This window comes from Amblyomma maculatum, chromosome 8 (genome assembly GCF_055883805.1).
Source record: "Amblyomma maculatum isolate TAMU_Amacu chromosome 8, ASM5588380v1, whole genome shotgun sequence".
In the NCBI taxonomy this organism is placed as follows: domain Eukaryota; kingdom Metazoa; phylum Arthropoda; class Arachnida; order Ixodida; family Ixodidae; genus Amblyomma; species Amblyomma maculatum.
In genome coordinates, this window is record NC_139351.1 from 120,127,526 (window position 1) to 120,198,686 (window position 71,161).

At 47.7% G+C, this 71,161-nt stretch overlaps 3 protein-coding genes, 1 long non-coding RNA gene and 1 pseudogene across 5 annotated transcripts in view; 3 read left to right on the top strand and 2 right to left on the bottom strand.

Annotated features, from left to right (window-relative positions):
* Positions 1 to 9,086: 9,086 nt before the first annotated feature.
* On the bottom strand, positions 9,087 to 13,421 carry LOC146182338 (uncharacterized). Its single transcript, XR_014700346.1, has 2 exons — positions 10,535 to 13,421; positions 9,087 to 10,375 (listed from the first exon to the last, which is right to left on the bottom strand). It is a non-coding gene; the product is annotated as an uncharacterized LOC146182338 (long non-coding RNA).
* A 95-nt stretch (positions 13,422 to 13,516) lies between these two features.
* LOC146182339 (uncharacterized) lies at positions 13,517 to 16,411 on the top strand. 2 transcript variants are annotated; one of them, XM_084577428.1, is made up of 3 exons: positions 13,517 to 15,215; positions 15,282 to 16,201; positions 16,267 to 16,411. In XM_084577428.1, exons 1-2 carry the CDS (start codon positions 14,976 to 14,978, stop codon positions 15,990 to 15,992), a joined length of 951 nt encoding a protein of 316 aa, XP_084433554.1. In that variant the 5' UTR covers positions 13,517 to 14,975; the 3' UTR covers positions 15,993 to 16,201; positions 16,267 to 16,411. The 2 variants fall into 2 exon arrangements, with proteins under 2 accessions (XP_084433554.1, XP_084433555.1); XM_084577429.1 differs by having other exon boundaries at positions 16,274 to 16,373.
* A 9,435-nt stretch (positions 16,412 to 25,846) lies between these two features.
* LOC146182340 (uncharacterized) lies at positions 25,847 to 48,009 on the bottom strand. Its single transcript, XM_084577430.1, has 7 exons — positions 47,997 to 48,009; positions 40,767 to 40,841; positions 40,657 to 40,698; positions 39,070 to 39,174; positions 36,169 to 36,419; positions 34,685 to 34,844; positions 25,847 to 26,221 (listed from the first exon to the last, which is right to left on the bottom strand). Exons 5-7 carry the CDS (start codon positions 36,394 to 36,396, stop codon positions 25,938 to 25,940), a joined length of 672 nt encoding a protein of 223 aa, XP_084433556.1. The 5' UTR covers positions 36,397 to 36,419; positions 39,070 to 39,174; positions 40,657 to 40,698; positions 40,767 to 40,841; positions 47,997 to 48,009; the 3' UTR covers positions 25,847 to 25,937.
* Positions 48,010 to 55,971: 7,962 nt separating this feature from the next.
* LOC146182341 (uncharacterized) lies at positions 55,972 to 58,261 on the top strand (annotated as a pseudogene).
* An 11,678-nt stretch (positions 58,262 to 69,939) lies between these two features.
* LOC146182342 (excitatory amino acid transporter-like) overlaps positions 69,940 to 71,161 on the top strand; it is a 19,019-nt gene continuing 17,797 nt past the window's right edge. Inside the window, exon 1 of the mRNA XM_084575938.1 lies at positions 69,940 to 70,002. Coding sequence (XP_084432064.1) covers positions 69,940 to 70,002 — 63 coding nt within the window. The remainder of the gene's footprint in view (positions 70,003 to 71,161) is intronic.

A 71,161-nucleotide genomic window follows, 5' to 3' on the forward strand; every position in this document is an offset into this window, starting at 1 on the left:
ATTGCTTTAGTCTCCTGTGTATCAATTCTTTAGGCCAGCCATTCTGCTCTAGGTCATTAATCATCCTTTTCAAGGAAGTGCCATCTGCTGCTGAGATATTCTGTATTAAACTTTACGTAAAATGTGAACGTTTACGTAAAAACAATTTCAAGGCAAAATGTCCCAAAAAAAAACCTCCCCAGATGAAAAAGCTCCTGAGAAACTGTCCCCTAGGTTAAAAGTCTCCAAATCAAACATTTGCCACAAGAATTACTTGTTTTAGGACTCACTTCGCAAACAAATGAAAAAAAAAAAAAAAAAGAAAGTCTGGTCCCCAGTTCCCCATCTCTTTAAGCATCCAATAACATCCCATCAGCTGGCCAATATTACTTAACAAGAGTACAATAGGCTGGTCAAACTGATAGTTTTCGAGAATCGTCCGCAGCAGAAGGGATCACTGGAAGAACCTCTAAGGTGCTCTTGCTATGAGCGTCAACCCTTTCGGGTGGAGACAGTGTAAAAGTCTTGCCCCACTTCCGGTGGTGATTGCGATGTATTCTATGGGCGGTAAGCTCAGCCCTAACCGGTCGTTCACCATGGACACTTGTGAAACCCTGTTCGAAGCGTCCAAGCCACCGAAGGTGATCATAAACATTTACGTAAAGAGCGGACACTCCCGTAGGGCCCTGCGGCCGAGCTGGATGGATGGATGGGATGGAATATAGGAGCGTCCCCTTTGAAACGGGGTGGTAGCAGTAGCTATCATGCTCATTTTTCTCCATATATCTGATTTATTTAGAATGGTTAACTAAACCATCATTCTATTTATTAAATTTTGCTCCTACATTACTAACATTATGTCACTTCTCTGCTTTTAAGCCACCAATCTTCCAGCCGTTTTTTGCTAGTTTCCACCGCCGGTTTATTCACCCGGCCACTGTTATCTCTAAACCCCAGAGCTTCAGGAACAGTGATCGCGCCTGCATCAACTTCCGGATGGATACCATTGCATTCGAGTATAATATGGTCAATTGTTTCACTGGAGTTTCCACATACAGCACATGCGTCATCTCCATTGTTAAACTTCTTTTTGTAGCTGCGTGTTCTAAGGCACCCTGATCTAGCTTCAAAAAGTAGGGCACTGCCTCTTGAGTTATCAAAGAAATCTTCCTTCCTGATCTGCATTTTCCACTTTCGGTATAATTCCGCACTCTGTTTTTTTTTCATCGAATTTATCCAATTTTTACCTTCTGTGTTTTTCACCTGTTGCTTAATGCTCTTTATTTCTCCGTCCTTGTTACTAGCATACTTACTAGTTAGTTTCCTAGTTCTTTTCCTCCATTGTGAGTCAACGCTTTTTAGGTACAGGTATTTAAATACCTTAGCTGCCCATCTGTTACTGTCCAATTTCCTCAGGCGTTCCTCATAACATATTTTACTCTGAGCTTCCCGTACTTCGAAAGATGCCCAGCCCATATCTCCCTGTACCGCCTCATTTGTAGTTTTGCCGTGGGCACCTAGTGCTAATCGTCCAACGGATCTCTGATTTGTTTCTAATGTCGACTGTACCTCTGATTTTAGGCACAAAACCGCATTTCCGAAAGTAAGTCCGGGAACCATAATTCCTTTCCAAATACCCCTCAATACCTCATACCTATTGTATCCCCACAATGCCTTATGCTTCATTATCCCGGCATTCCTTCGCCCTTTGGCCTTAAGTGATTGCTCATGCTTTCCAATGTATGCCAATCCTTCGTTTACCCATACCCCCAAATATTTATATTCTGCTACTCTAGGTATTTCAAGGCCTTGAATTTTAAGACCCTGATCAGTTGAGCCGTTGAAAATCATCAGACTCGACTTAACTGCGCTGAAACTGAAGCCTAGAGCGTCCCCTTCGTCTCCGCAATACTTAACTAGAGTTTGCAATTCTTCCAGACTCTCAGCTAGCAGCACAATATCGTCTGCATACATCAAACCGGGGAGGCGCTGCTCTACCGCCTTTCCACCTAATCTGTATGACAGGTTAAAATCTAGGTTACTGTCTTGTATCCTCCGTTCCAGGTTTATCATATAAAGCATGAACAGCACCGGTGATAGAGGACAGCCTTGTCTTAATCCTTTGCATATATTTGACATCCTCCGTACTTCTTATCCCTTCCCACGTAATTTCTACTTTGTTATCCCGGTATATTTCCTGTAGGAACTCTATTATCTCATAACCGCTACCTTCTTCTTTTAATATGTTCCACAGGAGTTCCCTGCTTACGTTGTCGTACGCCCCGTTTATGTCCAGGAAGGCCAAATACAAAGGTCTATTTTCCACTCTTGATATTTCGATGCATTGGGTAAGCACGAACAGGCAATCATCTAAGCGCCTACCATTTCTAAAGCCGTTCTGGAGTTTCCGAGTATCTTGTTACTTTCAACCCATGCTTGCACCTTTAATTTCACCGCCTGCATGGCTAACCTGTACATTACAGATGTTATGGTAATCGGCCTGTAGGATTTTATGTGCATCCTTTCTCCTTTCCCTTTATAAATCAAATTCATTTTACTCTGCCGCCAGCTGTCCGGAATTTGCTTATTCGCTATGACTGTTTCCAGCGCTTTTAACAACGTTTCCTTACTTTTTGGACCGAGTTCATTAATCAGCTTGATCGGAATTCCATCTATTCCTGTAGATGTGTTTTTAGGAATATTTTTTTCTGCCTTTTTCCAGTTTAGATTGTTCAGTTCTAAGGTGTTTTGTATTCTGCTACCTTGTGTTGCTTCCTGATTTGCGAAGATTACCCTATCGTCGTTCTTAAATGACTCGGCTATAACTGATGTAATGTAGTTCACTGCGTTGTCTCCCTTTAAGCAATTTCCCTCGTTATCTTGAATCCGATGTTGCATTCTTTGATTCTTTTTCCCTAGCCAGCTTATATGGTTCCAGAATTTTCTTGCTCCGCCTCTAGAGGCATCGTGTATATCAGCCATCCAGCGATCGGTGGACTGTCTTATTTTACTTTGGACGAGGGCCTGCACTTGAAGTTTCTTTTGTCGATATGATTCCCATTTTTGGTCGATTTCCTCCTGAGAAGCATGTGCTTTCTTTGCCATTCGGTGTTCCCTTAAAGCAGCCCGTCGTTGTTCAATAGCTTCCCTGATTTCCTTATTCCACCAGCTCCGTGGCTTCCTCTTTCCATTCCAGCGGTTTGCTACTTTAACCTCCTGAATTTTACTCCTTATGAGTAGTTCTACCTGTTCATAATCCCAGTCTTCCATGGGGCTTTTCTCTATTGCTTCCTCTATGTCTGCTGCTATCTGCGCTATTTGATCGTCGTTTAATTTTGCGTTTACGTTTTGTCTAAGTTCCATTTCTCTTTTCATCAAGGGCCCCATCTGCAGACTAATACGTTTATGATCACTTCCCAGACACTCCCCTTCTTCGTCTATTTCCATTTTTGTGACCTTGCTATAAATTTCCTGCGACATTAGACAATAGTCAATGGTCGTCTGCCTGTTGCAGAATTCCCACGTGATTTGGCCTTCACATTTTGTTTCTCTATTTACTATAACTGGATCGTGTCGCTCGCAGAAATCTAGCATTAGCTTCCCGTTACAATCCGTGTATCCATCCAGATCGTCGATGTGGCCGTTCATGTCCCCCAGCAGAATAATATTGGCCCCGTTTCCAAACTGGCTTATATCGTCACTGAGACATTCAAAAAGATCCCTGTTTTCTTGCCTGCATTGATGTCCTGTTCCTAAATAAACTACCCCTAGCCATGTCCTTATGCCGGCAATGGTTCCTGAAACCCAGATATGTTCTTTACAAGATGATTTAATTCTTTGCCAATTTGTTCCCTGGTGTATCAACATACCTACCCCTCCACCCTTTCTTTCCGTTCTCGTTCTGTTGCACCCTTCCAAGACGTAGCCTTCTATAAACGGCGGATCTTCTAGATCCCTGAGATGAGTCTCGCAAAGAGCGTACACACCTATTTTGTCATCCTTCAACTGCTGTTCTATCTCTAGCCATTTCGCTCTTTTTCTACCTCCTTGCATGTTTATGTAGCTGATCCTAGTGTTAAATTTCTTTTTTTGTACTTTTCTTTCTCGACCTACTCTTTGCCATTTTTGGGGGCTCAGCCTCCATTATTACACTTTCTTCTGCTTCACTTCTAACTACTTCTGTGCACGGAGTCCTCGCGGACCCCCTAAAAAAGCTACAGCCCTGCCTGCCAAGCGCCAGCCGATTTCTGCTCCGACCCTTCTGTTAAAATGAATGCCATCTCGCTGAAAAGCCCTACCAAAACCCGCTTTATGTACCTCCCTGTTTACCTCAACCACTTCGAAACGCTTCTCCAGGCTTAACTTTCTTATGTCCTGATTAACTGTCACCACGTCCTTTTCCATCTTTCCGTTCAATCCTAGCACCTCTGGTACTGTGCATACAACTATCTGCGTCTGCTGTGCTATCTCCCTGATCTCGTCAACTCCCTTAGCTAAACTTTCCACCACTCCTGCAGCGTCACCATTTAGGACATCGTTTAGACCCGCGGCTACTATTACCATACTGCGCTCTGCGGAATCCTTCAACAGCCTATTTTTACTCTCTTTTAGTACAACCCTCATTGTTCTCCCTGGGAAGGCTCCAACCAACACTCTCTTATCGCCCCTTACACGTTCCAAGATATCTCGCTTGCACCTGTTCATGTTAGAATCTCCGGCGATAAGCACCTGGGCCTTCTCTCTCCCTCTCCCAACTGCTGGCTCCTGCTTTCGGTTATCTGTGTCCTTATCTCTGGGATTTTCATTCTTCCTTACTTCTTTCTTTTTTTCCGGCGTCTTAGCTGCTTCTAAATAACTCTGACGGTTCGGATCCGCCTGACCTACTTTGCTTATGCCTTCCATGCCAGTGCTGGCCCCAGCTACGTGGCCCGCATTGGAATGTTCGTCCTTGTTGGTTCCAAGGACAAAGTCGGCCCCTTTCTTTTCAATCTGAGTAAGCTGTCCAAGCAGTTTCTGATTTTCCGTCCTTAGCAAACGTACTTCATTTTCTAAATCCTCCACACGAGACACTAAACTGCGCCTTTCTTGATCAAATCTATCTAGACGTGCATTCAGTACGCAACATCGACACAAAAAGTCGCTGCCTTCCGCTTCACCTACATAATCAAAACGCGTTTCTTTGAGATTAACCTGCGCCTCACACTGAGTACACTTTACCTTCTTTTGATTGCACATCTTAAGCGCTCATCGACTGAACTGTAACTGTTACGAATTCTTAGAATATACGAATTGCCAAAAGAAGACACAAGAAACGACTAGCAAACACGCGTTAAAAACCAAATCTGCGAATGTCAATAGCCTAGAAAGAAAAATATTTATCTAAACAAGATAGCTAAACAATGAACGCCAAGAAAACCTAGCTGCCGGCACGAAAAACCAGGCCGCTAGGACCAAGAGCTAAAATCTATTCTTTAGGCTGCACCTAACTTAACTAGCTGAAAAAGAAATAAGGTAATAAAAGAAAGAACTCATCTATTTGACACTTCGGAAGCTCCCGCTGTCGCCAGTCCGTCCGTTTCCGGTATCCACGTGCAATCGGAGGAGCGATGGAACACGCGTCCGCACCACACGGCTGTCAACTGTGGGCGCTGGAGGCAGTGCCAGCTACTACACTGCCTCCAGCGCCCCAAGCGGCTGATCAGACCACTAATTTTGTCCTCCGAGATTTCAGGCGCGGGCTTTTTCTCTGTCTTTGACTGTTAAGATGTTAAACTACATCGCCTATAGTGGAGTGCAAGGGTTGTAATACTTCTTGCTACGCATGCAGTACATACAGACGTAATAAAGCGGTGGATCGAAACCTTTTTGCTGGAAATACCGCCAAGCTTCTCACAGAACCTAAGCGCGGCTGACTTGGTTTATGCAGGTTGGAGTAAAGCAATCGGAGCTGTTCTTATTGTAACGTTTTTGCCGTTATGGAGCCGCTTTTCTTAGTGGGAGACAATAGTTCTTCCCAAAAATATTTATTTTTATTGTTTACATTTTGAATTGCACAGAAAAATATATACTGGATCACATACTGTATGAAATGCGCCATATTACGAAGACTAATAAGAAATAACTGTGCACAGTGTCACAAAGAAAAAAAAAAAGCCCATATACGCATGTGTTTCTACTCTGAAACATCACCCGTGAGAACAACAAAAAGTATATAGTTCCAGCCAACTTCAGTGCCAGCCAACTAGAATTTAGCCACCCTAATGTGTTTCCCGCACCCCCGACCGCCGACACCCCCCTTAATAATATGTTTTCTGCAATAGTAGTGCCCCCGACCGACAACCAAATTTCTGCGCCCGGTGCGCAATATGGAACCTTCGTCTACCACTCGGGCGGCGGCGTGTTCACGGCCGTTCACGGCGTTCTAATGACGCCACAACTGGGTCAGCAAGCGGCTTCGGCACCACCATCGCAAGCCTCGGAGACGTCGGCGCAGTAGCAAGCGGCGCAGGCCTCGGAGACGACCGCGCCTGAAGTTTCGGCGCAGCAGCAAGCGGCACCACCATCGCAAGCCCCGGAGACGACGACCGCGCCCGAAGTTTCGGCGCAGCAGCCAGGCGAGCTCGATATACAGAGTCTGTTGCGGCAGCAAAAAGAGATGCAGGCTCTGCTGTTGCAGCAGCAGTGCCAGATACAGGCCCTGTTGCAGCAGCAGGCGCTGTATAAACGGCAAATCGAAATTTTTGCCGCCCAACAACCTCAGTATTTCGTGCAACCCGAGCTGTCGTCGCAAGCGCTACCCGCATCTCTGGGGGAGCCGATGTCGCAGCCGACCACGCCCGAGGAGCCGCTGTCGCAGTCCACGCAGCCTATGGACCCGCTGGCCATCGCTATGCAGCACGCTGAGCAGCCCGCAGACCCGCTGGTGCCGCACGCTGAGCAGCCCGCAGACCGCTACCCATCGGTATGCAGCACGCTGAGCAGCCCGCAGACCCGCTGGTGCTGCACGCTGAGCAGCCCGCAGACCCGCTGCCCATCGGTATGCCGTACGCCGAGCATCCCGCGGACCCGTTGATGCTGCAAGCTGAGCAACCCGCGGACCCGCTGCCCATCGCTATGCCGTACGCCGAGCATCCCACGGACCCGCTGATGCTGCAAGCTGAGCAGGACCCGCTGCCCATCGCTATGCCGTACGCTGAGCATCCCACGGACCCGCTGGTGGAGCAGCCTGTGGGTGCGCTCCAATACCCCCTCGTAGACGTCTACTTAGACGGCTACGCGAGCAGCCGCCATCTTGGGACGCGTTCCAATTCTCGCGAAGCAGCCTCGCGAAGACGGCTTCGCCGAAATCAACATCGATGCAGACTACTTTGCTGTCTAAACATGGCGGACAGAGCGCGTTTCGCGCTGAGCGAGTCGTGCGTGCGGTTGTTGCAGTAGTTGTACGGTGGTCGTGCTCTTTGCGAACGCCGGAGGATATGCATATGAACGATCTTTCAAACGTGAGTTGTTACGTCAATGTATGCGCTAGCTAAAGGCTAATTTAGCTGTCTTTATGGTCGTGAGATTCATAGCACTGCAGATTCTTTTACCGCGCTTAACAGGAAAGCGTGCGTTGGATGCTGTTGGTCTTTTTTAACTTGACGAGTTTCTTCAGTCGTGATGTTATCGACGAACTCGTCGCTTTCTGGGCACCTCGCCGGGAGTCAGGACGGCTGCTGTACGGCGCACGTGTGTGTTTCTATCTTGCTGTAGTAGCGGTGACAAACTCTTCCGCGGATTTTCAGTTAATCTCGGAAGAACGAACTCGCCTGACGATGCCGACTTGTTGCGCATTGATTTTTTTGTGCCTGTACATTAATAAAACGAGTTGTTGTCTTTGGTTTCCTCGTCTAGTGACTACAGACAACAGGTGTAACGGCACAGTTTTTCGTTTGCTGTGGCCGGTTACCACCTTTCGTCCGTAATCCCCTCAAGTTTACAGTATTTTGCATGTTTTCATTCTTACAGCTGTGTGAATGAGACATCTGAGAAGCATATACACTTCAGCATCAGTAATAAAAAAGGAAAAACGGACTAACGTTATCTTCCGTCAATTCGTGGTAGGGCTCATTGCGTGAGAAGTCTGTCTGCTACAAGTTACCCTATTAATACAGGGTGTTGCACAATTAGACCCGCGCTGTAGAATGCTTCTCCCAGCTAAACCGCGGAATCCTTGCAGTTCAGATTTCGCACAGAAATCACATTTTGTCGCTAGTATTTTTTAATACTAAATTTGTTTGTGGTACTTGCCTGATTCGATCAGAAGAAGTAAAATATTCCCATCGCCTGCGGCGGCGGCGACGCCAGACGAACCGCTGCCCCAGTGATGGGACTGGTGGCGCCACCTCATGCTGCTTACAACAACTCAAACCTTCTGCCAGAAACGCTCGCCCCCTCTTTTCCTGCTACAGAGTTGTTGTTAGCAGCATGAGGTGGCGCCACCAGTCCCATCACTGGGGCAGCGGTTCGTCTGGCGTCGCCGCCGCCGCAGGCGATGGGAATATTTTACTTCTTCTGATCGAATCAGGCAAGTACCACAAACAAATTTAGTATTAAAAAATACTAGCGACAAAATGCGATTTCTGTGCGAAATCTGAACTGCAAGGATTCCGCGGTTTAGCTGGGAGAAGCATTCTACAGCGCGGGTCTAATTGTGCAACACCCTGTAGTCTACGTTGTGAGGATTACACATGTAATATTGTTGCTGCAAAAAATCGGCGAACCGTTAAAAACGTGATTTTCACCTGTATTGTCGTAAATCTTTAAAGAAAACAGCGTTATAATAGTTGTTAAAACGGTTTAGTTCAACCTTTATGCCGCGAGGTGACGCTAGGCGTAAACAGGTGGACGCGTTCCAATACGCGAACCTGTAGACGTCTACGTAGACGTCCACGAAGCAGTCTTGCTAGACATCGAATTGGAACGCACCGGCTACGGAACCAGAGAGGCCGCCCATCGTTGTACAGCCGCCGCCGCACGAGGAGCAGCCAGCGTCGCCAGCAAACCAGTTCCAGAATTCGCCGCCGCAGCAGCACCAGCAGCTAGAGCCACTACACCGGCAAACGGAGGAGATCATGATGCGGGTGAGCGCTCTTTTTATTCGTTCCTTTGGGATTGCGCGAATCCCATGTTTATTCAGGAGCACTACATCTTTATTGTTTCCACATGACAAGTGTGTATGTGTTTCATTTCAATATTTATTTCCATGTGATGTGTTCTATTTCAATATTTATTTCGATGTGTATGTGCAATTGAGGCGCGGATAGCCTTGCTGTTAGCATTGATGCAGGCGACCCTTGTAGGTAGCACGTATCACCGTTGTCTTGTAGGAGATAGCTATTCCTTATAGATATGGAAGTGCAGGACAGATTTGTTGCCGTTGTTGCCTTGTATTCACGTAGGCATGACTTGTGGGAATGGAATAGACGCTGGCTGTTGCCTTGTATTCACGTAGGCATGACTTGTGAGAATGGAATAGACGCTGGCTCTTGCCTTGTATTGCTTAGACACTGGCCGTAGTCTTGGACAGACGCTGTTGCCAACTAGAATTTAGCCACCCTAATGTGTTTCCCGCACCCCCGACCGCTGACACCCCCCTTAATAATATGTTTTCTGCAATAGTAGTGCCCCCGACCGACAACCAAATTTCTGTTGCCTTGTGGGAATGGACGGACCAATCCGGTACGCTAAGGGGATCGTAGCACGTATCACCGTTGTCTTGTAGGAGATAGCTATTCCTTATAGATATGGAAGTGCAGGACAGATTTGTTGCCGTTGTTGCCTTGTATTCACGTAGGCATGACTTGTGGGAATGGAATAGACGCTGGCTGTTGCCTTGTATTCACGTAGGCATGACTTGTGGGAATGGAATAGACGCTGGCTGTTGCCTTGTATTCACGTAGGCATGACTTGTGGGAATGGAATAGACGCTGGCTGTTGCCTTGTATTCACGTAGGCATGACTTGTGGGAATGGAATAGACGCTGGCTCTTGCCTTGTATTCACGTAGGCATGACTTGTGGGAATGGAATAGACGCTGGCTGTTGCCTTGTATTCACGTAGGCATGACTTGTGGGAATGGAATAGACGCTGGCTGTTGCCTTGTATTCACGTAGGCATGACTTGTGGGAATGGAATAGATGCTGGCTCTTGCCTTGTATTCACGTAGGCATGACTTGTGGGAATGGAATAGACGCTGGCTCTTGCCTTGTATTCACGTAGGCATGACTTGTGAGAATGGAATAGACGCTGGCTCTTGCCTTGTATTCACGTAGGCATGACTTGTGAGAATGGAATAGACGCTGGCTCTTGCCTTGTATTGCTTAGACACTGGCCGTAGTCTGGACAGACGCTGTTGCCTTGTGGGAATGGAATAGACGCTGGCTCTTGCCTTGTATCATCGATCAGACCAACATTTGCCGATAAAGAAACGGAAAGTGAGGAACGTTCCCGATTTACCGGAGGGCTCGCGGACTTTCGTCCCAGGTACTGGCCGTAGTCTGGACAGACGCTGTTGCCTTGTGGGAATGGAATAGACGCTGGCTCTTGCCTTGTATTGCTTAGACACTGGCCGTAGTCTTGGACAGACGCTGTTGCCTTGTGGGAATGGACGATGGCTTGCGGGACACACACTCGACCACTAAATGCTCCGAACTCTCCGGTACGTGAAGAACGGCTCTTGCCTTGTATTCACGTAGGCATGACTTGTGGGAATGGAATAGACGCTGGCTCTTGCCTTGTATTGCTTAGACACTGGCCGTAGTCTGGACAGACGCTGTTGCCTTGTGGGAATGGAATAGACGCTGGCCCTAGCCTTGTATCATCGATCAGACCAACATTTGCCGATAAAGAAACGGAAAGTGAGGAACGTTCCCGATTTACCGGAGGGCTCGCGGACTTTCGTCCCAGACTTGGAGATTCCAGGGGTTTCGCTTTGCCCAGAAACGCCTCTTTCATCTGTTCCCCATCGGCAAGGGCGGCCAGGGATGTCCTGTGCAACTCCGATTACGAAAACATCAGTGACGACGAACTCTTTGTCGAATGCCACAGTGTCGCAGCAGCAGCCTCGGACACTACCAACAGCGGCAGTGGTAGCACCCCAAATGCCCGGCTTCCCCGCCGCCGCCGACAGGAAGGGAGGCCGACTTGATCGCACTGGAGCGCTTGGTGGCTGCTATGGATGCCCCTAGCGGCTCGACGGACCAATCCGGTACGCTAAGGGGATCGTTATCCATAGCAGTCTCGCCACATCCCCCCTCGCCGCCGCTTTCCGCGAATGAACGGGCGACGGGCACACTCTCGACCACTAAATGCTCCGAGCTCTCCGGTACGTCAAGAACGGCTCTTGCCTTGTATTCACGTAGGCATGACTTGTGGGAATAGAATAGACGCTGGCTCTTGCCTTGTATTGCTTAGGGCCGTAGTCTGGACAGACGCTGTTGCCTTGTGGGAATGGAATAGACGCTGGCTCTTGCCTTGTATTGCTTAGACACTGGCCGTAGTCTTGGACAGACGCTGTTGCCTTGTGGGAATGGACGATGGCTTGCGGGAGACATAGACGCGGGCTCTTGCCACGTAGGATTGTTGCCTTGTAATATCCATGGGCGTCCTGACGTGGTTGCAGCATAGTCACTGATACTTGGTATTGTTACTTGCAGTGTCTGCAGAGCGGCAAATTACACGACTTCGTCGAGTACATCTTCGGGCGGTCTCCTCGGAGCGATTTACTGGCAGAGCCCTCTGTGTTGGCGACAGAACACCAAACTGTACTGTCTTCGGTACTGGTCCAACTAAACAACACTTCGGAGCCGACGGCCGCCGCCGCCCCAGGACTGCGGCCCGATGACAGCAATGGCGGCCAAAGCAGCCCGGCTTCCCCGCCGCCGCCGACAGGAAGGGAGGCCGACTTGATCGCACTGGAGCGCTTGGTGGCTGCTATGGATGCCCCTAGCGGCTCGACGGACCAATCCGGTACGCTAAGGGGATCGTTATCCATAGCAGTCTCGCCACATCCCCCCTCGCCGCCGCTTTCCGCGAATGAACGGGCGACGGGCACACTCTCGACCACTAAATGCTGCGAGCTCTCCGGTACGTCAAGAACGGCCCTCGCCACTCCCTGCATACAAGCCGACGCCGCCGCTTCCAGCGCCGCAAAACCCGTTTCATCTCCGCTTGAACAGCCGGCAGCCGCTGGAGTCGTCGTCGTTGGTAACCATGGGCCTGCCGCCTGGGGAGAATTTCGTGCCGATTGCCAGCACGGCGGGGGCAACGCGTCGCCGACGTTTGAAGGAATCTTCCCTGGCGGGGGACCACCATCGATCAGACCAACCACGGAAAGTGAGGAACGTTCCCGATTTACCGGAGGGCTCGCAGACTTTCGTCCCAGACTTGGAGATTCCAGGGGTTTCGCTTTGCCCAGAAACGCCTCTTTCATTTGTTCCCCATCGGCAAGGGCGGCCAGGGATGTCCTGTGCAACTCCGATTACGAAAACATCAATGTCGAATGCCACAGTGTCGCAGCAGCAGCCTTGGACACTACCAACAGCATCTGCGGTGACAGCGGCAGTGGTAGCACCCCAAATGCACCTGCACAAGACAGCAGCCAAAGACACCGGGTCTTCCAGGCACAACGGGTCTTCCAAGCACAGCGGCGAATCAGACAGACACAAGAACAGGAATAGAAAGCGAAATCGCCAAGATGCAAGATTGTGCGACGTCAGCCGCATGTCCGTCTCAGTTGCTACACACTCATCCAGCGTCATCCTCTTCCGATCAAAAGCCTCCAGAAAAGACATCAGGCAGTGTAGTTCTGGAGACCGCGAGTGCACTCACATCGACAAGTTTGGCGAAAACGAGCAGCGGTCGTGTTTTCAGCTTGACGGGAAGCCACATCGAGATCCCTGTGCCGCCCGAAAAGTTGAAGCTGTTTCATCAAATAACGGAAAAGCTGACGGAGTGCTTCAAAGAAACCATGACCCCGGGGTTGACGCCTCGACAAATGTGTCGCGTACGTGCAGCACTGGCCCACTTCGCGAGGCGTGTTTACATAAAACAAGTGTTTCCCGAAAACTTCATACAAATGGAAGCACTCGTAAGGACGTTGCTAGCCAAAATACAGCAGGGAAGGCGAGACGCAGGCCTCAGCTAGAAATCGAAAGAAAAGTAAGGACTGAATTAAAATTATTTCGCAGCGCCGACAGACGAAGGAGGAGAGATCGTCGACTCCACGAGCGTGACGTGGCCTTCGACAGTGTACATAATAAAGTATAAGTTATGTTTGAAACAATGTGTCTTCCATTTTGTACCGTTGTCAGATGGGAGGAGGTTTGGCTCCAGAAGGCGCTCGCTTCCCTACAGCTGCTGCCGCAGAGTTGGGTACCGACCAGCGGCAAGCGGCGAGCGAGTGACCCTCTTTCTAGGGAACATCCCCGCCAAAAAATCCCATTGCGCGCTCTCGGTGGAAGGGGAGGAGGGTGTAGGTGTGTTAGCCAGTCGCAGCGGCTGCTCGGAGAGGGGGAAGATTGTGAGAGCGAGGAGAGCGGTGGTGGACGTGACAGTAAACGCGGGGGCGATGCTCCCGGAAGAAATGGCGTTGTCGGTAACAGCGCCGCCCGTGGCTGTAGCAATTCTGCTGGCGCCGCTGCCGCCGCCACCGCCGCCACGAGTACTCGTGACGGGGCCGAGCAACGGCAGCAGCAGCGCGAGCAGAAACGAGAAAACGAGAAAGGGCGTGCTAGCGGCGGCGGCGGATGGCATGCTTCTAACCTCGCTAGGACTGCGCGCCGCCGCAGTGACGGCCGCTCGGGCCGCCGCCACCGAAGAAATACTCTTACGCTGTATCGTTAGGCGAAGAAACTACGAGTGCCGCTACTACCATTGCCATGACGCTAGACGAGGAGCCGTGTGAAAGTGTTACTGAACGCGCCGCAGTATCCGAAGGCAAACAGCTCGTCGTGCGAATTAACGACATTGGACAGACGCCCCCCAAGCAGTCTTGTCGCGTATCTAGCCTTAAGCGCACATCAATGAGCATGAAAAGAGCACCGCTGGTGACGCCGCCACGACAAGGAAGCGCGGACCTACGCGGAGTATTAGTAACTACTTCCTCTGAAAAGAGAAGGGCTCGTCTAATGAGCACGATAGACGCGGTAGCGCGAGGCAAGATCGGCGCCCAGCAACACAAAGGCGACGCAACGGCGAGCGCCATAATCGATCCGGTTGTTCTGCCTTTCAAGAAACAGCGCAAGGCACGCTTGTCACCTTCGAAGCAGCTGCCGCAGCAACGCTTCCAAGTGCACAAGATATTGACTATGTCGGCAGCTCGGCGGCGGCCTTCGCCGTCCCCGCCGTCGAGTTGGTCGAGAAAGAATCCGCGCTGGAAGAGCAACCCCAAGAACAGCAAGCCGAGCAGCAACAGCAGCAATTACCTCAGCCGTCGCCGCCGCAGCCGCAACAATCTCAGCGACAGCAGCAGCAGCAGTCACAACAATCTCAGCGACAGCCTCAGCCCCGACAGCCCGAGCCCGAACAATTCACCCAAGATGAAATTTGTTGCGGTCAAGTCATACCGCCTACACCACCCATCAATAATACAAGCGACAAGCTGCCCGCGGCACCCGAGCCGTCGTCGCCCCCAAAAGCACGGCGGCCCGAACGCCCGGCGCGTAAACGACGGTTGCTCGGCGTGGGAACGCCGGAGGCTATAGATGAATATTTTCGCACTGACGAATTGGAATCCATGTCGTCACAAGACGACGAGGAGGACTACGAAGCGGTCAATACTACAACCACGAGCGACGACGGCAGTGCAGCTAGCGACGGTTCCGGGATCGGCGCGGAGAAACGGAGACGCAGAGCTAGAATGCTTTCCCAGAGACGACGAAAGAAGCTCGAGCAGCAGAGGCAACGGGTCCGGTTCGCCGATGCTTCCACATCCCACGCCGACAAAGCCATGACGCAATGATGAGTCACAGCTGGCGCGACACGTACACGGGCGAGCTGCGCGACATGTTGCCGCAACCCAAAGTGTGCGCTTTAGGCCAATATGTGGATCCTGACACACAGCGCAGCGTGCCCGTGCCGCCTCACGACACCATGCTGGCGCTTCTCGTGTTTGCCACCAGCATGCTGTCCTGTGCCAACGTCAACATCGAGGGATCCGGCCCCGAATTGTACGAACACATATTTGCCTACGCCGTGGTAAGTTTGGTGATTGCGCTTTCAACCAACGATCAATGTTATATATATATGTGTTTGTCTTTCCAGAGCCGGGGAATCAGGAACAGACGAGCCGCCATGGATGCACTGCGTAACTGGTTCGACGGAGCTTTTGCACATGGCGAACCGGGATACACGTTTCTCGACCCACACAACGCTCACCCCATTGTGCAGGCCAACCATCGGACTCCCACCTTGCTCGTGGCAAACCAGTTTCCTGGCGAGCACTGGAGATACGTGTATGCTTTGCGCGTGCGGCAGGACATGGGCTTTGCCTTGGCCCGTGTCTTACTGCTCCCCTTTCTGACGGGAGACGCGTGCGTGGCGGCTCTCGTCGGGGACATGGATGCCAAGTGGATGCCCGGCGTCTCGAGGGCTCTGCACTATGGGCTGCGCATGTGGCTTGCCTGTAAGAAGGGAGCCGAGTGCATGTACTATTTGATGCGCAACTGTATCGAGCAGCGCGCCTACCACGCAGTGGAACCGGCGTCGGTGGTGCTCGACGACGGCACGGTGCTGAGGCCTACCCAGACAGAGGAGCCCCAGCAGCAGATCGGTCGGGACGGACCTTTGCCCACGTTTGCAGAGGCACCCTATTACGACTTGCACCCGAGCGATTGCGTCGCCTGGCACGAGCTCTTCGCTACCAACGACTTTGCTGCTGCCAACGAACGTTGCAACACTCGCGTCATGAACCCCGCGCTATTTCTACCTGCGTGCAGCACTGGCGTGGGGACCAGCAGCCTGCCGGGACTGTAGCGGATCCTGGTTTCGGTCTTCTACAGCGCCATCGAATACTTTGCCATGGCGGCGTCGGTGGGAGACACTCGCTGCTGCTTCGTATTCTGGGGCGCGCGACACCAAGTCCGAGCGCTGCACGATTCGTGCCGGATCTTGCTGCGCTATCACACCGTGACAGAATCGAGCACGGGAGCTACCCCTGCCACGGCACATCATCAACCAAAGCGGTAAGTAGGTGAGCGTGTGCGGTGATAACTGTAGTGATACCTCTCTCTCTTTCTGTCCCGCACAGTTTCAAGATCACCATGATCGACACCGCAACATCACCCGGCAGTGCACCGTCGTCCCCAGCTCAACAATCCCAGCAGCAGCAGCAGCAGCAGCAGCAGCAGCAGCAGCAGCAGCAGCAGCAGCAGCAGCAGCAGCAGCAGCAGCAGCAGCAGCAGCAGCAGCAGCAGCAGCAGCAGCAGCAGCAGCAGCAGCAGCAGCAGCAGCAGCAGCAGCAGCAGCAGCAGCAGCAGCAGCAGCAGCAGCAGCAGCAGCAGCAGCAGCAGCAGCAGCAGCAGCAGCAGCAGCAGCAGCAGCAGCAGCAGCAGCAGCAGCAGCAGCAGCAGCAGCAGCAGCAGCAGCAGCAGCAGCAGCAGCAGCAGCAGCAGCAGCAGCAGCAGCAGCAGCAGCAGCAGCAGCAGCAGCAGCAGCAGCAGCAGCAGCAGCAGCAGCAGCAGCAGCAGCAGCAGCAGCAGCAGCAGCAGCAGCAGCAGCAGCAGCAGCAGCAGCAGCAGCAGCAGCAGCAGCAGCAGCAGCAGCAGCAGCAGCAGCAGCAGCAGCAGCAGCAGCAGCAGCAGCAGCAGCAGCAGCAGCAGCAGCAGCAGCAGCAGCAGCAGCAGCAGCAGCAGCAGCAGCAGCAGCAGCAGCAGCAGCAGCAGCAGCAGCAGCAGCAGCAGCAGCAGCAGCAGCAGCAGCAGCAGCAGCAGCAGCAGCAGCAGCAGCAGCAGCAGCAGCAGCAGCAGCAGCAGCAGCAGCAGCAGCAGCAGCAGCAGCAGCAGCAGCAGCAGCAGCAGCAGCAGCAGCAGCAGCAGCAGCAGCAGCAGCAGCAGCAGCAGCAGCAGCAGCAGCAGCAGCAGCAGCAGCAGCAGCAGCAGCAGCAGCAGCAGCAGCAGCAGCAGCAGCAGCAGCAGCAGCAGCAGCAGCAGCAGCAGCAGCAGCAGCAGCAGCAGCAGCAGCAGCAGCAGCAGCAGCAGCAGCAGCAGCAGCAGCAGCAGCAGCAGCAGCAGCAGCAGCAGCAGCAGCAGCAGCAGCAGCAGCAGCAGCAGCAGCAGCAGCAGCAGCAGCAGCAGCAGCAGCAGCAGCAGCAGCAGCAGCAGCAGCAGCAGCAGCAGCAGCAGCAGCAGCAGCAGCAGCAGCAGCAGCAGCAGCAGCAGCAGCAGCAGCAGCAGCAGCAGCAGCAGCAGCAGCAGCAGCAGCAGCAGCAGCAGCAGCAGCAGCAGCAGCAGCAGCAGCAGCAGCAGCAGCAGCAGCAGCAGCAGCAGCAGCAGCAGCAGCAGCAGCAGCAGCAGCAGCAGCAGCAGCAGCAGCAGCAGCAGCAGCAGCAGCAGCAGCAGCAGCAGCAGCAGCAGCAGCAGCAGCAGCAGCAGCAGCAGCAGCAGCAGCAGCAGCAGCAGCAGCAGCAGCAGCAGCAGCAGCAGCAGCAGCAGCAGCAGCAGCAGCAGCAGCAGCAGCAGCAGCAGCAGCAGCAGCAGCAGCAGCAGCAGCAGCAGCAGCAGCAGCAGCAGCAGCAGCAGCAGCAGCAGCAGCAGCAGCAGCAGCAGCAGCAGCAGCAGCAGCAGCAGCAGCAGCAGCAGCAGCAGCAGCAGCAGCAGCAGCAGCAGCAGCAGCAGCAGCAGCAGCAGCAGCAGCAGCAGCAGCAGCAGCAGCAGCAGCAGCAGCAGCAGCAGCAGCAGCAGCAGCAGCAGCAGCAGCAGCAGCAGCAGCAGCAGCAGCAGCAGCAGCAGCAGCAGCAGCAGCAGCAGCAGCAGCAGCAGCAGCAGCAGCAGCAGCAGCAGCAGCAGCAGCAGCAGCAGCAGCAGCAGCAGCAGCAGCAGCAGCAGCAGCAGCAGCAGCAGCAGCAGCAGCAGCAGCAGCAGCAGCAGCAGCAGCAGCAGCAGCAGCAGCAGCAGCAGCAGCAGCAGCAGCAGCAGCAGCAGCAGCAGCAGCAGCAGCAGCAGCAGCAGCAGCAGCAGCAGCAGCAGCAGCAGCAGCAGCAGCAGCAGCAGCAGCAGCAGCAGCAGCAGCAGCAGCAGCAGCAGCAGCAGCAGCAGCAGCAGCAGCAGCAGCAGCAGCAGCAGCAGCAGCAGCAGCAGCAGCAGCAGCAGCAGCAGCAGCAGCAGCAGCAGCAGCAGCAGCAGCAGCAGCAGCAGCAGCAGCAGCAGCAGCAGCAGCAGCAGCAGCAGCAGCAGCAGCAGCAGCAGCAGCAGCAGCAGCAGCAGCAGCAGCAGCAGCAGCAGCAGCAGCAGCAGCAGCAGCAGCAGCAGCAGCAGCAGCAGCAGCAGCAGCAGCAGCAGCAGCAGCAGCAGCAGCAGCAGCAGCAGCAGCAGCAGCAGCAGCAGCAGCAGCAGCAGCAGCAGCAGCAGCAGCAGCAGCAGCAGCAGCAGCAGCAGCAGCAGCAGCAGCAGCAGCAGCAGCAGCAGCAGCAGCAGCAGCAGCAGCAGCAGCAGCAGCAGCAGCAGCAGCAGCAGCAGCAGCAGCAGCAGCAGCAGCAGCAGCAGCAGCAGCAGCAGCAGCAGCAGCAGCAGCAGCAGCAGCAGCAGCAGCAGCAGCAGCAGCAGCAGCAGCAGCAGCAGCAGCAGCAGCAGCAGCAGCAGCAGCAGCAGCAGCAGCAGCAGCAGCAGCAGCAGCAGCAGCAGCAGCAGCAGCAGCAGCAGCAGCAGCAGCAGCAGCAGCAGCAGCAGCAGCAGCAGCAGCAGCAGCAGCAGCAGCAGCAGCAGCAGCAGCAGCAGCAGCAGCAGCAGCAGCAGCAGCAGCAGCAGCAGCAGCAGCAGCAGCAGCAGCAGCAGCAGCAGCAGCAGCAGCAGCAGCAGCAGCAGCAGCAGCAGCAGCAGCAGCAGCAGCAGCAGCAGCAGCAGCAGCAGCAGCAGCAGCAGCAGCAGCAGCAGCAGCAGCAGCAGCAGCAGCAGCAGCAGCAGCAGCAGCAGCAGCAGCAGCAGCAGCAGCAGCAGCAGCAGCAGCAGCAGCAGCAGCAGCAGCAGCAGCAGCAGCAGCAGCAGCAGCAGCAGCAGCAGCAGCAGCAGCAGCAGCAGCAGCAGCAGCAGCAGCAGCAGCAGCAGCAGCAGCAGCAGCAGCAGCAGCAGCAGCAGCAGCAGCAGCAGCAGCAGCAGCAGCAGCAGCAGCAGCAGCAGCACAGTGACACGCAAATCCAAGTAGAACCAAAGCTCCCGAAAGGTGTAGAGCCCATGTTTGTCTTTCGCATGTTGGATGGGAATCCAGACGCACACACGGACGTCGTAACCAACAGTATATGTCCCCGTTCATTGTCTAATGCCATAATCTCATGTGAGGCTACACATTTCAAGCGCGGCCTCAACGCGGGCCTTCGCTGTCTCAGTACCCTCTTCCGGCCCGCCACAACTGTCGAAGGCAGTAGCGGGAGAGGTAGTGGAAACGGTCAGGAAGCTCTCTGGGCTGTTGAATGGCTCGAGTCTGTGTGTTCGCAACGAAATGAGGATCCAACATCCTTTCGTCGTGAAGTAGCAGCATCAGGGACCACAGCCAGGCAAGTAGTGAGTGTTCAAATGTCCTCGTCCATAATTTATCACCAGTATAGTGTCCTGCATCCTCGCGACTGCCAATATGATCAATAAAGATTGTATGTGTCCCCTACATTGCCGTTATTTGCCACGCTGCGCGGCAGCGTAACTTGCATGTACACATAACACGTATATAGCGTAATGTAAAGTCTTTATTCAATAACATCATATATTTACACATTCAATAGGATCACACAAAGCTTGTATAAGGCGCTTAAAAGGATCTTAAACACTGAAGCTTGTATAAGGAGCTCCCTTGTCAACGTAGGCCGCTGTATAAAGAGCTTAAACAATGCCAAACCGAAGCTTGTATAGGAGCTCCCGGTCGACGTTATGAGTAGGAAACAGCTTGTATAAGAATGACGTTGCCTTCGTACAAGCTGTCCCGAGACACATTGGTGGCGTACATACTTTGAGACACTTGGAATACAGCACGTAAGTCCAAACTATATTTTGAGACACTTGGAATACAGCACGTACTTCCAAACACTTGGAATACAGCACGTACTTCCAAACTATACTTTGAGACACTTGGAATACAGCACGTAATTCCAAACTATACTTGCGACACTTGGAATACAACACGTAATTCCAAACTATACTTTGAGACACTTGGAATACAGCACGTAATTCCAAACTATACTTTGAGACACTTGGAATACAGCACCTAATTACAAACTATACTTTGAGACACTTGGAATACAGCACCTAATTCCAACTATTGAGCCCAGGTGGTTCTACTGATTTCATTTAACGTAAACATAATACTGAAATCGCCATTTTCATCCTCGACTAGTGGGCTAAACGCTTCGTCTTGGTTTACAATATCAGACCGAATAGTTTCAAACGTACTTTTAATCTTGCTAAGGTCCACATCCCAATTTCTTTCATAATATCCATAATAAAGGCTTCGCTTGTATCTTTCATTACAATATCTGCGACTTCTGGGGTTTCAAATAGTGGTTCCAAATCGTCAGATTGTGCCAATTTAGCTAATGGGTTGCCGCTGCTGCCAAGGCACCAGAACGTAAATGCAGATTGCATAGTCGGCAAGGCAACTTCAGTGCAGCCGCGCTCTGGCTTGAACACAAAGGAACGCTCTTTGAAATATACACGCGTCCACTGAGTGCCAACCAGATCACGCTCAGCATCTGTAATTGCCAGATTGTCGAATACGTCCCAGCACACAGAGCAGACGCCAGCGTCGAACACAGCCGGCGACGCAAAGCAGGCAGCGAGCACATCCTGGACATCGTCGTCGTTGGAGCACGACGGGTCGCCCACTATTCGCTCGAGCGTCGCTTGAGGACTCCCAGCACGTCGTCCAAGGTGGTTTAACATTACGGGCCCATACCGTAGACACAGTGTAGGCGATAACCACTCCTGAAGTCGCAGCGTTCCAAACGGGGTCTTCCGCTGTGACAAGGCGTCCCGCAAAAGCTTGTGTGCGCGGGCGGCAGCCACCACAGCTCCCGTAAAAGAATTGCACGTGTCTCGAAGCAATGGCACGAGATACGGTAGGCTGCGGCTCCAGGAAGCCCGTAACAGTTGCAGGGAGTCCTCGCCGACGATGCCGACAAAGTCCATTTTGCGTTGTCGCGATCCAAGGTTCTTGAATAGGTCCGTGAGACCCCCGTCGGCCAGACACCCGGCGAGTTCAAAGACGCGAAGGTTAGGCTGGGCATCGAGCACGTCGCAAAGGCGAGATACTTGATTTGTCGTCAGCCGCATGTCGCCGAGCCTAACCTCGCTGATGTTTCTCGAGCCGGAGGCTGTCTGGATGGCTTCTAGGCTGCAGATGGTGTTGCAGCCGTCGGGAATCTCACTTTCCATGGCCACGGAGATGGAAATGGCGTAAGACACTTGGGCGCGGCAACGAAGTTCACAGTCGACTGCGTCTCTTGAGATTGAAATGCCCGTGAGAGATCCGACGCAGTGCACGGTTTTCCATTCGCCAGAGTGTTTGCAGCTAGGACGGATGATATAGCTATCTTCCTCCTTGCCGTCCGGCCAGATACCGATGTTCTTGGCCGACTGCTCGAAGGTGTATATGGTAGATGATAAGGCCCTGTATACATCCCACGAGCAGCAGAGAGGCGCGATGGAGGTAACGCCTCGCTCTTCGAAGTTGCTGCGATGCTCCTCGTTGAAGTTGTCCAAGCTTTCGCATAAGGCCTCGATCTGGCCAGACGGATTGGTGTTGATGAAAGTAATGCGCAAACACTCGGTGCGAGATGAACAGGCTGTCAAAAGACGCGCCCAGTGATCTGGCTTGAACCGTGCACTGTCGATGGAGAAGTGTCGCAAGGCTGGCAGGTCCTCTCCACGGGCAATCCTCTCCACAAGAGCTGGATCTAGCGGGGTTTTTAATTGCAGTTCCAAACTCTCCAACGACAGCAGTCGCGGCAGTGTGTGTTTCCCCGGAGAGAATTTCACGCCTTTCAGCCGCAGGGTCTTAATGCTGCCGCTGGAAAGATGGGCTACCGGTGTCTCTTCTAGGTCGGGGACACCGGCCAACTCAAGGCACTGGAGAGAGCCGATAACCCGGTGGTCTTGGGCAATGATGTGGTCCAGTGCTCTCGCCAGTGCCTCACTCCCCGCCAGATCCGCGCAGAACCTGTGCAGTCTTCTTTGTCGGCACGCGAATAGATAGCGCCACATTGATGTCAGGCGATCTTCGGTTGTAGGGGAACCTTTACTGGTGGTGCAGTCTTTGAAGACCTGGAGAACGCGGCTCCAGGGAGCTTGATTATCACCAAGTTCGAAGGTGTCACAGCAGTGGTGATATCCCACGATGCTTTGTAGCAAGTCTGTGGGCACTTCTAGCTGGTCACCTTCGTTCTCCCACACCATCTTCGACGACGAGCCGCAGATGTAGGTGTCGAAGTATTTGGAAGTGGCATACAGTCCAACGGTGCCTCGTTCCGGGTGACAGCGTACTTCCAGGCCTCCAAAGTACAGCAAGTGGTCCACCATTGTTCTGTTCCAGTCCGACGTCACCAACCAGCATCTGTACGGTCCGCCGCACATCACAAAATCGGTAGATTTGACGAATGCAGTTAATCGCTCAAAGAGCAACTTATTTATTTATTTATTTGTACCCTCAGGGCTTACAAGAAGCGTTATAGAGGGGAGGGGCTTTTGCACATCATTATATAAATGAAATACAAACGCTTGTCTGCGTTTTGCCCTACCATTGCTGTGCGTGGCACTGGTACGACGACAGAAGCAGAATGAAGGAATGGCGTTTTCGCCTCATTATAAGTGCTAGTCTTTCCGCTAACGCATCTGACTAATGCAACGCCTCCCGTGACGCCTCCCCGGGAAACTGAATCCTGTTCTCAAGGACGCAACGCGACGCGCGCGCTCGGCCCGCCTCCTCTCGGAAGCCTCCGACCGGAGGGGGATATGCGTTAACCCAGGGGGCATGCGTTATCGCTCTCTAGAAGAGGTCTCCAGACTTCCTTATCGCCGGCGCCAGACATCCTGGCTCGGCGACGCCCCTTGTTGCTACGGCATCGACGAGTGGGATTTTCCAAAAGCTGGTTGCGTTGGTAAACGCCGTCTTCCCAAGCAACAGGTTCTGTTTGAAGAGTCGCTACTACCATATGCCACCATAGTTAGTGGCCGAGCGATGGGGCAGGTGCTCCTTCCGATCTGCGCCGAGCACCCGTTGATGGCCGAGCGCTCGAGCAGGTGCCCCTCCAATTTGACGGGGCGAGCACCCTCTCGTTTAGTTAGTGGCCGAGCGCTAAAGCAGGTGCCCCTCCAATTTGACGGGGCGAGCACCCTCTCGTTTAGTCGATGGCCGAGCGCTAAAGCAGGTGCGACGGGGTCTGCGCCGAGCACCCTCTCGTTTAGTTGATGGCCGAGCGCTAAAGCAGGTGCCCCTCCAATTTGACGGGGTCTGCGCCGAGGCTGCTCCCAGCTTAAAATATTTCTTTTCAGAGTTGACCCTGTATGTATGCCCCCCTTCTAGCTGCATAGCTCCAATATGTCATTCACCGCTCTATTCAGTCACCACAGTGTGCAAAATTTGGGACGGCTAGGTCCATGCTACTTTACCTTGCATACTTGACTATTCAGGTGCACATACTTGACCGTCGCTAAACATTGAGCTCAGGTGCACAAAAGTCTGACAGTCAGGTGCACAGAATTCTATGCTTGACGTCGCTAGAACATTTACTTGAGCTCAGGTGCACATACTTGACGTCGCTAAACATTGAGCTCAGGTGCACAAAATTCTGACCTCGCTAGTCAGGTGCACAGAATCCCATACTTGAGTTCCACTCGCGGGAATCACGCGATGCGCGCACACCCCGCATTTTTGGCCCACGGTGCGCTTTGTTAGTAAATGACAGGTATTCCTTCAACAACACTTGTTATTGTAAACGCAGTTTGAGACGTACACACCGTCAATCATGTCTGTCACTCTTTATTGTTGGCATTACGCCCCCGGTAACGACTCAGGTGCCCTTAGTTGTCCTCCAAAGTACGCCACTGCTGCTATGAGAACAGCCAGAGCCAAAAATGCCCTCCAAAGTACGCCACTGCTGCTATGAGAACAGCCAGAGCCAAAAATGCCGCTGTCCATAGCGTCGGCGGTGTCTTGTGTTCCATTTCCATTTCTTCCGCGCCGCAATGTTTCAGAGCGAGGTGATCGAATGCGTGCTGCGTGCCTAGACCCAACCACAGCAGAAATTCTTGACACGCTAGCCAGCAGTCTACTGGAGCCACAAATTGAGAACGGCGTTCTCCGAGAAGTCCAAACACGTAGTCGGGCGGCAATATTCGCGTGCCCATAACGATCTGTAAAAGAAACATTGCAATAAGCGTGATGCGGCACACGTGCGCACACACACACACTCACCGCTTCCGTAAACGATTTGTCGAAATCGTGCCGTGCATCCAGGCGGTAGACCAAGAAATTCGCTCGATAGCTCGTTGCGTGGGATCACACAATAGAACACGCGAGCTGTAAACGAGAGCGACGAGCCATGGTTTGCAATCAGCGGGGTGATCGTCTCGCGGTCGATTGAGTTGACAACAATGGGCGAGCAATATGCAGCAGGCATCTTCCATTCTCTCTGGCGGCGTTAACTGCAGCTGCGTCGCATCTTCGGGTTCCACGCCGACCAAGCTGGAGAGCGGACGTGCAATCGATGGGCGACGCATCGGTTTGGAATTGCTGCGGGCCGGGGCTCTAAATATCGATCGGGCCATGAGCGAATTACACAAACAACGACTTCACAATAGCGACTCTCTGTACAACGAATCGCTCAAAGTAAGATGTGTGTCTCTCTGCGTGTGTGTTTCTGTCTATACACGTCTTTTTCGTCGTGTCGCAGGCACTTGCACGGCAAGAAATGCGACGCTGCGGGTTTCCAGTCTCCGTCGATCTAGAGTGCATGCACGAGGCCGAAATGCAAACGCTAGCCGACGAAATGAGCAGAGAAATGGGATTTCTCCTTGACGTTAACGGTGTTACGAACGTGGGATGGCAAGTGTCGGCGCTACCCGGCGCGGCCACTGTGCGTGTGCGCAATGCGCTTTGGCCAGACAAGTTTCCAAGCAGCACACCAACATTGGACCGACGATGTTCCAATACTGGAAAACACTGGCGTCAATATTGGACCAACACAGGCTTTTCGGAAAATTACTTTTTCCGACATTGGACCATCATTCATACCAATATTTTACCAACTTACATCCACTTTGGCCCAACCAACATGGGCCTACTGTTGGATTTCCATTCATTGTCCAAGTTGGACAACCATTGCAATTCATTGGAAATCCTATGGTTGGAAAACTAGTGGCTTAACCTTCATAGGCACATCATTGTATTTTCCATTCTTGCCCCATTATAAACCAATGCCTTATCCTACATGGGCACATCATTGTATTTTCCATTCTTGCCCCATCATAAACCACTAGCTTATTTTACATTGGCATATCACTGGTTTTCCCATTTATGTCCCATATACAACAGGCATGCAAGGAATTTCCAGCAGTAGTAATGCATGCAGCCACTCATCCTATTGGTTGTACCTTTGGATTTTGCTATTTAATGCTAAAGAGCAAACACAGTCATTCAAAATGCATAAAAATGTTTATTTTCTTTCAATACAATTGCTTGCCTGCTGGCACAACGTTTAGATGAGGTCTAGGGGAGGGAGGGTGCTTAAGAGTGAGTGGAAGGGGGCACAGGGGAGGGTGCTTGGGCAAGGATGGAAGGGGCCACAGGGGAAGGCTGTGTGCTAGGGGTGGAGGGCATGCACGGACCCACAGTGCAGGGGGATGCCCCTGCACTAGCATCTGCATGTGGTGCCACTGTGGTAGGAGGGGTGAAGGCATCTGTAAATCGCCTTTTCCTACCACCTCCCCTATCACAGGAACCTGGCAGCCACCTGCGAATAAAGCCCTGCGCTTCGCTGGCATCCACCCCCAGCTTCTCCGAAATGGCATCTGCAGAAAATAAGTGGAGTAATGAGCAATTTTTAATAACACTCCACAAACATAAAAATAATGCACATTAGTTAATGAAAAGTATAATATGGGCAAATAAACGGGTTTGGCCATTCAGAAGTGACATCGGCTATGAGGGTGCCGTATATATACTAATTTAGATCCCCTGGAGCCTTTTAATGTACAGTCGACGACCGATTTTTCGGACTCTCAATGGACCACAAAAATGTCCGAAAAAACAAATGTGCACCAAAAAAGCTCAATTATTCACTTTGAGGCCGGAAAAAGTCATTAATGCTTTTCTGCACCACGCTCCACTTCCGTGCTAATAGGTCCACCTGAATTTCGCTTGCATCAGCTCATCTTGCGTCGGCTGCGCTGCTGCAGGTGAGTCATCATCATCTTCGCTCTCAGACTCCACAAGCACTTGGCGAATATTTCCTGTATCTATGAGCCCAGAGCACAGTTCCATGGTGGTCCATGTCTGTGAACTTTGAAAACGAGACAGCCGATGGAATTTTGACACCAGCAGTGCGAAGGTCGTGAATGAACTGCTCACTGCCTGACAACTGCTCGACGATGCTCTCCTCGTCTAAGGCAGCCGACTCTTCATTCAGCACAAATCCCACGCCGCGGAAGCAATTGCGCAGCGTTGTAGGTGCTATAGACTTCCACGCATCGGCGAGGGTACTAAGTGCTCCAAGCAAATCGACAGAGTAGGTTTTCCCACTGGCAAGGCACACCACAAACACTGAATCACAACACCCACTCCGTTGAGTGCCTTCTAGCTGTCGCGTTGCACGAAAAAAGAAAGAAAAAAAAAAAAACAACATAAAATCTGGAAACAGAACTGAAGCCAATTCAATAAAATGCGAGCCACAGTAGCGACAGAAGTAGTTCTCACATCAGCATGACCACGGCTAGGCCTACACGGCAAACACACAGAGGAACAGGCCCCAGTAGAAGCGATCACGCTAAAAGAAAAAAAAAAAAAAGCACTCCGGCAGCGACATTGTCCCGGAAACGAAAGCTGCTAGGCAAATATTATAGCCTCGATCCAGCGTGTTTAGCTAAGGAGCAGCACCATGAGCGGCACGCAAGGCCGGCACCGGTTTCGAGGCTATCGAAGGAAAAAGTAAAGAAACAAGATGGCAGCTACACCGCTCAAAATGTGTGGCAGTTGGCCCGGCTGATGCTTGGAATGTCCGAAAAATCGAATAGCCCTCCTTAGAGTGTCCGAAATTTTGAACAGCGTAATACATTGACTTTATAAGGTATGTCCTGGGGCCGGGAAAAAATCCGAATAATCAAGCATGTCCAAAAAAATTGGGTGTCCGAAAAATCGGTCGTCGGCTGTATACTGATGATGCAGACAACACTGCTTTCTTTGCATTTAACCTCCATTATTGTAATTTCAACACAACTAAACAAAAATTGCTGAAGAAGCCTCTTTAGATAAGAGTGCTGGCCTCTCATTATGGTCAAACCACCTTGCACTTGCTAAATGGCATCGCAGGTGGCCAGTTAATGAAAGACATGCGACCTCTAATTCATAACAGGAAGACACCACTCTTTCGAGGGTCATGTTCAACTCCGAATTATGGCATAAAACGATACAGCTCCAGAAATGTGGCATTAAAATAAAATTACGGAAACAACATATGAACCTTTTATAATCAGCAATATGGCAGATGATTACAATATTCTTCAATAAGAAATTTTAGCACAGCTCTTCAGATAATTAGGTTTTGTGATATGCCAGATAGTATAGCTAGTCTTCATTTCCCACATATCATTCATGCTTCAATTCACTCCTTTCCCAGTTCTTCACTGTTATAATGGATGCCTTGTTGTGGCTGTAGGAAGAAGGAAAACAAAATGCTAGCTTGTAGTTGAGCCACCTCCGCTGCCTCATGCAAAGGTGGCTCAGAGCAGGCCCATGCATTTTGTTTTCCTTCTTCCTACAGCCACAACAAGGCATCCATTATAACAGTGAAGAACTGGGAAAGGAGTGAATGGAAGCATGAACAATATGTGGGAAATGAAGACTAGCTATACTATCTGGCATATCACAAAACCTAATTATCTGAAGAGCTGTGCTAAAATTTCTTATTGAAGAATATTGTAATCATCTGCTATATTGCTGATTATAAAAGGTTCATATGTTGTTTCTGTAATTTTATTTTAATGCCGCATTTCTGGAGCTGTATCGTTTTATGCCATAATTCGAAGTTGAACATGCCCCTCGAAAGAGTGGTCTTCCTGTTATGAATTAGAGGTCACATGTCTTTTATTAACCGGCCACCTGTGATGCCATTTAGCAAGTGCAAGGTGGTTTGACCATAATGAGAGGCCAGAGGGACAAAGACGCGCGCCGCAACAACAGCCGTCGTCCACCCCCTAAGCGGTGGCAATAACGGCCTACAACAGATAGGAATTCAGTGGCAGGCTAGCCCCCGCCGCAAGTGGCGTTGACCTACCAGTCCCAGCCCAGTAGGGCCAGGAACAGCCACCCATATAATGGAGGCCTTGTGGCCCAAGAAGAGGCAGTGTTTTTCAGATGCTGGATCAATGGCAGTTCTGATAAGATAAGAAAGAAAAAATAAGATCTTTTGCATAGGTTACATGAGGTCATCACAGCAATGGAGTCGTGCAGTTGTCTTGGGCAGTGCATAAGGATGTTTCTATTTTGTCCATTCACATTTCAGTAAGGCCCCATAACACAACAAACTGCACAGATGAAGCATGCCTCTCTTACCCTTCCCCCTTTTCCACTCATGCTTCTGCCTTTCCCACTTCTCAGTCTAGCTGCTACCCTTCCCCCGTTCTCATCATGAACTGCTTTTATGGTAACAGGGGTGAAAGCAGGCTCAAGCATTTTGGAGTAGCTCAGGGAGCAGTAATAAAGCCATTTTAGAGGAGCTTTGGAGCAATAAAACGAGTATTTGAAGGACTCAAATTATGTTTCGAGCATGTTTTTGGATGAAACGCTTCTATTGACGACAATTTTCACTTCTCGACATAAATGCATCCTATTTGAATGCTTTTGATTTAAAATTCAATGCTTTGCCGTTTATGCACGCAGTCAAAACGTACAGGTCCTTAAAGTTAAATAACTGATCTGAGCAACAATTTGGAGGAGACTAGCAGCAAATGGAATGCCTGCTCCTACACTTCATAGCTTAATATCAACTTTGAAAAGCCGTTCACTATTTTGACTTGAGAGATTCAAAAGTGGAGTCTACCATTCTGATGCGCTCAAGCATTAAAACTTGTTTTTAGCTCACACCGATGAGCAGCACATTTCTGCTCTCTGCTTTGTGCATATCCTTTTTGGTCCTATGCTTGTGCTGACAATTTTCTGGGTACTGGTCAGTAGTGGCTGCAAGGAGGACAGAAGGCACTGAACGGTAGCCTTTTTCTCCTCCCAATTCTGTACATCACGGCCTCCAGTTAGTAACTGCTCACATCATCACTTGAGCTATGCTTGGGCTTCCTTAATTTCAATATACTAGCAAAAGACCCTGTGTGAGTTTTCAACAATCTTGAGAACAATTTTAGTGGTTGACATCTAAGTGACATCACCCCCATAACAGTTCAAGTATCAGGGTGTCTAGCAAACCACTATTTTCAAAATCCCCGACTTTTCCAGGTTTTCCCTGATTATTTCAGGTTAAATTTCCTGACAAGTGAAGAGGCTCAAAGATGTAGCTGCTGATGATAATGAGCATAGACGAATAATTCCCAGCAAAAAGCTATTCATTAACCATATTATGCAGTTTACAATAATGATCAGGCTGTTATTGTTAACGACGGTTTTGATTGGTCAAAATTCGGGTGTATATAGGGTGCCTCGCATCGAGGCACCCTATAGTTTCGGCCGGTCTCGAGGGAGACCAGGGGCAGTATTACAGAACTGTGTTCAGTTCAGAACGCTCTGCGATTGGTTGGAAGAACTTCTGCTCAAAGCCTCTCAAAAGGTGCTGTGACGTAAAAGCATTCAGTTCCAAGGTTTTGAGCGGAAGTGCTGTAATACCGCCTCGGCTGTACCTATGTGAACAATAGTGGCGTCGCCCACAGCCATTAAAGGAAACTGCACACGTTCACACTGTTGATAAATGCGCAATCAGCTGGAAAATTAGTTGAAGGCTTGCAGTAGCAAAAATTCTTAAAATAACAGCCGTAGAGTTAATTAAGGGGAGACGAGAGTCGAAAATGGTCAAAAACTGATATAGAGAAAACGCGTTTTTGGAATGTTTATCCTTTCGAGCACTTACACTCGAATTATTAACGCTGAATTCAGTCAGGAAATGTGACAATAATACAGTCGAACCCGGATATATCGAACTCGAAGGGGATCGCGAAATAGTTCGATATATCGATAATTCGATATACAGAAATCGGCTTGTGACGGCACTTACGATGTGAAAAAACGATACCGTATTTGTCGCGTAATCAACCCACTCGCATAATGAACCCACCCTTTACTTTTGCACCCGAGAATTTGAAAAAAAAAAAAAAAAAAAAAAAAAAAAAAATAAATAAATAAAAAATGCGATAAGGCTAGCTCGCTCACATGCAAGTGACGAGCGGCAGCGACAGAGCGAAAATTCGGATTTTAAAACGTCACGGCAGCCATTAAATGCCCCATGAAGAATTTTGTTCGAAATTCCTGCGCACACCACGTGCGTTGCACCCGGCCGATCGCCGCCACATTAGGCTTGGTTTAAAACTGTCTTCTTTGTGCTCAATTTGCGCTATCTCAAAATGGCTTCGCTCAAGTGGACTGGCTCAACACCACCTAGAAGACTAGGTGGTGTTGACTGGCTGCGCGCACCGGTTTACAGCAGGCTTTTGCGTCTCTCATTGACTGGTGGGATTGGCACGTCATTTTTTTTCTTGCTGTTTTGTGTTAGCCGCTGTGGCCGCCTTTTCATGCGTGCCTCCGTTTGTGCTCGTGTTTCTCGATGCGCAGTTTTATGCAGTTTTTCCTTGCAATCAAGATGCCAGAAAACAGATTGTAACCGTGCACGCAATACCTTTTGGAAGCAGTAAGAAGCGGGCGTGGAACAAAAACCAGAAGTCGCCAGCCACAAGCGTACCGTCGGGACCTGAGTTACAGCCAGTGCCAGACTTGTTAGATGTGCAAGGAACACCAACCACGCTGCCCGATTAAGACTCCGCGGGTTCAAATTACAGCGCAAATTGCATCCTGGATCACGCTACATTGAGTTACCGCCGCCGCGTGCTACTCTACTGCAGAAGTCTGTTCTGTCGGGAAAGTCCGCGATTCAACGAGAGTTTCACCTTGGCGTTAGCGCGGAATATGGTGCCGATACAGAGTTCGTGATTATGGACATGAAAGTGTTAAGCAATTTTATCGCGCACACGAAGCTCGGAACCTGCGGAGAGATCGCGAAGACATGAGCGGTCAACTGCCGGAGTGTCACAACGAACCCCAGCTGTAGCTCAGCTCGCTGACGCTTTCGCGCTGGCAACTGCCGGAGTAATTATTTTTCCCGGTGTATGAAATTTCCCTTACAATTCCAGGTTTTCCCGGCTGCTAGACACCCTGAGTATGCTTTGATCTCACATGACAGCCTCAATGGTATCTGCCGGTTTACAAAGCAGAACCATTACAAATCGTGCAGTTCTTTGAAGCCAGACAACCAGTCAATGGCTCATAGTAGTTTGCAGTGTCTGCCTCTCTCACTGTTCTCGCTTCCTTCACCACTGGCGATTCAAAAGGCTGGGAGAAAGTGCCATGTCATGTAGAAAGGTTTATTTTGCAATGGAGTCCCTCCAAACACTTGTGGCTCGTTTTAAATTTACATGCAAAAAAAATTAATGCTCCATATTTTTGTAGTTTATGAATATTTTATATGTATTACGCTCAGCACAAGATTTATTACACCTCTGCAACTGGTGTGCTGCCAATAGTTTTGACCACGCTGTCCCTATACAATGTACATGCAATTCACATGTCACGTCTTTATACTTCAAGCGCTCATGACATTAGCTCGAGCGCGCCCCTTTACGCGCTTGTAACCTGAAAGTTTTCTCAGCTCACTACAATGACAATGTTGACACGTAAACTGCCCGACACTGCGGAGAAAGTGCAGAGTGTAGGGGAGAAAGTGGGATGGCATGTACAAACAAGCTATCTCTCGGATCGCTACGATACATACGTGATGAAGCTCTCGCTATTCGAGGGCTGCATACCTTCCTCTTTAATGCTCGTTTATAGTGGTAAATGCTTCACCACCCCGCTGCACTTCTCAAAGCTGCTTAATCAAACTGCATCAGATTGAATTTTTTGTGAGCAACATTATTAATAGTCACTGAAATCAGTTTCAAAACACAACACTCCGGCAGCCTGTTTGGAGATGGTCTGGAGCAATATTGCATTTTGGAGCAGATGGAGCACGGAAAGCAGTTTGGAGCAAATGGAGCAGCACTTCCATACCTGCGGTAGTCAACCTGCAGCTCCTTTTCACTGCACCACTCTCAGGTTCCACGTTATTCTGCACTCATAGTTTTCCCCTTTCACGGTAGCCACCTTCCGGTTTCAAATTCCTAGGCTATCACTATACCCACATCCACTAAACAACCTGCAGTCTCTCACTCTCTCTTCTATTATGGGGAGATAGCGAAATCTCCACTTTACCACCTGCTAGCTGATGCAGGGGTACTTCATTCTGCTACTACCCATCACGAGTGGTAGGTGGCCAGCTACATCGATAATGTCTGAAACAGGCACCTATACAGTCGAACCGGGATATATCGAACTCGAAGGGGATCGCGAAATAGTTCGATATATCGATAATTCGATATACAGAAATCGGCTTGTGACGGCACTTACAATGCGAAAAAACGATACCGTATTTGTCGCGTAATCAACCCACTCGCATAATGAACCCACCCTTTACTTTTGCACCCGAGAATTTGAAAAAAAAAAATAAAAAACGCGATAAGGCTAGCTCGCTCACATGCAAGCGACGAGCGGCAGCGACAGAGCGAAAATTTTCAAACTTGTTGGAACTGCGTCCCTCTTGTCGCTCGAGCCACCGCGGCAGCTCAAAACAAGGTTTCTGTGTTGCATGTCGATGGCGCGCGTCAGTCCGTTTCGGTCGTCTCATCCACAGCTTATTGGCAGCATGCCAAGATGCTGCGCAGCGATAACGTCGGGGCGCGTTTATCTTTTGATAGCTCCTGCGGTGGTGGGGAGCTAACTTGGCAGTGCCCGTGATGGCTTGATTGCACAAGCTTGGTTCGATTTATCACGCCGCGCTTGGGGCGGGCGTCATGATCGCAGCAGCTGACCGCGTGCTTTCGCTGATTCATACATGCAAGGATAAACGATAAAAAATAAATAAAATAAACAATCCGCAAAAAAAAAAAATCCCTGCCGCTTTTTAACGTCCGCAGCCGCCATATCCTACGCTACGTCGCGCGTACAGCCCAACGATAGGCAAGGATGACTCTCGCAAAAAAAAAAAAAAGAAAAGAAACAGAGAGCTGGCGCTTCTTAACATCCGCAGGCGCCATAGCCACGTCCGCCGCCGCACCGCCGCACGTAGAGGGTTCGCAACACACGCTGGAGAAAGCGTCCGACGGCTGTCTGAAAACGGGCTGAGCTGGCTTGGCGCATGCGTTGCGCGTGCTGAAGGAGAGAGATAGCTCAGCAAAAGAATGGGCACACCCACGCACATGGCTTGCAAACGTCATGTGTTGGCGCGTGGGAAACGACAACTGCAGATGCGCGCGCCTTTGGGGAATGGGCGCGGCGCTGCCCAGACCAGCCCTCGCCGAACTGTCCCCTCTCATTCCTCCCGCGCGTGGCTTGACAACGTCACGCGGCAAACGGCCAAGGGTAATGCGACCGTCTTTGGGGAAGGCACGCTTTCCAGTGCGTGGTGCAGAGTTCGATACATCGAACGACCGGTGAAATTGAGTTCGATATATGACGCGGCTTTCCTATACTTTTACATGGGATTTTCAAGGGGATATTTCGTGAGTTCGATATAACCAAAATTCGATATAACCGGGTTCGACTGTAAAAGCTGCATTTAAAAAGTGTGGCTGCTCCATGCATGACACAGCCATGCAATTTTGCTGCCACTAGAAATAATTACAGCTGAGATAAGAAGTAGAAGTACTGACTCCTCTCGACCGCTCTAAAAAAAGACTAACTTGGCTGTCGCAAAGTAACTTGCCAGTGTTGACAAAGGAACTGTGTATGGTTTTGGAACAGCATGGTGTGTTTAGCATGGCAGCATTTTCCTGAAAACCAATCACCACTTATAAGCTACAGTTTTGTGGTGTGCCAGTAGTTTTACTATTAACGTGCTCCTTTCCACCTCTGTGTCACAATATAGCAAACAAGGCTTCGTAGCTAAAGCACCAAGAAAGTTTTTGTTAATGTTTCAAATTTAAATGGCAAGAGCAAAATAAAAAATATACCTGTTGCCACTCTGCATAGCCTCATCGAAATGAAGGCCTTCTTCCCTTTACGCCCGTGCAGGCTGTAGAGCCTTTGAACTTCCACTCCCATGATGCTTGTCATGATGTTGCTGGCCACTTCCTTTAGGGATCCGCCTCCCAGGCGCATCAGCTGCTTCCGCTGAAAGCAAATACACAATTAAACAATTGCTACTGGGGCATGAAACACTAATCACTACTTTATTAAAATTACATGCTGTCCAAAAAGTAATAATGCGATTACAGGTTTAAAATGACATGAATACCCGAAAATTTACCAGTTCTGCAATGTTCTCCGTCATTAATGCGTTATGCAGAGCTTTGTCCCTGGCCATAAAGAGCATTTTGCTTTGCTTTCCAAATGCTTCAATGTAGCTCTACTGTCCTAAAATGAACCTCACGAATCTGGCACATTCATTAACTAAAAATGATTGATTAACCCGTGAACCTGCCCTTAATTCTTTCGTTACCGCAAGAAAATGGCAGTCTTTCACGGGACTCTGAAGATATTCTTTTGCCAGCACAAATAATACTGCAGCAAGCGTTGTAGCAGACAAAATTGCACAGAACAAAATGCTCTTTCCAAAAACATAAGTACAAAGCAAAAATTTATTCTGGAACACACAAAAAATCGGAGATTGTAATTTTTGTGGCGAGTTGATAAAAGCAAGATAGAAAAGGCATGATATCTACAGATGTATTGTTAATAAAAAAAATTTAGAATATACATGACCCAGGAACACTGTAGAAAAATAAGCTATCTGTACAGCGCCGTTCTTCGCCTACATAAAAAAAAAAAAAAAAAACGAAACAGAAACAGCCTTTTCTCGTGCGATGCAGTGAAGCAGTTCCTGGTTTTTGTAGGCACCAAACCAACACAGTTGCAAACTGGCTGTAAGGGCCGGGTATACATGTTGGACACGTGGGAGACCTTCAGGAATGCGTTTTTGTGGAATAAAACCACTCAGACTCAGTCAAAGCTGACTAGTGAATAGCTGACGCCATTTCCGAGTAATTATATAGACGCAATACTATACTATATGATCAAGCCGACAATTTCATTCTATATTTGAATTAGTGCAAATATTTTGATCACAAAAATTTGATGTTAATGCTACATTGATGTAATGCACAAGTGGTAGGGATTTTTTTTTTAGCGTGGCCGCCATGCCCTTTTTTGCAACACAGACATTATTTCTCAAAAAGGTCCATCAAAAATCAAAACGTTGCCAGAGCAGGAAAAATTCAACTGGTTCTACAAGTGCAGCGCCTAAACTAAAAGATGGGTGGCGCTAGATACACAAGAAACGATTCTAACATGTTGAAATCGGCAATTTAAAGCATCAATCACCAGCAATCGATTTGAATAGGCGTGGTAACGAAAGAGATAACTTATAGCCGCTGATGCAACACATTGCCAAATGTCCAGCTTCACCAGGATTTGAATGTTAAGATTATATAATTACCAGCGCAGTAGCAACAGTGTCATTCTTTACAGCAGCTTCTGCTGCCTCCAGTTCTGCCAATGTGTAGGCTGGCAACTTGGGGTTGGTCACAGTTGCCTCAGCCTCTGGTGATCGGGCAGCCTGAGCTATAGCTGCTTCCAGGCTAGCAAGCCTTCCGAGCACTGCTTCCTGATGCTGCAGCACTCGGTGTTCACTATCACGCTGCTGTTGTCTAATCTCATACAGCATGCGAAGCACCTTCAGCTGGGTCTCTGAAATGCCAAAATGTTCGATGAGGGTAGGATTACTAAATGCTTAAGGCACCAGTGTGTAATGAGCATATGCAGCAACACTGTACTCTGTATTAGACCTTAAGAAAAAAACTATGTCAGGAAATGGTATCTTTAAAGTGACCTTTGTTATTTTATCTAGTCATTGATCATTTGAAAATTCATCATTGCCCTTTCACATACAGAAAAATTTGAGCCACAAATGATGACAGAACTGACCCATATTTAAGTGCATGATACATCAAATCACATCTCCCATAATCAGGCTTGTACTATGCATGTTATATGTAATCATTCTATTTCTCCCTAAGAATGCACTGTCATTTACTTTTGCATATCATTTGCAACAGTAAGGCATCGGGCTATATTAGAGCTAGATTAGAACTAAAACATGTTTCAGGGGTGCAACAGATCAAGTAGGATTTAGAGCTGTGAAACCCATATCCCAGGAAAAAACTGCATTTTGGAGCACAATTTCAAATTTTTGATCCTTTTAAGGAGGAAAAAACCTAACTTTCAGCACAAAATAAATGACGTGAATACTGAACTGCCTCAATGCGACCCGCAAAAAAAGTGACTCAATTTAATCATTTCCCCAAGTATGCGCTAAAACTTTCACCTACGTAGATGAGCGCCTTGCAATCCCGGAATGTAATGCAAACCAAACAAAAATACCTAAAAAAAAAAAGCTTGCCTATCTGGCATCGAAGTACCAGCTTTCCGCTTCGCCCTCCTCTGTAGATATGATTCATAAAGCCCTTGTCTGCCATTCCATAAGCTTTATTCATTTAGTTGTGTCAATGACATTTCGATGTCTACTGAGCTGTTGTACCTCAAATGATGAGCTGTTTCTCACGCCATACTGCTCAATCGAGACTATAGTAAAAAATAAGTAAAATATATATATATATATATATATATATATATATATATATTTTTACTTATTCGTGGGCGCTCTGAACAGATCTTGCATTCATTACATGCCATCCTGCTCTAACAAGTTGTCGAGCGGCTGGCTACCACCTCTTACCTTCCCCTGTCAAAACTTAATTCTGTGGCAGAGGACTTGAAAGTACCGTTAAAGAGGCAATAAGAATCGATAAAAAAAAAAAAACGAAAGAAAACTAGCATTCAAGTCGGGATAAGGCAGGACGTTCTTTCAAAGACAAAGAAAATTAGGCATGCTACAATTCTGACATGTGACAGAGGGGAAGACATGCATGTGTATCAGAAACTGTAGATTGCTTGTTGTGCCATGCTGTAGGAGAGTTTTCATTCTCATAGCTGTGTCACTGTCTCAGCGACCGCGTGCCATCTGCCATCCTTTCCTTTATCGCAGAGAAAAGTGGCAACCGCCTCGCCAGAAAACAGCTAAAGCTCTTCAAAAGCCGTCTGCGTAATACAAATGCCTGCGGCATTTTCAGGCCCGGTAATTGCGTTCTCAAGTTTTCAGGCTTGTTTTTTTTTTTTTTAAGGCTTTTTTCTCTTCTTCGACTCCAGCTTCATTCCTATTCTTCTCCCACCCTCGTTCCATCCTTCTTGGCCACTCAATTCAGCGCAGCTTTTTTTTTTCTCGGCCACCCCAACTTAGGGCGGTCGAGCTGGCCTTTGTGAAGCTGTACCACACTTGGGAGGAGGAGCGTTCGCCACAAATTGTTTTTTGTATTTTTCCACATTTTTTCGCGTTTTTTACGCCCCCCCCCCCCCCCTTCGTTTTTTGCTCTGCCTTTTCCAACTGCTCGCGCTTCTCATGTCTTCCATTTCGAGTGTTTACAGCCTATAAATAAATGCCCAGCGGGTGGCCAAGGCTAGTGTCCCTGTCTCTCCGTCTTGTGTCATGTGGCTCTCGCATTGTTTACGCTTCGCTACGTCGCTCGAGCTGGCTGAAACTGCCACCATTTCGCTGTGCAGGCCGCCTTTTTCAAGCGCACAACCTGCCCAGGTGGCCGCGAGGCTCACTACGAAAATGTTCCGGCACTCACTTGTGGCGCTGCCTGTTCGCCGTGAGTGCTGTCCCCTGGGTTTCTGCACAGTGCCTATAGTGACCCTCATCACATTACTGGTACTAATGACATAGTTCCTACATAGTGTTTTGAAACCGAAAACCTGCTGTCCCGAATTCTTCCAACAAGAAGTAATTTGGGCCATAATCATAATGTCAGAAGAAAAATTATTTGTCAATAACTCATACACAATTAACAAATGTCACACAAAAAGAATGTGCAGAAAGTAGATTCACGATGTAGACTATACATTGAGCATTATGTAGTCCTAGAGCAGTAGTTTGAGTAGTCCCAGAGCAGTAGTTTGCAATCATTAGTCCAGTCATAGGTTGCAATTAGGCCACAGGAAACAACAGCAATCTCCAGAACTAACTACAAGGCACTAACAAATGTCAAACACTAGGGAGGGCCCACCGCAAACTGCACAGTACAAATACTGAAAGAGCAAAACTACGAAAGCACCGATAAATTTTTTCACTACATAGGATCATACCACTGCTTTTGCAAAATATTTGAACCGGATTTTTGTATGAAAGGTAATTTCATTGAAACTTTTGAGTTTCGAAATGAACTGCACCTTTACTCCTTCAAGGCTGTTCACACAGAAATAAAAATGTGAAATGTCTTACGATGTTCAGTGGCAGTTGTGTCAGACCTGGCCGCAGGCTCCTCTGCCGGCTCCTGGTTCTCAGCATCTCCATCGCCGCTCAGGATATGCTCCGGAGAAGCTGGAGCTTAATGCAAGCATATAGCAATGATGTTAATAAAGGAGACAAAGTAATTAAAGGTGCTAAATCAGCTAATTCCCATTGATAACTTCTTCACAATGATAAGCACTTCGCGTGAGAATAATATGTACACAGAGCAAGCAGTAAACAGTGAACATCCCTGATTTCGCCCTCATGTAAAGCACTAATTCATAGATGAGCTGCCAAACAGCCTAGCCTTTCCTGTTGACTGGTATTGATGCCACAAAAAAATGAAGGAATACTATGAGCTATCTTTTTCACTCTACTCCAAACTAAATGAAGTGCTACAAAACATTTAGAAGCAGTATATGAAGGGAGCCAACAGCCACTGACACAAAGGAAAGCATACATTTTTTTTAATGTTTATCAATGTAAACTATATACTATAGTAACATAATTGCGGAGAACTGATTAAGAAGTAAAGAAAAACCTACACATTCTGCCAGTGGGATCCAAATCCACAGTCACTGAATTTCAGATCACACCAGCAGCATGTGGCTATTTTTCTTCTACTCTCTAATCAATTACCTTCATGATTATGTTACTACTTCAAATTCAGAACACACACAAACAAAAAAATTTCATGTCTCAGTGGCTGTTGACTGTTCATATGCATCTTGTAACGACGCCCCTCATTTTCCTCCATATTTCTTTGCTAAAAAGCAGTGTCATTCATACGCTGAAGTTACTTCTAGTTTCAGAAGTTTTTTTTATTTATTCCATACCTCTTACACTCATACAAGGTGCCGAAATGTTTACATACCCCCCCCCCCCCCCCCCTTTTTTTACTCCTACAATAGTCAAGTACACGATTCCATTGGCCCTTCACTAAGCACCCGTTCTTCCCGACTGTGACTGCCAACTAAGGTTTCTTTCTACTTTAAGCAGCCTTCAAATAACCTTGGATCATTGTAATGGGACTACTTAAAATTTAATGCTATGCCAGTTTTCCTCCCTGGCTAGAAATCAAGAAACTGGGGCACTTTATAACCAAAAACAGTTCTACCTAAGTACACCAGCAATGTGCTCTTTTTCACAAGTAATATTTTTCTACCCACTCACACTGATGTCCACGTGCAGTAAAATTTACTGGTGTTTTTATTGAAATTGTCCGTTTAGTTTAACAGACATTCGAACGGATGAGCAAAGATACAGCTTGACATGCATGCAGACCTTACGCAGATGCAGTCACGGGACACAAGAGGCTGTGTCATGCTCTGAGCCAACAGTGTCAGCCAAGAACAAACAAAAAAAATGCAAAACTAAAATCTGTACTCCCTGAAAAAAAAAAAAAGAAAGAAAAGAGGTATTTAAGCATGTTCTGACCCAAAGCAAGCCAGTAGGAATGCAATAAGGGTTCAGCTTTCAGCCATATTTTATGAACTGTGCAGCCTTTCCCTCTTAGCATCAACGTGCTTCAAATGGACCTACACTAAGAGTAAATAATACTTGTCAGTTATCACTTACGAGGTGATGGCAGACGGACAGCCTCATCAGGATATTCATTACCTACAAAAAAAAAAAAAAAAAAAAGTTCAACATATTTTGAGCACAAATAATTTACTAGTACCGCTTACCTGACAATGCCGAGCTCTCGACAGCTGAATTGTATTGATATTTTGTTACTTTCTTTTCGGCACTGTTGTATGTTCCTGCAAAAACATTACAAATCAAGAGACCAACTCTTATGCAGTCTACACCACAAATGCTATTTCACATGAAATAAAGGAAGCAAGTTCACCACTATAGTATGTTATTGCAGCAGGATGTCAATTAGTGAATTATAAAGCTTGTCACGGCAACCAGCCAATGCCAATGGCTGGACAGTCTTCTTTGAGGGAAACTGATGGGTTTTTTCGCCTTGAGTAGCATGCAACTACTGTAATCACTCTATTCTAAGCACCCTTTTTCTTTGCATGATTGCGATAAGTGAAATGGGCAGGGAGGTTTGGTTTGGTTTAAGGGGTTTAGCATCCTAAAGCAACTCAGGCTATGAGAGACGCCGTAGTGGAGGACTCCGGAAATTTCAACCACCTGGGGTTCTTTAACGTGCACTGACATCGTACAGCACACGGGCGCCTTGCTTTTCGCCTCCATCGAAAAGCAGCCGCCGAGGCCGAGATTCAATCCCGCGTCCATGGCAACAGTAGTCGAGTGCCGTAACGACTGTGCCACCCCAGCGGGGTAAATGGGTAGGGAGAGGCGGGGTGCTAATGTTCGAAATATGTAAAATGAAGCACCACCCCCTTCTTTTTGCAGCTTTGTCTCTATGAGATGGGCACAAGAAATTATTTACTTAGCAAAAAAATTCGTAAACATCTTTGGAAAACCCAAAGTTTGCTTAAACTTCCAAGCTGTAGGCAGCCCTCTACAAACTTGTTTCAACATCCGCTACGGCTCTTAAACTGACACCAAACCAAGCATTGTGCATCCGCGATACCCATGAAACCTGCCAAGCCCTGCCGATACTGGACCCACGTGACAACACGCTCATATTTATTGATCGCATTCGGTCAGTTTTCGGAGTTTTATGCTGCCATCTGTTACACAGCATCTATGGTCCCTAGAAAGACTTGCTAGTCTTCGTCTCCATACTCCCCAATATGGAGAGGGACACCTGCTCTTGTAATGCATGCAACAGTGGCACTGCACATAGTTGGAGTGCAGTTGCCAACCTCACCGCCAATGCGTTGCTCCGCACCGGCAATGCAGCTCGTGGTTAATGTTGACGGGTAATGCGCACCTTTTACTTGTCGCAACGGGAATGCCTTAAACCATGCTTGCTATGAGTGTTTTCTCAAGCTGCTTTACTGTCGACAACAAAGTGAACGTTGAACAAATAGCCCTTCCCACAGCCAGCCGAGAGTGAAAAAATTCATGGTCTGCTATAAACGGTAAACAGCTGCCTTGGAACATTAAAACCATTCCTTATGACGTGAATGGCAAACAAATGAATGAATGAAAAAAAGGTCGGCATATGCATGTGGTGGCGAAAATTAACAAAGGTTGAAGAAGTGGGAAGTCCCGGACCGGAAAAGGAACCTGTCTCCAAATAAAAAAGAAACTCGGGGAGAAGCCAGGGGGCTCAGAGCTGCAGGTCTTACAAAATGGTTACAAGAATGGGAAAAATGAAATAAAGCAACAAAAAATAAAAGGGGGAGGGGGGGGGGGGGGGGGTAAGTGCAGTTGAGAAAAGAGTTTTCGAAAAAGACTAATGCAGAGGTGCAAAACGCACACTGAATTTAAAGAAAGGAACACTGCAACCAGCTAGGGGGCAAGTGGGGGTCGCAAATTCTAAATATATTGGGTTTGGGTTTCGGAGAGGTCAATTTGCAAATAGACCACCTACACAAGAACTCTGTTTTCTATAGTTAGAAAGCTTGAAGGATATGGCTGGCCAAGTGTCTCTTGTAGTCCTCAGTAATATGCTGTATATACTCAATGAAACAGGCATGCATGCACCTTGCATAAGTCTTATTGTGGCACTAAAAAACTCCACAGTGAAGCCTGAAATTCTTTTTTTTTTATTTTGTGCTCTCAACGCTTTCATTCGTACACCTGAGTTTTTTTTTTATTCTAATATTCGCTATAGCACTTAAATGAAAGAAACTAATGTGGTGTCCAAACAGCACTGGATATATTCGATTCCAGTGCTCTAAGAGAACTTGATTCATTATTAAATTTTTTTTTTACAAAGACCGCTAGGGCGATTACCACTGAAAAAGATCTATAGCTCGGTCGCCTGCTTCACAATTTTCAGAGTTCAATAGCTCGATATTTAAATTCTACTTCAGGCTCTTCCTGAATTAACATGTCTCCGCAAATATAACAGACATGGAAGCAGGTAATCTGCTTGCTCTATAATCAGTCCACATAAAATTTATAGCTTTCTTAGAGTTTGATGGTACCAAGTATTGATTTGGAATAATTCTCAGTGTGGTGCATGCTAATTTCTTCAGATAATTTTGGAATGATAGGATCAGAAATAAACGAAATCTTTTCTTGAGGAAGGCGTGCACCTTCAGTAAATATAGTGTGAATTTAAACAGAGAGAATCATATCTTAAAAAATAAAAAAGACACGAATGCTGTTTACTGCAATTTTGCAGCTACCCCGCTTGAAAGTGCTTAGATTTGGGAGTGCTTAGATTTGCAAAAGTATATGAACAGTTTCTGCATTTTGCACCCATTAAAATATTGATCAAGTTGCACAACTTTCGTTCTGTGAGCTTACTCAGCAGTGAAACACTTTGTATCTTGTTACATTATCACTCAGTGTTCAAGTGATGCTAAATTGAACAGCCGGTGGTTACAGTTGAACTGCATAAATTGACCACTTTTATCATAGTCTGTTTTGTAGCAACAGCTTCACTGCGCCCCCTCGGGCCAAGGTCAGCGGCGGCTCACATTTTACTTTCGGGAGTCAGAGGACAAAGTGTGGCTAAATAAAAAAATTCTGTCTCCACCTTGAATCAAACCACTATTCCTTAGATCCCCGGCCGAGCTCACAAACCATTACTCCACTTTGGGCTCAGGGAAGCCAATAATTCTCTTCGTCTAGAATAAGAATGACAGTAGTGTTGGCAATGACTGAACATTTAGTTTATAAGTATGATGGCGATAGCAGCGACACTGGTGATGACAGAAATGGCAATGTTTGAGAAAACAGCCTTGCAAAATGCCTTTTGCCAGTTACACTCTTAAGCAGACTTAAGCACAGTTCATGCTTTCACTTTGTCTAACTAGGTTTAGCAGGGTTAAACCTCAGTCATTTCTTTATAATAGGACCACAATTTTTAGCTTGCTGCTAATAACACTGACATTTAATATTAACACCTGAGAGAACTATCAACCACATTCGACACTGCTCAGTCGAGCATCACCAAGCTTAATAGGGTAATTGCCAGCAGATGGCTAAAGACATACATATCACGTTCATAAGACTGAGTTCTTCCTATGGACGATATGACTGTGTCACATGCAGCCAATATATAAATATGCTTGCATCTGTGCTCTTTTAATAAAATAGTTTCTTCAACAATTCCCTGAATGGCCTCGCAGGTGATTTTTGCTAGAACGGATTTTATTTTGTTTAACTGTTTCCATTATAACTGAGTATTATCACATTCAGTATGAGCTATTGTAAGATAGAGCTTCCCCTGGCGCTCGAGCGGTGTAGCTAATACTAAGCACAATAGTAATGCCCTAGCAATTCTGCTTACTACTTTTATGTACGCTTTTCTGAACTGTGTTTTGCTGCCTTTAAGTATTTTTTCTTTAAGTTCCAAATGAATCCCTATAAACACTGCCACAAAATGACTGAAATTTAAAATATCTACTTTATATAGAAAAAGAAAAGTCAGCCAATAAAATAAGACTAACATATTCCAGTCGCATAAAAACATCTGACAACAGTTTGCTCAAGGTGCATTATAATGCTGCTATAGCTGGCCGAAAAGAAAAATGTATATACGTATATTTCACGAGCAATTATTACTAGCTGTAACATTAACACTCAGTTTTCCCTCAATTCAGACTTCAAGGTGGATTGTTTGTGTGCCTACAGAAGTACTGACAGTGACAGTAGTACCCGAAAGCTTGTAGTGGAGAAATGAAATGATTTTGATGGTGACCACGACTGAGCTTTCCATGTAGCAGTGGCGTAATTCCTTAGAGCTCGAAGTATATCTTCCAAGGCCTTCAGCTCAATGGCCGAATGGAAGTTATGCGACGAATTATGCAAACAGAACAAAAAACGATGCACAAAAGCACTGTGTGTTACCTTGATTTTGAGTGTAGTTTTTCCATTTGCATTGTAATCTTTTATAGTGAACTATCAATTAGCCAGCACCCTATACTTGCGGACAACTTTCTATGGCTCTAGGATAGGAAGGAAAGGGGCTTTTGTGCCTGCCCCGTAAGGAACTGGCTACCTCAGCCTAAACCAACTTTGCACTCTCTCAGACTCCCTCTTCACTCCACTACGCCCTGTTCTAAATAACATATGCCTCGGCACACATACAAGGGCGATCCCTTTCTCTTTCCGACTTAGCCTTTGCTGCAGAGTATCAAAAAGCTGCCCTTGCGTAGAATTAGCTGAAAGTGCTTGTGTGACTGGGTATTAATATTACCTACAAGCAGCTTCAACCAAATTTCTTGGTTGGATGTGGAGCTTGAAAAATCAAAAGGCTTGCAGAATTAGACATTGAATGTGGGCCTAAGCTTGCTAGGTGTCCACATTGCAGGTCAGCACAATTTGGCTGCCCTTGCTACATCAGTTCTGAGTTGCAGCAAGTGTGCAGCGCCTGTTCTGGCACTTAAGTGCAGGTTGGCACTGGCTATTTTCAAAACAAATGTGTAGTACACACCTACTCATCTTCTCGACTTGAAGTGACTAACTGTAGGCAGGTGTGCCACCTCCATTAATAGCCACCAAAATCCTGATTCACTTGACCAATCTTTAAAAACCACACCACAATTGAAGTGTCGCCATGAACCTGCCCCAGTACATCTGCTCCTTATGGAAGCCCTAATGAAACACACATGCTCTCACTAAACAACTGCAGTGTCAACATACATCATGCACATGTCTGCTTAGACAATCATATGAAGTATGTGTGGGAGTTTCCTTGCAGAACTTGGGCACTAGTCTCACTGATGAGTGCAATGACTCTACAATTTGCCAGCACGCAAATCATGCCTACTCACATGGCAGTGGGAGCTGCAGTTTCAACAATGATCGCTAAAGAAGTGCACTCTTCTTATAATGGACCAGCATGACATCTGCAGCTCTTTTAAAGTTGAATGGAATGATACGGAGGGTGCGATGCTGCACTTCTTTAACAAATGGCTAAGTGGAGCACCGTGAAACACTTCATGCAGAGGACGCAAATCACATAGACCTTACATGCCTATAATGCAGCTACTTACGAGATGTTGTGACAACTGCCACTTGGCACATTTGCCATCTGTATCCAGGAAAGGCAGACGGATCTGCTTGTTCTTTCGCAAGCCTGGTAATCTCAGAGTTCCTTGTTACTGGCCAATGACATTCTGTCCAATCTGGACTGAGCCACACAACTGGAACGACAGCAACACTGTCGTCCTCAGTAGGAAACTTTACAACCGCAAATGGTTTTGCCATTTCTGGACAGGAAAAATAAATGGAGAGAACGAAAGGTAAAAAAACAATTTTCACTAGTGCACACACCATGTATAGGTCAAGTTTATCCAAACAAATTCTACCACACAGTATCACCAATATGGTCGCAACATAAGTATCCATCAAGCAATGAATATAAGGCATGCAGGTTGCGACTAAATGCGCCTGATAAAAAAATTTGAAACATTGAATGGATCAACAGAGACAGTACAAGAAAGGGGCAGTCGTGTGATTAGTGGGGGAAAGACAATGGTGGGAGGAAATTATGAAACGACCGGCTGATTAGGCTGATTCAAGGAAAGGGCAGAAAGGAGTTTATAAGCTTAGTGGCGTAAGCTGCCGCCCGATACAATGAGCAAGGCAAGTAGAATTCATCTGTCCATCCACGTTTTAGGCAGACGGGCACGCTGCCGATTACTCGCCGCCTGTACTGACACGAGAAAAATTATAGCGAAAACTAACAAAGCCTTGCCAGTTGCCGCGTCCGCCTCTTGTGGGCAACGTCGTTTAGAACAAAGAACCCACACGAGGCATGCACATCTTTGATATTTGCAACAGGAAATGTATGTGTGTATAACACCTGCGAACTGTGAGGCACAACAAACACGTGACGTTGCTTGTGACGTCACAGCGACATACTTTTGGCGGGGAATTTGTCTTTTTACTTATGAACGAAAAACAAGGCCAACAACGACGAAGACAGAACGATGCTCGGATAAGGCAGAAAAATGGACACCGTAACTGTTCAGTCAACTTTACTTGACATGGATTTCTACTGTCGTTTTATGTTAACTGAAATGTTACGGCATCTTTAACCACCTTATCATAGCATCGTTCTGCCTCCGTCGTCGTTAGCCTAGTCTTTCGTCGCGCGTCATGTAAACGCATTCTGGGGCTTATTTCTTCGGGCACGTTTGTGAACAAGGGCCTTCAAGTGAGTTCGGCAAGCACATGGATAGAATCACATGGCTTGAGGCATTTCACTAAGGGCATAAATGAATGAAGCTGTGCTGCATAGAAAGCCAGGCTTTATTAATTCACGATTACTTACATAGACGCCTCACGACAATGAAAAATAAGTGTAGGAAAGCGACCACCGCTCATTCGTCACGGTCTTCATGAAATCCTCGAAACAAAATGACCTGAGCGTAGGTCTCCAAACGAGACGCGGTGAGATTATAAAAGGGTAAAAGATCTTGATAACAAAGTACATATCAGCGTCAAAGAACAAAAACAAACGAACGGAATAACGCTAGCGCTAGAACGCCAACCTGTAAGAGCTTAAGTAAGCAATTGAAATTGGGATTGCTAGTATTTAGAAGTTAATGCGTCTGAGAAGTCAAAATATCTACGATATAGCTTTGCTCCAATAAATCTCGCCCTGTTCACGATTCCATTATTTTACTCGCGCTTCATTTGCCACTGAGAGGAGTCAATGTGAGGTTACAAATTTACAACTTAAGCATTTAACATGTTCATGAGAAAGATCCCATTGACAATAGGAACATCACTGTGATAACAGCTAAAGCACGTTCAGCGAACGTTGGTGCGGTAATACGACGCAGTAAGCAAAACACGCAGCAAAGGGAGCGGAACGGAAGGCTTTGAGCAATGCGACACGCGTCTTGGGGGCAATAAAATCTCACCTTCACCGCTCAATTAAAACATGCAGCGATACGCCGCTCATGCAGACGTGTATCCGTAAAACAAGCCACCACTCTTGCGACGTGCCTGGGAGGCCTAGCCGAGCCGCCGAGCTGTGACGCAGCATTGTCCCATCGTCCGGAAATGCGCACATTCAGCGGCAATCACTTTCTCATCGAGCACAGACAGTCTTCGCCTTGCTGTAAAGCTCTACCACAACCAGCATAATAAAATACTGACTGTTTGTTACAGATAACCCACTCTGTACGCAGCACGCAACGATGAACGTTGAACCGGGGCCGATGACGCACCCATACCTTGCCCATACCGCGGATGAAAAAAGCTTTGGACTGAGCCATATCTGAGGAGAGAATGTTTTTGCAGATCGACGATGTGCAATCACGTGACACATGAGTGACGTAGCCTACACGTCACGTACGCGTATCTCGCGGAGTCTTTCTTTTTTTTTTTTTTTTCCTTGTAAGAGGAAGCGCTCGCGGCAGTTTTGTTGAGGGGCTTTATACCTCTGTCACACGAGCAGATTTAATGTCATTCGAATCGAATGTCATTCGATGCATCGAATGTCATTCGGTTTCTTTCGGTGCTACACGGTAAAATATAATGTCCTTCGCAAATGGTAGCAATTACGATCAGCTACAAAAAATGCTGCCCTTAAGGAGCATCAGTGCGCATAAAAGGCGTTTGAAATCGCTGTGTAACATTTTAAAGCTGATCAAAACATTTCTGTACGATAATTCAAGCGAAAAACATTATTTTTGGCTGTGCTGTAGCACTTTAGCCATAAAAATCCAAGCCAAGTATCGAGTCACCCAGAAATCAGAAATATGTAAACAAACAATATGGCTGAAAACAGCGGAGCGCGGATACACAGTGCGGATACGCACGGAGACACGTAGAGCATGCAATTGGCGTCCAAACTGTGAGGCGCTCAGTCAAAACTTTAAATAGTTCCGAGATAAACATACGGGGAGATGCGGTTACCAAGGAACACAGAGCCCAAAATGATCGTGAGTCGCTGCCATTACTGGACCACTGCTGTGACCGAGAGTAATGCCGTTCCGCGAGAGTCTGCAGTGCTAATAATTTTACACCTAAATTAACAGGTTTTAAAACAAAACTTTAGAAATATAATTTTTAAATTTCAATGTGCGCAGAATATGTTGTTGCGTTACTTGTTTCTGCTGCGTATCTGGCGTCAAGAGTACACATTCGGTTCGCGATCGAATGCGAATGAGTTCCCCAAACTCATTCGATGAAGAATGTCATTCGAACCTAATGACATTAAATTTTCTCGTGTAGCATGGGAATAATGACATTAGATGCTAATGTCATTCGATACGAATGACATTAAATTTGCTCCTCCTTCAACAGTCTTCTCCCCTCCCCCATGGCTTCAAGCAGTAAACAGAATTTTCCTCCCCGGGGGAATGAGTGAGCGCAGATTTTGTGCGTTCGCAGTCTTTTGCTTTCGTTCTCTTCTTCTGGTGGTCTGGCGGGGCTAGACCTGGTATTCGAAGCGACGCAGGGACTTCCGAGTCGCGAGTCTGCTTCTTCGCAGCGCGCTGCAGGGATTGTGATTGCTTCCTCACTACAATGAAAACGTGCAAGAGTACTGACCTTATGCGGGGCCTCAAATATATTGAGTACCTGCGCATCAGTTATTTGCACACACGCGCGCCCACACACATGCAGCTTTTTAGTGGCAAAAAGCAAATACCTTTACAGCATCTTGCGGCGCGTAAACGTTGATGTTTGGAATTAAGCTGTAAAATTATACAAGATGTAACCAGGCCGCGGAAACTCAGGGTACAGTGAACTAGAATATTGGGTAGTGTGCTCACTCCGCGGCGGCTCTACGGGGAGCGGTGGTCCCGCGTGTGTCGACAGGCGACTGCTTCGCGGCGCCGGCACCAGGTGGCGCCACGGTAGACTTCACGGTAGGATTTTGCTCCGCCCGTCGCTGTCAGCCGGTTCAATTTGTCACTGCGTTGTGTGCATTTGTGGTTTCGTTGTTACTTTACTGTGCGCATGTTCTTTTGGCGCTTATCGGAGGTCACTTCAAGCGTTTGTTCAGTAAAGGCCAGTTCAGGCTCTTGTTTAAGCTCCCATCGAAAGTGAGTGTTGACTACACCACGTGCGTCGGTGTATGCGTGTTCTGCCTGGAGATCAGAACTCTTGTGCTTTTCTTTCGCACATGAGGGGGTAAGCGGACATGTGGCCTGTACTAACCGGTTAATTCACTGGGACAGACTGCTAATAATAATAATAATAACAATATTTATTTAGTATAGTTAGAACAACATACACATATGGAAACGCCGAAGCCACAAGCGGGCTTGTGCGGCGACAACCGGCAGCCGCTGCAATCTTCGCGCCACATCAGAACTCCATCAGAGCTCCATCAGAGGCAAAAAAAAAAAAAAAAAAATTGGCACAACGCACTATCAAAAATGAACTGACAACATCAGTACATATTAACTCTCAATGTTCTGCGGGTGGTCAAAGAAAATACGTCGTCCAGCGATCGTTGAGGATGGCTGGAACATAATAGCGTCTTGTTGCTTTACCGTAATGAATGCGGACTCTCGGTTTAAGATAACGAGGAACATGTCTCAACATGCGCTTTCGTGTTTTTGTGCCTGTATGCACTGCTCCAAAAATATTTTAGTACTACAATTTGTTTAAAAAGATTGTCAAAAGCAGGCAAACCGGCTGTTCTAAAGACACTGCTGGGCAAATTCTGTGGCATGTAGAGGACGCTTGTAGCGATGTTTTTCAAACTCCTATTAACTCCATGTGAAAGAGCAGTTAAAAAAACAACACATACCGCATCTTTAAACACTACCCCAGAGCATGGGCGATTAGTTTTCTGATAGAAAGAGGCATCATGGTTTTCAAATTAAACAACAAAGATGCAACACTTCTAAGTTTCTTACAAATGTGGGTCAACTGAGTACTCCATGTCAGATCACTGTATATGGGTACACCAAGATACGTAACCGACGGGACGCTAGATATAATTGACAAGAACACAAATAGCAATATGAGGGGTTTAAATATATAGAACGTACATTTGGTACATCTTTGTGCGGGCTACGAAAACAGACAAGTCGGGATTTGGTGCCATTTATTTGTATTAAGTTTGAGACAAACCAAAGACTAAATTTAATAGCGCCTCCTGAAGGTTAGCCAAGGCACATGAAAACTTAGGTTTGCCTGATACTAGTAAAGGGTCATCGGCGTAAAGGAATATAGTGGATGCTTTCACGTGGTCACATATATCATTCACATATACCCGCACAACTTACCGCGTCACTGCAGATAGGCCCAAACCAAAATATGCCGGCCCGTCGTCAAAACCATTGCTACGCGCCTGAATGCAAGACTGGCTATGTGCATACTAAAGGTGGCCCAAAAATAGCCCTGTGGCGTTCCCAAAGATGACTTTTAAGGAAGCAGTGGGAGATCAACCTCCGTCACTCGGACAAGCGGCTGGATGAGAGCTGTGGAGCTGTGCTGTTTGTGAGCTTCATTTCGAACTTCGTTTCGTTCCACGGGGCTATGTTCATATTGTGAACGGGGGAAAAAGTCCGCATCCCTAGTGGGAAGCCAGCATTATCCCCCGATGCCACACCGACGCTATTGCCGAATCTGCCGGCCTATCTTTCAAAAAATATACCGAAAGAAAGACAACAAAGGAAGAGGAAACCCACTGGTGTTGTAACTCATACGGGCCCTCGAAAACAAAATTTTCTAGTCTGCCCGATATACCTGTAACAACAGAAGAGTAGGAATCGGCCCCAAACGAACAGATTCTGAACGTATTCTTGATATTTTGGAAATGGTTAGAAATAGACTGCATAAAGAAGTTGGTTGCCCCGTTCACGCAGAAGGCCGATCTGAAGAAGTAATAAGGTTTTATTTAGTCACCAGACTGCACTTCTATGTGAAAGGGGTTAATTCAAAAAAAGGCAGCTGAAAAACGAGAACGGGCGAAACACCTCAAACTAAGCCATTGCTAACGTTGTTGCGAAGTGCTGGAGCAAGTGAAGGAAATAAGCGGCAAAATACGTGAACATAAATATACGCAGCGGTGACAAATCTGTTCATGTTTCATAAAGCAGTGACTTTATGTCTCTCCAAATAAGTATGCAGTAGCTGGTTTGAAAACCTTGTGGTGCGGCTCCCGTGCTGCGAAAAACACGAATTGTAAATAATGCATCTTTCCTTTTACTTTGTCAGAATTACATGCATTCATTCTACCTGTCATCTCCATGTCCTTTTTGTTTTTGTGTGCTGCAGCATGGGTGTTTGTGAATAAGCAGTTATTGCGGCCGACACTCCTTCACTCCTCATTTATCCCTGGCATGAATCCCAAGCTATAACTATTGACTTTAAGCATTAATGGAAAGAGCTGTATAACCCCCGAATGTGCAGTGCATTATAATTTCTTTCCAGTGAAACAATGCAGGCTCGAGTGACATACACTACGTGAACGTCCCAACGATCCCAAGCGCATTGATTAACATTGTTTGAACATGTGCACAGCGCAGATACAAAGTTCAATTCAAGGTCCGCTTAACCATTTCAGCAAAACCCACGCAAATGTCGCGGTAATATTTCAATTTGTCGGCGCGGCTACCGTGACGCCGGCCGAGCGCGGCACTGGCTTTTACCCGTGGAGCGCGCGCGCTTCGAAGCACCTACCGTGGAGACGCGCGCAGCGCCACCGCCCACCGCCGCTCCCCGTCGACACCGGCGGGGACACCTCGAGCGGCGCTTGTGAGCACACTACCCAATATTCTAGTTCACTGTACTCAGGGGCACTTCCGTCCCGTTAGGGTCCCTAGAAATATTAGGGACTCTAGTCCCGTCTAATTCTCCCAAGCGGGGGCGAAAGGAGGAAAGAAAAAGCTGGGAGGAGGACTTCTCCCTCGCGCCTAAATTTTCCCCTCGCACTGACGGCGCCGCCGACTGCGCTGCGTGGCTTGCTCCGTCCTCGCGTGAACCGCTGCAACCGTTACGACTCCGCTCGTTTTGAATTGGAACCGTCGTCTGCGTAGCCTGGCGCTGTGAATTCTCTGTGTGTTGGCTTATCGGCCAAAGTCGCGATTTTTCGTCGCGGTTCTTTTACTCTGTGCATCTCATTCCTGCTGGCTCTTCGCCCCTTCGTGAGACGAGAGGCTTATCTGCGTGCACCTCCAGTTGCGTGGACCCATCTCGTCTGCTGATTGTGCTGGCCATTACAGTCGGCGATATCTGCTGTGTTTCGTGTTGTTGAACTTGTTACCTTCATGTACTGTGGAGAGACGTGCGTTTCGAAGAAGACGGTTCTTCCAGAAAGGGTAGTGTAAATTTTTAATCATGCATTTTGGTTATGTATAGCACAGTGACATGTGATTACTTGCATCAAATACCAACCACTAGGTAACTAGAACGCAGCTATTTGCTCATGTTTCTACATTGCTTTGATGGTATGGAATGCGTAGAATGAATATGTTGCATCATTTATTTAATTTCATATCAACTGTACACATGCTGACAGAAGCAGTGCCGGCAAACCGGGTTCTTTTGTAGTGATAAAGCAAGCATGCAAGATTACAATGTTAGCGCAGAACACATAACACTACTGTAAACTGTTAGCCATGTAAAGTGCGTGTGTGTGAGGGATACCTTGTCGCATCTTTTCGTTTTCTGTTTCACGTGCAGTTAATAAAAAAGAGAAACAATATCTGCTGTTCTATGTGCTATTTCTTGCTGCGGTCGGGTACGCTTGCTCGCGAGCGCCTGTGCCCTCGAGAGCGCTATGCTTGTGGTTTTTCTTTCCATCACACTGTTCCCGCCGCGAGCCGGTCGCGCCGCGGCAGAACGATGATGCGGTAGAAAATCCACGGGCAGAGCGTTTTCCCGGGCGCGCTGCTTGAAGCAACCTACCGACACCCCCTTCAGCGCACCGTTTTTTTTTTACCAGTCCGCTATACGGCCTCCCCCGTCAAGTCCATTTTTTACGCGCCCCCTCCCGCTATAATCTTATAATGGGGAGTTTGGCGCTAGCGTCTGTAATTCGTGGCCGCTGCGAGGTATAGGCATAGAAAAGCTGAGGGCGCTGCCCTTCAGCCACCATGGGCGCGCAAAGAATCATGGGCCGGTGTGCTACTTGTTGCGGGACAGTCGGTTTTTCTCGGGTACGTGGAGTGGCGTTACTGCAATGTTTCTTTGTCGTCATCATCATCATTTTAAGGTGCGTACATAGACCGCGAAAGCCATAGTAGCGAAGGCGCAAAAGCAGACGTCGCCAATAAATGGTTTTTGTTTCCCGAAATGCCACTAAAAACTTCCTGAAGTGATTGTACAACCATAAATATTTTTATAACATTTTTCTGTTTCAAATTTTGCCTATGAAGTGCGAAATATTGGTATTTGTGCTGCTCAAAACTAAGCCAATAGGAGAAAGAGCCATCGCTTATATCGAATAAATATCACACTGACATGCTGTTTTTATCTCTTTTTGCAATTTATAGTCACAATATTCAATCTTAGGACATTATTTACGGTAGAACAACGCTTATCTTTGCATTAGTTTTGGCCAAAAGTTGTAGTTCTGCACTCGGTAGCTCTCCGGCCCATGATGCTTTGAGCGCCCATGGTGGCTGAACTGGCCGTCTGAAAACTCCATGTAAACTCCCATAGACGGCAGCACAGCTTTCCCTCTAGGTAAGAGTTTCCAAGGTTAATGTACAACTGGTCGCGCAACTTGGAAGAAAACGCGTGCAGCTGCCTACTGCCAGCGGCATCAACTCGATGATGAGGGCTCCTGCGAACTGTGAGGCAAATTACTAGCGCACCGAAAATGAGATCTGCCAGAACTCCAAAGAACTAGAAAGTAAACATAATATTCGCACCCTCTCGCACCACAGCGCCGCTATGCGGCCGCCGGCGGCTTTCATTGCTCTCCGAGCCATCCCAGCCGGCGCGCTCGACACACTAGCAAGTATATTCTAGGCACTATAATCTGAGCTTTGGGCAACTACGCAGCGGATAATAAGTGGCCGAGAGAGGCCGTTAGAAACAAGTTAAAATATTATTAAAAATGTGACACGTTTTTTTCTTACGCAAGAAACAAAAATTGCATTCATTCCTGAGCGAGAATATTATGTTTACTTTCTAATTCTTTGGAGTTCTGGCAGATCTTATTTTCTGTGCGCTAGTAATTTGCCTCACAGTTCGCAGGAGCCCTCATCATCGAGTTGATGCCGCTGGCAGTAGGCAGCTGCACGCGTTTTCTTCCAAGTTGCGCGACCAGTTGTACATTGACCTTGACTGTAGCGCGTTGATTGATTGATTGATGTAGAACTTGTTGCTGGGCTAGTTGGTTCATGATCGTACGATCGTACGGGGAAAGTAAGCGCAAAAAAAAGAGACAAACACAAGAGAGGATACAGGACAACGCGCTACAGTTGTACAGTAGCCCGTTGTCCTGTATCCTCTCTTGTGTTTGTCTTTTTTTTTTGCGCTTACTTTCCCCGTACGATCGTACGATCATGAACCAACTAGCCCAGCAACAAGTTCTACATCAATCCAATCCAGTCCAATCCTTTGATTGATTGATTGATTGATTTGTAGGAAGGGAAAGGCGCAGTAACTGTCTCACTTGTTTTCTGTGGACACCTCAACCGCGCCGTAAGGGAAGGGAGGGAGGTGGGAGTGAAAGTCGGAAGAGAGAAAAAGGAGCCGTAGTGGAGGGCTACGGAGTAATTTCCATTTTGTTATCTGGGAGCCTGGGACCATCGCCTTTGTCTCTTGTTTGTCTTTCTGGCATACTTTTTGGCACTTCGGAGCTGAACAGCCTCTTTCGCGCTCCACAATGAGTTCAAGGAAGCCTTGGCAGAGCTCGGCATCGAGCGAGCACCAGCGGAATCTCCCGCTAGGCGTAGCAAGCGACCGAGAAGCGTCGAGATGAGCATCGACGACGGCGCTTGCACCAGTGACAGCGTGCGAAGTCCACCGCTACAAGTCAGCTTGGGCGCGGTTGGCTCCAATGACAGCGGACCAGTTTCGCCGCTGCAGGTCGGCGCCGACGGGGCTGGCCCCAGCAGCAGCGGATACAGACCCCCACCGCTATCAGCAGATAGCTGGGAACACTCGCCCCTCCAAATAGTGGAGGCTGACCTGAGCAAGCCAGGGTATTCATCAGAGAGCAGCTCAGGCAGTGAGGACAGTTTTTTAGGTAACTCTCCCTCAGGGAAGGAGTACTCATTTCTCGGGAACGAGAAAGTGAGCGAGTCTCATGATGGGGACCACCTATCGATAGAACAGGAGCTTGCTGTTATAGCTCGCAGGCACAACATGACTCACGCATGCCTAAATGATGTTCTTGGTTTCTGCCGTCGACATGGGATTGCAGAGCTGCCAAAAGACGCCAGAACTGTCATGCAGACGCAGAGAAAAGCAAGTTTGCAGAATGATAATTCTTTTGTGCACTTCGGCCTTGAAGAGTGCATTCAGCAGGCACTTCAGCATGGTCCAGTGCCTGAATGTATCAAGCTGCATGCCAACATCGACGGCCTTCCTCTGCACAAGAGCAAGCAGACTGCTCTTTGGCCAATACTATGCCGTATCACAAACGTGAAAGGGCTAGAACCATTTATGGTGAGCGTGTACTGTGGCACAGGAAAGCCGCCCTGCCTTGAGGACTTCCTTGCCCCTTTTGTAGAAGAAGTCCGCAACCTCAGTGACAGAGGACTCGTTATAAAAGGGGTTTGTGTGAGGTGAGCCTTACAGCTGTTATATGTGATGCTCCAGCAAGGAGTTTCGTCAAGGTGATAACTGGTCACACTGGGTACCATGGCTGCGAGCGGTGCATCCAAAAAGGCCACTACGTAGAAAACAGGCTCACATTCCCTGACCTGAACGCAGAATAACGTACTGACACATCATTTCGGGCCCAAGAAGATCAACGGCACCATAATGGTATCTCACCATTTACATCCTTAGACATAGACATGGTGGAATCTTCGGCGGCAGCTTTTCGATGGAGGCGAAAAGCAAGGCGCCCGTGTGCTGTGCGATGGCAGTGCACGTTAAAGAACCCCAGGTGGTCGAAATTTCCGGAGTCCTCCACTACGGCGTCTCTCATAGCCAGAGTTGCTTTGGGACGTTAAACCCCACAAACTAAACCAAACCTTTTCCGACTGAGTATACATGCACCTCGTATGCCTGGGGGTGATGCGACGACTTCTTCGAAGCTGGGTCTCCCCAGGACATGCCACAAGACTGGGCTGAGTTCAGCGAAGTGAGTTGAATGATCGGCTTCGAGAAGCAGCCACAGCCTTCCCGAGGTGCTTTCAGCGGAAACCCAGGAGAACTGAAGAACTCGACCGATGGAAAGCTACGGAGTTCCGCACATTTCTGTTATATGTGGGACCTGTAGCACTCAAGCCCATTTTGGACGAAGCGCTTTACAAGCACTTCATGATTTTACATGTTGCTGTCCGAGTACTTGCCTCTCCTGAGCACCATGTGACCATGAACGAGTTTGCCAAGGGTTTGTTGATATACTTTGTACATGAATTTGGAAAGCTCTACGGATCAAAACAGCTTGTATATAATGTGCGCACCCTTTCCCATTTGGCAGAGCAGTGCCTACAGCATGGCACTCTTGACGAGTTCAGTGCCTTTCCCTTTGAGAACTACCTCGGAAAGGTAAAAAAAATGCTTCGATCAACAAACAGACCACTCGCACAGCTTAGCAGAAGGATGTCTGAGGTGCGGCACTGTGCTCACATCTCTGCCAAACAAGTGCAACAGGATGTGAAAGTCGGTGACTGTTTTCTTGTTGACAACCGCCCTGTCGTTGTCATTGCAGTGAGTGAAGAAAGGGTAAAAACTAGTGCCTTGCTCAAATCCAGGAATTTTTTCAAAATTCCAATAGAATCTTCAAGGCTAGGCATTTGGCGCTGTGGTACTGTTGGCTCTGAAACTAAGTTATGGCCTCTCACATACTTCAAGGACAAGGTCCAGTGCCTGAAGCTGGGATACAAGCAGGGTCATGTGGTTCTACCATTTCTGCACCTTTGCTGAAAAATTAATACTGAATACCCACGAAGTGTTTCTCAGTGGGACAGTAACAACTGACCGTGACGCCCAGAATCTTCTCTCTTTGGAGCCTTACGATTCTACTTGGAACTTTCTGATATTCGAGCTGCCTCACCTCATCTGTCTCCTCAGGAACCTGTATGAAGGGCAAGAGGCCACAGTCAGAACTGGGCATGGTCTTACTGATTGGTTTCCGATCGAGAAAGGAGTGAGGCAAGGCTGCATTCTGTCGCCCTGCCTATTTAACCTATATGCAGAGTGCATCATGAGGAAGGCCGGTCTGGACGAGTCTTCAGCTGGAGTGAAGACTGCTGGAAAACGTATCAACAACCTTAGATATGCGGATGATACCACTTTAATGGCAGAAAGTGAAGTGGAACTCAAGAGACCTGATGCGCGTACAAGAAGAGAGTGAGAAGTTTGGGCTTAAACTGAACATTAAAAAGACAAAGATCATGGCGTCTTGCCCTATCAAGTCCTGGAGCATCAATGGACAAGAAGTGGAAGCTGTGACAGATTTTCTCTTTTTGGGCTCCAAGATTACCCCGGAAGGAGACTGCAGCCATGAAATTAGGAGACGCCTGCTTCTGGGAAAGAGAGCAATGGTTAGCCTTGACCGCCTAGTAAAGAGCAGAGACATTAGTCTGTCAACCAAGATCCGTATAACTCGTGCTATGGTCTTTCCAGTTGTGATGTATGGATGCGAGAGTTGGACTGTGAAAAAGGCTGACCGCCGAAGAATTGACGCATTTGAATTGTGGTGCTGGCGAAGACTCTTGAGAGTTCCTTGGACTGCCAGAAGATCAAATCAGTCAATATTGTCGACTATAAACCCTGACTGCTCATTGGAGGGTCAAATTCTAAAGTTAAAGCTCAGCTACTTTGGTCATCTGATGAGAAGAGAGGAGTCGCTGGAGAAAGATTTGATGTTGGGAAAGGTTGAAGGTCGCCGGAGAAGGGGTAGGCAGCGAACGCGATGGTTAGATGGCATCCTCGAGGCACTGCAGATGAAGTTATGTGATGTTAGGAAGATGGTGAAAGACCGGAAAGTGTGGCGTGACATGGTCCATAGGGTCATGAAGAGTCGGACACGACTGAACTGAACTGAAGTGAACTGAACTGAACCATCCCATTGCCAGTGGCATGACCAAACGATTCCATCATTCGCTAAGGACATCCCTTAAAGCCCAGCTTGACTACCCTCTGGATTGCCTCCTCACTGGTTCTACTCAGCCTCCGTGCTGCATGCTCCGTGCGCTGTACTCTGGCAGAATTTACCTTTGGCTCACCCGTGCAGCTCCTTTCAGCTGAATTCTTTGAATCTACTCATCTGTCTAGAAGCCCCGACCATATGAATTACATGATGCAGCTCAATGAATTTTTCCACCATCTCTGAGTGCCACACCCTCTGCACGACTCTTCACACGTTCCATCTGAACTGCACTCGCCTCTTTGTTTGGCACGGCTCTGTCTGCAAGTCGCTTCAGTGCCCCTACAGTGGCGTAATTTTTAATTCTGTATACTCAAACAGAACAAAGTTCTCCATTATCGGCATTCATGGAAGCCCTGACAGCATTTCTGTCGACCACCTGAAGATGGCCTTTCCAGACGACGCCTCACTCACTGCTTCACTACAATCTGCCGCTCCTCTCTACAGCATGACAACCGAGCATTGCTGCATTTAGGATCCTTACTCAAGAAAGTTTCATCTTTGAAGACAACAGCCCTTTTCAGGGCTACCCAATTATGCTGGCAGGGTCGCGAATGCACCCCGAAGGGCCACTTGTTCCTCTCTCACAAATGCCCTCAACTCAGTAGACATGAATGAAAGGCATCAACGATCAGCGAGGCCAAGAAAAATGTAGGGGATATGAAAATGCAGGTTAGTATGCAGAGAGGTGTATTGCATGTAAGGCTATAGAAGCATGAAGGTGCGTTAAATTTTTATTAGGTATCACAGTTTGATTAATGGGTATAACAACTAGGATTTTTTATGGTACACATTTGCATTAAAATATAGTCGCAAAATATAAGAAATATGACAATTAAGCATGCTAGGATAGCTAATATATTTTTTGGCATTGGCAGAGGTATGGAAGTACTTAATTGCTTGTGTTCTTTGTAATGATGAGTAGTACATTATCAAACATAAATCACTAACTCATACTTCCTAGCAACTTCTGCATTTATAGTAGTTGCTTTCTCATGACAATTTCAGTTACATCAAGCTGTTCCCCAGCTGAGAGTTCAGCATAGATCACTTGACTTATTGATTGGAATATAATTTCATTGTTAATTCAACACAATGCTAGGACCACTGTTCCTGAAGAGCTAATGATAGAGTCAGCAATTAGTGCACTTTGTACTTCTATGCGGCCTACACTGAAGTGATGTAGCAAAGTTTGTCGTTGGGCCATGTTTAGTCCACTGTATGTAATAAATACTTAACTCGACTTAACTAGTGCATGGTGAAACCAAAACAGTGTGAGAAAAAAATCGCTCAAATTATTGTGCAGCCACTGGTGAAGTACTACTTTGTGATCAATGCTTGCTAGAGCATTACTACAAAGAAGGCAAAACAAATTTGGTGTCAGCATTTCTACAAGGCATATTTCATTCAAATAAGTAGACTTTTTCAGCATTTCTTTCAGAAGTGCTGCAGCAGTGCACAAGAATAATAGCAATTTGAGCTTGCTAGTTAATTGGTTCAAAGGAAGGGAAAGGCACAGTAACTGTCACACTTGCTCTGTGGACACCCGAACCGCGCCGTAAGGGAAGGGAGGAAGGTGGGAATGAAAGTGGAAAGAGAGAAAGAGGAGCCGTAGTGGAGGGCTACGGAGTAATTTCGACCACCTGGGGATCTTTAACGTGCGCTTAGATTATGAAGTGTGGAAGTGCGAAGATGCAAGGACAACAGTGAAGAGGTGAACACCATGAATATTAAATTCCAACAAAATATTTATAAATGCGCACAATTTCTAGCAGGACATTTGTGCATGTAAAAGCCTCCATATTTATTACTGCACTCGATTTGGAACTTAAAGCATAACAAATTAATTCTAAAGTTAGAATCCACACTAGGCAAAGGAACAATCATTAACTGGATCAAAAGCTATTTATCTGACCGGCTACAATTTGTAGAGCTTAACAGTGAAAAGTCCACAATAACTGAAGTCACGTCAGGTGTACCCCAGGGCAGCGTTCTAGCTCCTATTTTATTTCTAATCTTCATAAATGATTTACCTGCTAGCGTTCGTGTTAATATGAGGCTTTTTGCTGATGATTGTATATTATACCATGAAATAAATTCGCCAATTGATCATGTAGCACTTAATGATGCACTAAAATCAGTACGTGAATGGTGCGCTAAATGGCAGATGAGCATTAATACTGAAAAATCAGCCGTGTTACGAATTACCAGGAAACATAGTGTGTCCGAATTTTCATACACACTAAACAACATTCCGCTTCCCACAGTTACACAGCATAAATACCTAGGTCTAATTATATCAAATAATCTTAAATGGGACACTCACGTGAACTTCATTACATCATCAGCACTAAAACGACTTTTTTTTCTTAAGAGGCGCCTCCGAGACGCCCCATCAGACATTAAATTACTTTCGTATAATACTTTTGTCAGACCCGTACTTGAATACGCAAATGTAGCCTGGTTTCCGTTTACAGATAAACTAATAAAAAAACTAGAGGGCGTCCAGAGGAAAGCTGCTAGATTCATCTATAACAAGTACAGACAAACGGACTCACCCACAAAACTAATAAACAAAGCTGGAATACTCACGTTACAAAACCGCGCCAGGCTTGCACGGCAGAAACTGCTTTACCAACTCATTCATAAAATAATAAACATAGATACTTCGAGGTATATTGCAAAACCAGACACAAGAGCAACACGACATAGACATTCACAAACACTGGAAGAATATCGCTTTAACACAGTTCAGTTCAGTTCAGGCGTTCAGTCGTGTCCGACTCTTCGTGACCCTATGGACCATGTCACGCCACGCTTTCCGGTCTCTCACTATCTTCTTAACATCACATAGCTTCATCTGCAATGCTTCGAGAATGCCATCTAACCATCGCGTTCGCTGCCTACCCCTTCTCCGGCGACCCTCAACCTTTCCCAACATCAAATCTTTCTCCAGCGACTCCTCTCTTCTCATCAGATGACCAAAGTAGCTGAGCTTTAACTTTAGAATTTGACCCTCCAATGAGCAGTCAGGGTTTATGGTCGACAATATCGACTGATTTGATCTTCTGGCAGTCCAAGGAACTCTCAAGAGTCTTCGCCAGCACCACAATTCAAACGCGTCAATTCTTCGGCGGTCAGCCTTTTTCACAGTCCAACTCTCGCATCCATACATCACAACTGGAAAGACCATAGCACGGGTTATACGGATCTTGGTTGGCAGACTAATGTCTCTGCTCTTTACTAGGCGGTCAAGGCTAACCATTGCTCTCTTTCCCAGAAGCAGGCGTCTCCTAATTTCATGGCTGCAGTCTCCTTCCGAGGTAATCTTGGCGCCCAAGAACAGAAAATCTGTCACAGCTTCCACTTCTTGTCCATTGATGCTCCAGGACTTGATAGGGCAAGACGCCATGATCTTCGTCTTTTTAATGTTCAGTTTAAACCCAAACTTCTCACTCTCTTCTTGTACGCGCATCAGTAGTCTCTTGAGTTCCACTTCACTTTCTGCCATTAAAGTGGTATCATCCGCATATCTAAGGTTGTTGATACGTTTTCCAGCAATCTTCACTCCAGCTGATGACTCGTCCAGACCGGCCTTCCTCATGATGCACTCTGCATATAGGTTAAATAGGCAGGGCGACAGTATGCAGCCTTGCCTCACCCCTTTCTCAATCGGAAACCAATCAGTAAGACCATGCCCAGTTCTGACTGTGGCCTCTTGCCCTTCATAAAGGTTCCTGAGGAGACAGATGAGGTGAATTGGAACTCCCATCTCTTGGAGAGCTTGCCACAATCTGCTGTGATCTACGCAGTCAAACGCTTTCGCATAATCAATAAAGCAGAAGTAAATGGGTTTCTGGAACTCTCTTGCCCCGCGCGGTGACATCCGATCCACAGTTTGAATCTCAATTGTGTGCTGTACGTGATTTTGATATGCTGCTACTTGTTCAGCAAATGATAATATGTGTACTGGCTAAATATATGTAAGTGCTGCAACAATATAACACCATTCAACATACATTTTTCCCGACAGCAATTAGAGAATGGAACAACCATCATGTACGTGATTTTGATATGCTGCTACTTGTTCAGCAAATGATAATATGTGTACTGGCTAAATATATGTAAGTGCTGCAACAATATAACACCATTCAACATACATTTTTCCCGACAGCAATTAGAGAATGGAACAACCTACCATCATGTATAACACGTTCATCTTTAGAAACTTTTTTGCAGTCTTATGAAGCCCACCTACTCGTTTTACAATGTCAGTTATAATCATAGTTCAAACTCATTCAGTGCTCTATGTTAATGTCAAGTGTGCTTCGTTGTGGTGTGTTTTTCAGGCATTTTTTTAGTTACTCTCATATTATTTGTAATCCGTTATTATCAAATACTTGCTATTAACTGTACTACTGTTTCAAACCGTTGTAACGCAGTATATTTTTGTACTTTTGTTGTGTATTTCCAAATTTGTGTGCCCTTCCTGCAATAATCCCGATTGGGATTGGCAGTATTTCCAAATAAATAAAGGTCAAGAGTGATGCTGGAAAAAGGGGGGGGGGGTGATCAGGTAATGGCAAAAAAGCACCTTTCTGGGTCACATATATGTCTGAGGGCAGGCATGCTATCAGTTGCTCTGAATGACATTTGCCACTGAATAACTTATGTTAGTGCATTCCTTGATGCTAGCATATCAGAGGGTGGCATTTGCAGCCTTTATAAGGGGGGAAGGAGATTCCAGTCATAGCCATTATCTAGGGAATTGTCATGCTCCCTTAATCTGTCGTTAGGCGGTGCCCCATCTGACAGATTGAAATTTTACCACAGCTCAGACAGATTGCTTCTGTGTATACTAGTTGCTTTTTTTTTTCAGTTTATCCTGAAATGTCGAAACCGGCGCATATACCTGCAGGGGGCTGAATAAAGAATGATTTGTTACATCATTATTCAGGACACCATTTAAAATGAAACATTCACCGTTTCATATATATGTCGTGGAACCGAATGTCATGATCAACTCAATGGCTATTCTTGTGCTGCTACATGCATTCAGTCATATGTCAATGTAATCGACGAAGCCCCGCGCGGTGACATCCGATCCACAGTTTGAATCTCAATTGTGTGCTGTACGTGATTTTGATATGCTGCTACTTGTTCAGCAAATGATAATATGTGTACTGGCTAAATATATGTAAGTGCTGCAACAATATAACACCATTCAACATGACATGCAAGTGCGAAATTTGCAGGGAATATGGATATGACGACGATTTCATTGCCGTAAATAACTGCATGTTTACTATATATATCTGTGCACATAAATACACGCTGATTTGCATAGCACAAAACGTAAGCTGAGCTTTTTTATGTCAAGTATTGTTATATACTGCATGATTTCATTGCAAATTTAGTTTTGTCCACAGACTAAAATATCTTCAACAAGCGCCAATGAATTAATGAGATCGATCGGTTGGGAAATAAGTGCTTGATTGCCCGATTGCTCGATTGTTGACATCTCGCATATGATCGGCACACTTCCCGCTCGTGACAAACAATTTATATGAATATTACTTCACCAAAAGATATGTTCAGTAGCTTTTTTCAATTTATGAAACTGCTAGCATACTCGTTATCCTCAAGCGAAGCCCACGACTGCTGCCGGTTGATTAAAACATAACTCGACATATGTCGGTGATATCGGTGTTTGGCGCTCATTGCATGCCCATCTTGGCATCTGAGCAGTCGTCGATTTCACTTCATTTTCGCCAATGCTACACTCGACCATTTGCATTTCCTCAAACTCGTGCATTCACTCTCCACACTCGCCGAAATCGCTATGCTATTGTCCGTACTCGCGTTACGGATGTCGATTGAGACATGGCAAACGTTTATTTCTGGTTACTGCTGAAATGCACGTGAACATATGACATTTGTATAGTATATCCTGATAGTGCCCACAGGAGTGCAGCTATTGAGGCCGCACACATCGACGGAATTCGATACTGGCAGCCAGCGATCAGCAATAAAAGCGTCACCATAAAAAAAAAAAAAGCTGTATTATTGTGCGGTGTTGTGCTTCCCCGGCTGTTATGGGTGACCCAAATTACTGTATGTCGGGCGCCATAATTTTCAACGTATTTACGCCTCGCTATTTATATAACTCGCTGTCCGGACAATGTAGAATTATGTCAAAAGTATATATGGCCCAAGAGAGAGTCGCTTCTAAGCCCTGTAACGCAGCTGCTAGCAGCAATACTGGAATATAGAATGCAAGCTAGAAGAGAATGAGGGCGAGATCTATTTGTCATCTACGAGATTTCGAATGCTAGAGTTGCTTTACGAGCCTCGTAACTGGGCTTAGAACAAAAATCCTTGGGCCCTATACTTTTGACAAAGATGTGTTTTTATAAGCAAATTTATAATCTCTATACTGAGTAGAAAGATATGTTTCAATTTCTTAGCTTTTGAGTGGATGCTGGTTGAGGCCGACGCACAATTTAAATGTTTGAACAATTAAGAGACAGATGAATCTTTTTATCGTTTCAAGCTTTCGCAGTGCAAAGCTGCGCTGAATACCTTGCCATACGCGTATCACATGAACGGCTGTAGTGAAAAAAACTCCGGCCCTCTGCAGCTCAGCGCGTCATAAGCCCATTATTTCATAATTGTTCCCGAGGGAATAGGCTTGTAGATCCAAAAATTATCTATACATGCAATTGCAACTTAACTGGCCACCGCTATACAAAAAGTGTACTTTAATCATAGCGCGGTTTGCATTACATCGAGTGGACAGGCAAACGTGACTGAAGTGCTCTGTGGATGCGCGTTTCACTCAAATCTCATTGTCAGAAACATCAAATGGCAATCGTGCATTATATACGGAAAAGCTGTCTATATATCTGCATAACCAATGCAAGATTGTGATTTTCCAAAGAATTGTAGCCATGCTTTAAATGCAGTGTTGTCAATATGGAAAGAGCCCCCTCTTTGGAATGGAGCAACTGATCCCCCATCAGTAGTTCCATTGCAGCCAATTTTCAAATATGGCGGGAAGAATATTGGAAGAAAACAAGACAGATTGGTCCAATGCATCCAGTTGTAAAAAATGGCATCACCGATACTGGGAAAAACAAGACAACTTGGTCCAACATGGGTAGCTTTAACAATGGCGGGTCCAATAGTGAAAGAATACACTACAAATTGGTCCAACGTAGCCAGGTTTCAGAAATGGTGCATCCGATATTGGAAGACCATTAGGTTAGATAGGTCCAACAAAATTTGTTATCAACCATGGCTCATCCAGTATTGGGAGAACAGAAGAAAATTAATCCAATATAGCCAGTTTTCAAAAACAGCGCGCCCAATATAGGTGGGCCACTAGGTTATAATGGTCCAATGCAGGTAGTTTTCAGAAATGGCGCGCCCAATATTGGAGGGCCACTAGGTTATATTGGTCCATGCTAGCTAATTCTCAGAACTGGCACATGTAATATTGGAGAACCAATAGGTTAGACTGGCCCCATGTAGTTGGTTTTTCAAAATGGCATGCCCGATATTGGGAGAATGTAAGAGAAATTAGTCCAATGTTGGCCAATTTAACTGATGGCTTATCTAATATTGGAGAACCACTAGGAACATAGTGGTTCTCCAATATTACCTCAGGTTCTCCACCGCTCGGAGCCGGGAACATAGGCTGCTCTTCGACTCTTCTGGCAATTTTCATGATCTCATCCATCTGGCCTCCTAAGTCTAGTAGCTTTCTCACCTCGGGGCCCATATCGGCAAGTTTCGCAAAGTCCACTGCGGTGCCAGAATTCACCAGCTGCTTAAACTCTTCTCTGCTTTGCTGTGCAGAGATCGGAGCACCAGGGTAGCTGCCCATGGGCATCTGCTGAAAGTAGCCACCAGCCATTCCAGGTATGGCTCCTCCCATCACGGGAACGCCCCCACCACCCATGGCTGGTATTGTTCCTTGGCCGTAGCCGCCGACCTGGCCAGGTTTCATGGCGCCCACAGCAACATTAGAGCCGGCGTTCGTCATTCCAGACTGCTGCATTGGCAACCTCGCTGTGCTGGGCAAGCTTTCAATTAACATCTTGCCGCGCAAGACGTTGGGACCAACCACTTGCTCATAAGACTTGACCGCTGTCATATGCTCTCTCTTTAGAGACTCGGGCGGAACATTTTCAGTTATCGCTACAGTAGGCCTCAGCGCCTGATCAACTTTAGTGGCAGGTAGCTGCCCCGGTGGTTGGGGTGGTTGCCTGGTTGGAGTAGCCGCTCCCGAGGCGGTGGCAGGCAGTGTTGCAGGAGCAGGAGGCGCGGCCGCAGTTGGGGGCTGCTGAGTTGGCGTGCCAGGTGCTGGTGGCAGTGTTGCTGGAGGAACAGGCGGCGCCGCAGTAGGGGGCTGCTGAGTTGGCGTGCCAGGTGCTGGTGGCAGTATTGCTGGAAGAACAGGCGGCGTCGCAGCAGGGGGCTGCTGAGTTGGCGTGCCAGGTGCTGGTGGCAGTGTTGCTGGAAAAGCAGGTGGCGCCGCTGCAGGGGGCTGCTGAGTGGGCGTGCCTGGGGATAGTGGTGCTGCGGCGGCTGGCGATGCATTGATGGGTGGTTGAGGAGCTGCGGCGGCTGGCGATGCATTGATGGGTGGTTGAGGAGCTGCGGCAGCCGGCGATGCATTGATGGGTGGTTGAGGAGCTGTGGCAGCCGGCGATGCATCAGCGGGAAGTGGCGGCGGTGGTGGCGGAGGTGGCGCTGCGGCAGCCGGTGATGCATCAGCGGGTGGCTGTGGTGCATCAAGAGGAGGTGCACCAGCTGGAGAGGCATCAGCGGCTGGTGGTGCATCTGCAGGGGGCGGGACGCCAGCCATGTTGATGTCCTTGAAGTATACGCGCTAGGGGAAGGGCGGCGGGATGATTTCAATCCAGGAGAGACGCTTATAGTCTGAGCTCGAAGCGCTGCTGTCGTGGTCAAGGACAGTGTCGTCCTCTCTTTTTGGAGGGAAGCGATCGACCTGCGAGAACAAGAGCCTGATGTGAGTCACTTATAAGCCACTAAAGCGTTTCAACCCGATACGCTACTTTGTGGGTATCTGCGCGCAGACGTTTTGCTACAAAAAGCGTGCTGCTGTGGATAAGATGGGCTTGCGGCTTCACAGCGCTTAGCAGGGGTTTCTCCAGCAAGATGGGACGACAAACGAGTGAGATGACACGAAGGTCAGCGGTCTACTCTTTCAACGATGCGTTGCCGCTGCGACTGAGAAGTATACGGCGCTTCTACTAAGCCTGAGTTCCCGAACTCGATCCCAAGAAGGCCAGGTGGTTCAAATGATTCTGAACCATCTACTTATGGCGTCCTCTTAATGACCCTGTCTGTCGCTTTGCGACGTCGACCTCCAGTCCAAACTAGCCCTTGATTACATTAAAACGCACAGAATGATATAACTGGGCGCCAGAAGCAGCACGCTAATCCGTATTTTGCTATGCACCACACCTATACACAGCTTCATGCAGAGGTATACATCGATATTTGAAGGTCACCGGAGAAGGGATAGGCAGCGAACGCGATGGTCAGATGGCATCATCGAGGCGCTGCAGATGAAGTTATGTGATGTTAGGAAGATAGAGACCGGAAAGCATGGCGTGATATGGTCCATAGGGTCACGAAGAGTCGGACACGACTGAACGACTGAACTGAACTGATACATCGATAAGGCTGGCCAATGCTTTAGTGAAAGGCTTCAGGATAAGACGTTTTTACGAAACAGCTCCGGCCCTAGCTTTATTTAAATTAGAACAAATGCGCCATAAAACTGTTACCGGGCGCGGCTCTACTATTTTGACGATGTATAAACAGGTGATTCCTGTGAGCCGATTCCTTCCATATCGAACGAACCAGGCCTGTGGCCGTAATCCATTTGGACCTCTGGCGTTGGTTGGCTGAAGAATCCGCGGCTTTCAAGCGCCTGTGGCAAGCGACCGGACCATTGGATCATTATCAACAGGCCCTCAGCGCTGACTGCGTCGTAAAGCCAGTTATTAGCCAGTGCGAGTGGCGACGGCTGAAATTTCTGTCGCCACTCGCTGCTTTCGTCTGATGCTGCCGACATGCTGACGTCCGACCAAATAGAAAATGGAAGCTTATGTAATACGCCGCTGAGTGCACGACTTCTGTTTCACTGACGCTGCACAAGATTGAAAGCTCCTTTCTAGATGGGCATGGAAGTAGCTAGGAAGCCTAACGGAAGATTGAAGCTAGTGGAATACGTCGCAGAGTGCGCAACCTCTCTTTCACTGATGCTGCACAAGAATGAAAGCTCATGTCTAGAAGGGTCTGAAGTAGCTAGGAATTCTAATGGAAAATTGAAACTAGTGGAATACGCCGCTGAGTGGGAAAATTCTCTTTCACTGACGCTGCACAAGATTGAAAGCTCCTTTCTAAATGGGTATGAAAGTAGCTAGGAACCATAATGGAAGATTGAAGCTAGTGGAAATAGCACTTGTAGTCTTCAGTACACACTTTGCGGTTTTTATGTAGCAAAGCATTCTTTTTGTTGCGTTGTTTTGTGCCTTCTTTAGGCCGTGCCACTGCGTTGCGAAGAATGGCGCAGCTTAGCGATGGCCGCAAAGTCGCTCGATCCTCGAGACACTAATGGCCTCTGGGCCCATCACCATGCCGGGGTAGCTGCCGGGCATCTGATATCGTACGCTGCCGCAAACTCACAGTGCACCCGGGGCCAACGCCTTGCGGCCATAATGCAAGCTCAAGCTATGCGATCGACCAGTTAGGTTTACTGGCAGCGGTACAGCCTTTGTGGAAGATTGGCACGAAAGGGGGACTCCTTCTGGACCGTGTGTTCTGCATCACCAGCGTTAAAGATCACAGAGGGAGAGAAACACTACTGCTTACAAAACTGAAAATTTGAAAAAAGCTTGAGTGGGATTGTGTGTCAGCGCGGAAGTCGCGACATTTATCATAGCGCAATCCTCCAACGTGAGCTCCTCGAGACGGCCAGCTAGGAAGGTGCCAAAGCCAGTAATAAGCGGGTCGTGTATCGCGCTATGATGAATCTAGGTAGGAAGAAGATGTGCTACATGTATTTGCATTGACGAGGAGTCTGTAAAATATTTTCCTATTCATATAATAGCCCCCTATATGCTGTAGGAAATACCCCTGGAAGACATTCACTGCTTTGAGAGCTGTTTGCCGCATCATAAAGGCGGATGCGGGGATGTCAAAGTATCAAAGCGCTCCTCGAACTTTTTACTTTTACCCAAAATGCGGTCCAGCGTTTTGGCAAGATAAGACAATCGAAATCACCGGGGTCCTTGGATCCCGACGCTACCGCTAGGTTTAACGCAAAACAAGGTAGACACGAGAGAGGAAGACAGGACGACGTCTTGTTTGTTTCACCTGTTTTTGGTCGAAAATGCACAACCTAGTCCAGTAATAAGTTTTGCTACCGCTAAGCGCCGCAGGCACGTTCGTAGGGCGTGGTTAAAGCGGATCTTTATGGGTATTCCACATGGTGTTTCACAGAGAGAATTAGCACAGCGCCAGCTGCAAACCGTTATCACAATCAGCCACCGCGTGTTTCACTGCCCCACGGCCGGTCTCGAGGGAGAGAGCGCTTAGAGCGCGCGCTCTCCCCCGAGACCGGCCGTGACTGCGCCTGCCCAGATCGCCTTGACGGCGCTAGATGGAGCCACATGTTATGTTGCAAATCGGGGCTTTAAGTACACCAACATCGCGCACCCATGAGCTTGTTAGCGCTCTGTCTCACATGTGGCAACGTAGCCGCGGCATTCGATTCGGTGAACTCGCGATCGCGAACAATGC

Excerpts from the sequence above, each read along its gene's own strand:
- LOC146182339 (XM_084577428.1), top strand. The coding sequence starts at position 14,976 with ATGATGAGTCACAGCTGGCGCGACACGTACACGGGCGAGCTGCGCGAC. Across the intron at positions 15,216-15,281 it reads ACATATTTGCCTACGCCGTG|AGCCGGGGAATCAGGAACAG; the intron begins GTAAGTTTGGTG and ends TTGTCTTTCCAG.
- LOC146182340 (XM_084577430.1), bottom strand. The coding sequence starts at position 36,396 with ATGCTGTATGAGATTAGACAACAGCAGCGTGATAGTGAACACCGAGTG. Across the intron at positions 34,845-36,168 it reads ACACTGTTGCTACTGCGCTG|CGGAAGCAGCTGATGCGCCT; the intron begins GTAATTATATAA and ends ATTTGCTTTCAG. Across the intron at positions 26,222-34,684 it reads GCTATGCAGAGTGGCAACAG|ATGCCATTTCGGAGAAGCTG; the intron begins GTATATTTTTTA and ends TATTTTCTGCAG.